This window comes from Amblyomma mixtum, chromosome 10 (genome assembly GCF_055824585.1).
Source record: "Amblyomma mixtum isolate Tamu chromosome 10, ASM5582458v1, whole genome shotgun sequence".
Lineage (NCBI taxonomy): Eukaryota > Metazoa > Arthropoda > Arachnida > Ixodida > Ixodidae > Amblyomma > Amblyomma mixtum.
In genome coordinates, this window is record NC_143021.1 from 98,763,640 (window position 1) to 98,835,728 (window position 72,089).

Genomic DNA, 72,089 nt, shown 5'->3' on the forward strand with positions numbered 1-72,089 from the left:
CACACAAAAGTTTTCCGCCACCACCACCTCTTTTCCTATTTCCTCTTTAATTCCGCCTTCCTTCCTTCCGTTACGGCGTCGTCGTTCGGGTGTCCGCCAAGATATGTGAGAAAATTACTACGCCATATCCTTTCCTCAAAAGCAGTGTTTCATTTTGCAGCACCGTGTCCTTGCAGTCAACAGTTGATCGTTTATACAATAGAGCGGCGTATAAAAGGTGGGCGGCTGGCGGTGGTTGCTTTGGTGCAACGTCAAATAAAGCGAACCAATGGGATGGCCTAAGAGGATGTATTACGTGAAGGAACGAAGCCAGGGGAGTAATTTGTGATGGAAAGATTAACAAGCTATACACTTAAAATGCCAACCAGCATGTTTAGAAAGGAAACACAATATTCTGCGATTAACTTTATCTCTAGTGATGGCAGAATTTCAGCAAACGTTTTGTATTGTCAGTTCTTGCGCTTCCGAATGGGGATAACCTGCCCTCAATCATATTTCAGAGTCTCGGCTGCGTGCCCATTCTGCGAGTTTTACAAACAATTGATTATCGCGATTCTGCCTTCCGGAAATTCTCATCTTGATTTGACGCCGAAATCAAAGAACTTTCCGAGTTCCAAGATTCATGTGATCGCAGTCTAGAAATTCAGTCAATAATGCTTTAGGATTTACCTGTGACACAAATTTCGGCGACAAGATAAAATATTGCTGAAGGGTCACTTAAGCTACCTCGAAGAAACGTCTATAAAGTCTCGTCGAAGCTGCTCAGATGTATGGCTTAGAGCAGTGGCGTAGCAAGAAATTTTGTTCGAGGGGGGGGGGGGGGGGCTCATGTTGCAGCGCGTCCTCCTTATAGAATTTGTAGAGGGATCAAATTCATGAACAATAACTGCATTGTCAATGACAATGCCATTGTGTGTTAGTTAACGCTACTAACTGTCCAGACAAGTGAATTGTTTATTTTTTAAAATAAAAGAATGTATTCGTAAGTCTTAAGAATCTCTGGCACACATAACTGATACCAAAGCTTCCAGTTTTTTGCGTATTTAATAAGTAAAAAAAAATCACACGAAGTCTAGAACTATATAGTACGAAACAACCAAAGTATTGCATGCCGCCGACAAGAAGAACGTAAAGGCCATGAAATTAGCAAGTAAAGAACAAATATTTTAATGAACCTTTGTAATGCAAGAACCTTTACAGTTTTGTACATATGCAACGGCCAGGAAAAAAACCTCAACGACGCAGTCCTTCGTTCCAGTGTACTGCGCAGTAGTAGCTATCACCGGTCATGTATTGCCGAGTAATTGATTCGTGTTTTTAGTCGCAACACCGAGCACGTGTATAAATAAGAAGTTCTGCAGAATATGTCATTGAAGTTCGAAAATAAAATGTAGTATTAGAAATGCGAAGATACAATTGATAAAGGACTAAAATTGTCAATGAAAACAACCTCGCAACAAGATATTTAATTACGTGTATGTTTCCATTAAATCTACGCATGTAAGCGCAAGTCACTCTATATAATGCATCAAGCAGGGAAAATAAACATCTTGCGCAATCACATATAGTAACCTTTACACACGGAAAGACAGGCCATCCAGGCAAGAACAAAACTATGGTAGCAGAATCCGCGATAGGTACTTGGACCATGCTACCGTCGCGACAGCACCATATGTTTAGAATAATAGAGGAACAATGCAGAATTTGTGCGAAAGTACGTAATTTATAACTACCTGCACGACGACAATTATTCTGCACCCATAATTACAGAAGGGTATTCTTTCGGTTCAAAGAAAAAGTAAAAGCAGTGAGCTAAAAAGAGAAGAGAAGGAGAAACGGAAGCAACGATTGATGCCGCAAGTATGGTGGCTACAAGGGGTAGGTGACGCCAGCGCCGGCATATCCATCGAGAGAGCGCGATCCTCTGTTTCATGCGCTGCCGCAAAAGCCGCGGTGGCGCTGCGGTCAGCTTGGCGATCGCGCGTCTCGTGCTAGTGCACTCTCTCGCGGTGTGTGGATGGCGAGACGGCGCTCCTTTCTCTTCGTAGCTGTCAGCGTGTTATCTCGTTTATGGCAAGATCTGTTTCGCTGCTGACATTCTAATGTGAGTGCCGAACTTCGCCGGACAGATGAACTCCAGCGCAAAGAAAGCCAGGCAGCGTCACTGCTTTGCCCCTGGCTGCACATCCGGCTATGTGTCGTCGAGGCCGCAGGGTCAGCGTGTGTCTCTTCTTTCTGTGCCGAAGGACCCTGCACGCTTCGAAGCTTGGCGACGAGCTGTCCCCCGTGCAGACAAATCTTTGGACGCGAAGTCGGCGCTATGTGAGCGTCATTTCGACGAGCAGTATATTGAGCGTTGTTTCACGCACGTGATAAACGGCGAAACTGTTCAGTTTCCGCGAGAGCGGCCGGTGCTGAAACCCGACGCGGTTCCAACCGTACTCCCCAATGTTCCCGCATATCTCTCGAAAAAAGTGCCGAAGAAAAGGACGTCAAGGACTTCAACCTGCGGTTTGCCTTCGAAGATCCGGCGCCAGGAACCAAGCGCGTCTGCTTGTGTGGAATCAACTGACTCGCGCAGTGCAGAAAGTGATTGTAGCGAAGTGCCTTTTTTGAACTCGCCAGAAGTTCCAGACGTCTGCAAGTGTGATCTTCCCACCGCTTACTGGGCTAGGCACTTGATTGCTGGGGCCGACAACGTCGCGGTATTTATCGTGTGCTCTCTAGAAGGTGAGAGCATATGTTTTGAAAAGTATGTGCTGATGATAACGAATGAGAGAACAGTTCAAGCAACGGTTTTTGTGCAAGCCACAAAAATCAAAACTGTTCATATTACCGACGTGGAAATGGCAGAAGAGTTGCTTCGAAATGTGGACTCCATGATTCCATGCAGAGGATTTGGCAAAACTGGCGAATTTGAAGTAAACGCCAAGCGCAAAGAGAAGACCTGTGGTGGCAGAACTTTCAGCCCATCTTGTCGCGGAGTTGCTCAAATGCCAGAAAACTCCTGTCCACAGTGCAAGCACCTTCGAAGACTGCTCCTGAACCAGGCATCGCACAGAAGAAGAAAAGTAAAAACCGGGGTCCAGTCGCTTTCGTACAGGCTGAAGCTGCGAACACCACAAGTGAAAAGGCGCAGGCTGAGTGTCCTTGAAGCTAAATTGCGCATAAAGGAGTTGAAGCGAAACACTACGCAGATCGATTCTGCAGTATTTGAGGAAGCGGTCAAGGCCTTACCCGTGAAGCAACAACAGCAGGTCAAGGCATGCTTTGCAGCGTCTAAGAGGAAATGCACGGTCGGTGCCCAATGTTTTGTTTTTCTCTAATTACACAAAAGCATGTGTAAACGTATCTTTTATTTTGAATTACCCTCAATTTTTTTATGTGTAATACTTTTTTTCTTTGATGTGCAATAAATTTTTGCTATGCTTTGCTTGTTGGAACCCTTCATATTTTTTTTAGGAGTAAGCTGACGGCTCGTATTCCTGAAACTGAAACTGTTCGCGAATAAAGGTTTGTAGCCGCGCCGGGATTCTACGTAGCGAAGCGGCAACCAATTAATTTTAATGGTTAAATTTGCATTCAGCAGCAGACACGCTTGAATAGAGTTTAATGAGCGAAACCATTACTTGCAACAGCATCTCTGAAAGGCCCATGCGTTACACGCACGGCAGGCCCATGGCTAGCGGCGCGTACCGAGCATCGCATTACGGCCAACAGCGCCACCTACGCCAGGCTTGAAACGGAGGAGCAGCGGCCGCCTCCCGTTGGCGTCACCTACCCCTTCTAGCCACCATACCGCAAGTAAAAATAACCAATATCCGAGAGTTTATGTTGGAAAACGCCGCGTGGGCAGGGCATTCAATAAGCAAGTTCAATCAAGATCGGTTATTGATGTCCTCAAAATTTTCGCATTCGCATAGTAATTTTGATTATGATACTAACTGATGCTTGCGTTACGTGACTCCTGGTGCATGGGCGTTGCCACGAAATCCAACCAGAGTTAGCAATGATCGTGCCAAAATTTTGCTTGCCATTGCGCGAGTGAAGAGGTGGAGGCCATCTCTTAGCGTACGCAAGGCTACGCCAGTTCTGGCAACAGCATCGCGTAGAAACGACTCGAACAGTCTAGAAAAATCGACGGCAATCCCCCCGCGCGCCACGTCGGCCAGCGGTGGGAGAGGGGGTTGCCAGACCCAAAAGGCACATCTTTTCAGGGGTTTCTTCTCCCCCGTTTTACGACTCGCGCCAGCGCGAGCCGTCCGCGCGGCGCTCTTATTTTATTAGAGCGGCGCTCTTAGGCACCCGTGTCTGCGTTTCGCGCCGTCGCCATCGCCGTTGTAACCAGGAGAGGGCAAAAGCGCAACCTCCTCAATTCCTTAGCAAGAAAAAAAACACCGCCGCGCGGACAGTTCACCCCGGTGCGAGTTGTAAAACGGCGGAGAAAGAACCCCTGCAGCGCGACTAGCCTTTTGTGTGTGGCTGCCCCCTCTCCCACTGAACGCCGACGCTGCGCGCGGGGGATTGCCATGGATTGTTCGAGACTGTCCGAGTCGTTTCTACGCGATGTTGTTGCGTGCGCTAAGGGATGCCCTCCACCTCTTCACTCACGTGATGGCGTAGGCGCCACGACAAAAAATTCCAGATGCTACTTGAAGCGACTCCCGGCCTTTGACCAATGAGGACGCGCGCCCCGCGCGAGCAGGAGACTGCACAGCCGACGCTGTGTGTATGTGCACGCCTGCCTTGGCGCGAAGAAGACAGACGTGGAGCGAGTCTATATAAGAAGGGCGTTGACTGCCCGAGCCGCCGTTTAAGCCACGGAGAACAAATTGTGTTTTGTTTGTTTGCCTCTCTCTCTTGTGATAGTGCACTTTAAATGCAATAGTTCTTTCGTACTGTAATCTCTCTCAAATGTGACTTTACCTTTAGTGGAGTGTTTCTTGAAGAAGGAATATGTCACCAGACATAGAAGACTCACTCTCAGCACTTCCAGCCATTTGCTCGTACCTTTTTGTATTTATTTATTTTATTTATTACAGATACCTGCAGCGCCCAAGGGCATTATTGCAGGGGGGGGGAACACAATAACGTCTGCTCATTTGGCCGAAAGATACACGTAATAACAGAAATATAATCACACAAGTAATAGATGAGAAAAAAACATGCACTGAAGGAAGACAACCACGCTCCAGAAATAAAATAACACTAATGAAATGAAAAAGACACGCGCAAGACAACTGCGCGCCATGTCACATCGTTCAAAGTAATGCACTTTTCAATAGCCTTCCTCTCAATACGCTGCAGTCCTTCCAACGTCATTTCGGCTTTCTAAGCGTCGAAAAGATAATCTATTGCTGAGTGACACAAGGTCTTAATGCTGCTCAAGGGTTGTCTCGCAACAGTCTGGTTTTTCACTGAGTGGGCTTTCCTCACCTACAGTTTCGTCGCAGCTTTCTTACTGGATGTCATTTGACCACTCATAAAATCTACGTCTTCCTCACGCGGCTTCCTGAATGTAAAGTTTGACTGTAGAGGCTGTTAGCCCTCTCGTCACTGCCTACTATATTGGTGGTACCCACTCTTTCACTTTCCTGCTAATTCGACAATGCTGTCTGGACTTCACTCTGCCATATCACTTGCGGCGACAGGCAGCTTCACAACCAAACTCTGGCTTGTGGAGCTAGCTACCACTACTTCTGTGGCTTTTAGCGAATCAGTTCTGCTGCTATTGGGTGGACAAACGAACAAACTGAGGTGGATTTTCGAAAATGAAGTTGCAAGTTAGCGCCTGTCCCGTCCAGTTCTGGATCGCCCGTGTCTTTTTTAAGGAATTGGAATTTTATCTATCTTTGCAGATGTGGATGTAAGAATATTTACATCGGCCTTTTTCGATCTCAGACTAATTAGTTCTAAGTTCTTCTCTATTGTGCTGACTTGTTCTGCTCGCTCATTTGGGGAGATTACTTTATCCTCGTTCATAATTGACTGAACTATAGCTGTTGTAATGTAGTTGAAAGCGTCGTCTCCCTCTAAACAATTTTTCTTAGCATCTAGAATCTGTTTTCGTTTATTTGATTCATTTTACCCAGCCAGGTTGTGTGGCTGCAGAATTTTCTTGGCTCCCATTTAGCTACACCACTAACTTCATTCACCGAGTGATCAGAGGACTGCTTTATTTTAGCCTGGACGAGGACCTCATTTCCTGCTTCTTTCGTGAGATAAAATTTCTATTTTTAGACTATCTCCTTTTCTGATAACTTTCCCCACTTTGCTTCTCTGTGTTCCCTTCATGACAGCCGTCTTTGATCGATGGCCTCCCTAATTTTCATATGCCACCAGCTGCGTGGCTTCCTCTTTCCTCTCCAGCGGTTTACCCCTTTTACTTGTTTCACTTTTAGACTGATGGACAGTTGTAACTGATTATAGTCTCTGTTTTCCAAGCGGCGTATCTCTAATGCTCAATCTAATCTGCTATTTGAGATATTTGTTTGTCGTTTAAATTTGCATTCTCTTTTTGACTTCTCAGCATTTTTATTTTTATCAAGGCTCCCAATGTATACTATTACGTCCATGATCACTTCCCAGACTATATTTCCCCTCTTCGACTTTTTCCATTATTGCGAGCTTGCTATAGATCCGCTGCAACATTAGACGGTAGACAGTTGTCGTCTGCCTGTTACGAAATTTCATGTAATGTTTTCCTCACATTTAGTTTCTCTGTTGACAATAATTAGTGAGTGCCGTTCACCGATGTTTCGCATTAACTTTTCATTATAATCTGTGTATCCATCCAGATCCCCGATGTGACCATTCATGTCACCCAGCAGAATAATATTGGAACGGACCGTCTTTAAACTGGTTTATAGCGTCATTGAGACCCTTAACTAGAGCCTTGTTTTCTTGCCTGCATTTGTCCCCTTTCCTTAAATTAACTACCCGTAACCATGTCTGTTTACCAGCAATTGTTCCTCATATCGAGACATTGCTAGTTGATTTTATTATTTGCCAAATTGTTGCTTGATGTATCAGGGCTCCTACCCCTCCTCCCTTTCCTTCCGTTGTTCTTCTGTTGCTCTCTTCTCATATATAACCATCGATTAATGGTTGATGATCTAGATATCTGAAATATGTCTCCCATATAGCGTACGCACCTAGGTCTTCATGCTTTAACTGCTGTTTGATTTCTGAATATTTCGCTCTGTTTCTACCCCCTTGTATGTTTATGTAACTGATCGTGGATTTAATTTCTTTTCAGTAGTTTTCTTTTTGGACCGCCTAGTGGCCATTTTTGGGCTCGGCCGCAGTTAATACAGTTTATGCTTGTCTTCTATCTACCGCTACGCCCTGAGCCCCCGTGGAACCCCTCAAAAAGCTACTACCCTGCCTGCGAGGTGCAAGCCGGTCTCTGCTCTTACCTTTTCACTAAAATAGATGCCATCTCCTGCAAAGCTTCTGCCAAATCCTACTCTAAGCACTTTGGTCCAGTCTCCAAGAGACAACCTGCCCTGGCACCCGGACGCTGCACCAGAGAGGCGAGGTGCTGCGTCTCTACAAGCAGCTCGCTTCCCTCCAAACCACCAGCCTTCACCTCCAGGCCCAGCTGCATGCCCACCAGCTGGTCTAAACTCCTACCCCGGCGTCAGCGGCCCCGGCCGCTCCTACCCCCCCCCCCCCCTCTTTCACCGCCAACTCTCCATACTCGCGAACGGCCGGCCAAGAAGCGGGTTGCAACTTTCCTATCCTCCCTCACCACACCAACCCCGCGAGAGCAAACCCCAGTCCTGCGCCCCAAACGGGAACAACTCACCGATGCCTGAATTCAGACCATGGTGCAGATAGTCATCCAGAGCTTCAACAATGAATTCTTCCACTCACTACTCGTCTACACGACTTTGAGGAGCGATTTGATGAGCGAATTGTGGAGCAAGAGGCCGGCCAAACGACAGCCTGTGCTACCACGCAGCACAAAAAGAAAGCCCGAGTCCACACCCTTTCTAATCCTTCCGTGGCAAACGGCACCTTCAGTGACGGCGAGACGGCGGACTAGCCTCATCTGGCAGTGATACTGTCGAGGCTTTGGTTCCAAGCGGTGACTGTTTCACCACTTCCTAGCTCTTGCAGACGGCTGGGCGTACTCACGCTGCAAAAGCCTGCCAATTCCCTCACCCTACTCAGCTACGTACCCATCGTCCCCATTTCTGTTACACCCCCTCGGATCGCATTTCTAGTGCACTCTGCACCTCCCCCCCCCACCCCCTAGACATCCCCAAAATAGATAACCTCCTTATAGATCAAGAAAAACTCGTTTGGGCTAGTTGGTTCATGATTCAGGAGGAAAACGGCGCAAAAAAAATGTGGACAAAAGAGACAAACACGACAGGACCAGCGCCAGGACCAGCGCCAGCGACAGGACCAGGGTGCTGGTCCTGTCGTGTTTGTCTCTTTTGTCCACGTTTTTTTTGCGCCGTTTTCCTCCTGTATCCTTATAGATCTTGTGCCGCAGCACACTCGGGATACTTGCCTCGTCATCTTCAGCGTATACAGTGACCTGAAATGCCTGCTGCACGACTTCGACCGACTGTACGCGCTTGCCAGGTGCGGTGCACAAAAAGGCCCCCTCCTAATTGTAGGTTACTGTGTTCTCCCTTCCCATAGACTCCACCACCCCTACTATTGCCGGGAACAGCATCTGCGCTGACAGTACTCGTGAACTAACCTTCACCCACCGCCTCCCTCACGCTGCGTGGTGTAACACTCAGAAGAATGTGGGTAGTGATCACTACATTATTTAGACTCTCCTACAAGTAGGCCCAACATGCAGACCCCCTCGTGTTGCTACCATCACGAAGTCGGACTCGTTCGTCAACTTCCGGGCAGCCCGCTCTCTAGGCATCATGTCAAATATAGCTACTTTGTCCGACCAACTCCAGCGTGCGTCGACTCCTTTACTCGCCCCCTCCCATAAGACTGCGCTGCAAACGCCATGGATTCTCATCGTATGCAATTGTAGGAGGCCAAAGCGGGAGTCGAGCCGAGATGGCGTCCTCAGCGCTTGAGTAGAATACTCAAATACCGGCAAGCCCGGCTCAAGAAGTCAATTGAGACACATGCCACGACTCTATCCCGCCAAAATTGGGAATCCCTATTTAACAAGCTGGACGGCAACATCTGCCCCACTCCTAGAACATATTCTGCCATCTCATTGATTCGGCTCAGCCAAAGACACACCCGAAACACAAGCTCATAAATCTCTAACAGGCATCCGAGGCATCCCCCCAGTAACTCCTCGAGGAGCTTCGTGATCTCTGCTTCCCTGCATATCTCTCCGCAGACCAACCTGAATCTACAGGCTCCCACAACGACCTCATCCACCAACCAATCACCTAGGTGGAAGTCTACTCAGAACTTCAGCGTCTCAACACCGTCTCAGTTCCTGGGTCCGACGGAGTGCACAAGACAAGAAAGACACTCTGCAATCTCGACTGCTCCTTCATCAAAGCCCTAACCGACCACTTCAACGAATGCTGGCTGCACGGCACCCTATAAACTGGGTAGAAATACGACATAGTAGTCTTTATTCCCAAATAAGGCAACCCATTTCTTCCAGCTAGCCTCCGTGCTAAACCTAACCTCCGTGCCATCTCCCTTACGTCGTGTGTGGACACGCTCATCAAACATGTTCTCCGGATACGGCTCAGCCGGGGTCTGAAGAACAACCTCATGCCTTCGTGAACGTTTTGTTTCCTCCCGACCTTATCCACCTAGGACGAATTTCTACAACTCAAACACCATTCCTTTGGTTATCCCGAGGGCGACACCAAGGCTATCCTCAATGTCGACCTGAGAAAAGTTTTCGACCGCGTTACTTACGCAGGCGTCCTACAAGGCCTCCACGTCCTAGGCTCAGGTCTGCGGGTGTAGAAATACGTCCGCGGCTTCCTCGCGGAAGGCAGAGCCACACCCACCACGTGCGACAACCGGCTCCCCGGTGGATCACTGGGAGCACGGGGAGCGACTCAGCGTGCTGTGCTGTCCCCTAGCCTCTTCAACATAGCCCTTCTCGTTCTCACCCACCAGCTGGCACAAGTCCCTGACATACATTTCCGATTCTATGCTGGCGCAATACTGTAGCTCACATGAGCGAGCATATGGGACAACAATTGAATTGAACTTCATACCAAGTACCAAACTTCTTTACAGTACGAATAACCGTACAGTTAGGAAACCATTTGAAGTCTCAGTACTCCATCACATGCTTTCGCGTTTCAGCATTTGTGCCACGTGTGATATACTAGAAGATAATCACAGCAACAGTCTTCATTGAAATAGTCTACTACAATGTATCAGTCGTGAAAATTGGTCGTTAAAGCTGAGCGCACCACCTTTGCTTTAAACCACAAAAAAGTTGAGAACTAAAGGCAAATTTATTTAGCACTGACAATTGAATGGCCTTTCCAAAGTACAATTTCACGCATCGCATGAAAGTTTTCTTCACCTCTTGGGGGTTATTAATATTTTTGCTTCGTGACAAACTTGCTCAATTGTGTCCTCAGTGAGAAAATAAAGAAAATAAATGTCAGCGCCTACATCAATTGGGAACAATGGTCATTGAAATAGTGGTCTTTCAGTGAATATGGTGGCCGCAACTGGCAAAGGACATGGTTAATGGGAGAGACATGGCAGCGGCCTTTGCCCCGGAGTGGGCATAGTCAGGCTGATGACAATGATGATGATCATGATGGGTTAATCACGGGGGTCATACTTGCAGGTGGGAAGAAATATTCAATAACGCAAAAAATAAAATGTTGCCCAAAATTACTACGTTGCTGATCTTCGACCTGTTGACAAATTTGAGTCATCTAACAGTGGCGTGGTGAACGAGATATTAAATGCACCGCAGCAGCCGGAAGCAATTCATGTAAAGAACAGTCACCTTGACCCGTAGATTAGCAATTAGACTATTTTAACCATTTCCTCATTACATGTACTTTCTAGTGTTAGATAAGGTGTCAGTGGTGGCACCTGTCTCATTTTTTTTGCAAAGTTTCTTTCTATTATATTTATTAGATTTCTTGTATTGAAGAGCACAGGCTACGCATTCCGGTGTCAGTTCGTGCAAGAAAACTGATGAGTCCAGCGTCTGTGCTTGCGTGCTGTTCGTTCTGAACTTGTCTTTTGCTTTTATATCTAAGAACGAAATCGCCTTGCCTAAAAATTTGAACACAAGGGTGTGCGCCAGGTCCAAGTAACAAGATGCGCAAATATAAGCGACAATGCAGCATCTGTGGCCGAATCAAATTAGTTTTAAATAAGCTTGAAACTTCACATGTATATTTTTCCTTGCTCAAGGAGGCACTAAGCCAATACCAGTATCGATTGCTCATAGAATTCCAGAGGTAGGTCGAGGGACGTTGTCAAACAAAGTGCCATTCACTTCGGACAGCAATAATTATGCACAAGTAGTAGGTCATGATGTTGACGTTCACCACGCGCGCCCCATTTCTTCTTAGGCAAGTATATTGCCTTAAGTCATTCCTCCGTTACATGCTTCAACAACAGCAAAAAGCCAGCCCGGCAATACTTCGCCATTTTCATAAATCAGATTAGGACAGCACCTTTTATTCCGTATGGTATACACTGGTAAGTAAAGTCAGAAGCTTTATCACCTATTAAATCTCACGTCAAACAGTTGAAGGCCCGCAAACTCACCTCGTTAGAAACCAGGGCATTATATGATGCAGTACATGATAGAAGGGTGTATCGAGGCTTGAGTGATCTAAAAAACAGATTTAAAGACAGAGGCTGCGGGTGCGAAACAAGCAACAATTGTTTACTTTCAGTAGGAATATCTGTAGCCTGTTTTAAACATTTCTCACTGGGAAAACTGCCCATACATGCGGTGAACTCTTGAAGAGTACATTCCGTAGCCGTTTCTCTGCCTGCGCACTAACGTACTATCAGCGTCAAATGAAATGCGAACAAAACACCTGAAACGCGAGCACAAAAAATCAAGCATATTAGAGACTGGAGATGAAATAGAGGCGTGGGCTACTAACATTTCAGAAGAGCGGTCTTTTCGGCTTCGATGGGAAAATCAACTGCTCATGTATTTTGCCTCCCTAGTATAATATCTGCGAGTTGTGCTGTTCGCGTTTCAATTGGCTTGTTCGCATTTCAATTGACGCTGATAGTACAAATATTTGTTGTTCTGCATTCAGGTTTATACAAATAAGGCCTATATAACTCGATAATGAAGGGTGGAAAAATAGATTTGAAGAGAACGTATAAGTGAGAGAAATGTGTATTTATGCCCCCGGTGTCCATTCACCTGACTGCACACGAATGCCATCTCCGTCTGCTTACATAGAAGCTGCCTCAACTCTCTATACGTACTAAGCGGAATGCTAAGTTCATCTAGTCACCAATCAAAGACTGTTGTGCACATAAGGGCCATTACCGGAGAGGAATTCTAACAAATAGAACAAGAATTTCAGGCACCGAGAATGAAGGATTACAAAACATGGATTTCAAAGCACCAACACGGAGACAGCAACGAGTAGCAAAAAAACATGAATCAAAGCACTAATGCGGATGCACGAAATTCTTGCTTCTCTCGTTGGTCATTGTAAAATTCCAAAAAGCATTCTAACTTTGATATTTTGAGCTGCTGCAGCGCAGTCTGGAAGGCCTATCCGCAATTAACAAACAAAGGAAGAATTGTTTTCGAAGCAATCTAGGCGTGCATGACCAGGCGGTATTGTCGCACTGTGGTGCAAACGCGTACTGCGCTTTATAGGAGGGTGAATGCAGGTTTATTTGATGATTTCTATTTCATTTCTAGTTATCTCAAAAAGCAATTTCAGCCGTGTTGTAAAATCGACCCCTCCGAACTCAGTTGCCTCAGACGTTACAAGATATCTGAGTAGCGCCAACCTTTGCGGTTCCACAATGCGCTTCGTAGAAGCATTTCGTGTTCGCGCAATTGCAACGTTCACTATTTAGCACTCAAAACGGTGAAAAAATTTCGCGTAGCCCATTCAACGGCTACACCATCACGCGAACGTGCGGCATAGCTTCAAAGCTCCGCCAGTAGAGCCGAGGCCGCATCAGTCGTCCGATGTGTTAACGGTGCTCCGTAGCAGCACGAGGGGCACTCGGCGAACACCGGGCGTGTTCGGGACGCCTTCGCCCTGCTCGTAGAAGTAGAAGGCTGTGGCCCTAGCCATGTAGTAGAGGAAAACCAGCGCCACGACGACGACCACGAGCAGCTGGCGCTCGCGCTCCTTGGTGTCCCGGTTCTGCGTCCATCAGCAGAGGAGCCAGTGGTCAAACATGGAGTCAAGACCCATGGCACCAGTGCATTGAAAGAGAACCTGCAAACTGACTTCTTCTCTCGCGCGACACATCTGAGGTTACATTTCGTCTTTGCGGGCATCGCAGATGGAGGACAAGGAGAGGTTGAGAAGGGGACAGTTGCCACCAACTGCCTGCGGCCACATTCCGGGTTCCTACTTCCAAGCTCCTGAAAAATCTGCTCAGTCTTCCTTTACTGGAGTTGTTTCCTAAGAAATCGAACGCACTGGAAGCAGATTAGGCTCTTTATAAACAGTGGCTGTCCGACATTTTGCAAAGAGAGGAAAGGGAAGATTGAATTTTTACTACAGGAAGTTAAAAATGGGATGAAGAGGCTCCTCAACCCGCAATCCTAGTTACTTTAGCGTTGCATCCCTCCAGCCCGCTCATGGGTAATTCTGAAAAAAGTGTAACGATAAATTTGCATTGTCCAAGTGCCACAGAGGAGAAAGCCTGCCATAAAGTTTCCTAATTCGCCAGTGATCGAAATCTTCAGTAAATACGCTAAGGAAGGAGTAGGAAGTGACGGTTAGGTATGCGTTCTGAGCCGGCTACAGACGAAGAAGCTCCAAACGAGTGTCTCCTCGTATATGGCTTAGCAGACTCCACAGTAGATAGCAAGCGGAGAGCAGCAGCATATTCTCCTATGTTGACTGTTGCATGCTCACAACGGCCCTATACAGGAGGACGCGATTAATTTTCGCGACGCTGGCTAAGGGCCCACCCGCAGAAAAGAAGAACAGCTATTAAGGGAAAGATGACACCTGATTTTCAGCATGGTTCTGCATTAAGTGTTATTACTCCAATCAACCTCGTAGCATGAACAATAATGTGCGGGAATATCCTCTCAAAATTAACTACTTACTAAGCCTTAAGAAAATACTCCCCTAAGCTGTACAGCCGGCCAATACTTTAGCTGGCGTGCGCGACGGCCGCCTTTTCTGTGCTCCTGCGCTTCACAACGAAGAAAACTTGCGGAAAGCTTTATTATAAGCACGGGCTCACTGAGCCCCTGCTTAGATTGCATATTTTAGCAAGTTTTCTCCGTCATAGGCTGCAGGAGCACGGAAAACACGGCCGTCATGCACGCCAGCTAAAGAATTGGCCGGCTGTACGGTCCCATACAGATGCGGCACAAAAGAACATGAGTAAAAAAAAACTACAGAGAATGTTTACTGCATTCGAATTGGAGCAAAAGTGCGGAATTGTGCTACGTAGAAGACGACGGTGAGCACGCAGTGCTGTGGGACGAAGCAGACGGAATTCGATGAAGACGACGGCCTCCAGTGCACAGCGCTAGAGTGTGGTGCAGTTTAACACGAGGCGTGTTGGCTGAGGCGATAGCCTAGTGGTATCGCTGAGCGGCCCTTAAAGGAGATCTGTTCGCACAGCCACGCTTGTTCGACTCCCAGTGATAGATATTGATTCAATTTCTTTTTCTCTCTTTCATGGTTTCACCTCCAACTCAGCTGCAGGTCAAATTTACACGGTCCGCGAGTGAAGCCCTAGGTCTCGCAGTGAAGCTTTCGCTTCAACGTAGTGCATGCTTAGTTCCGTACACAAACTGCAGGCCACACTTAGTCGGTGCCTCAAGGGTATGACGCGACAGCCTTAGTGGGTTAATGCCCTTATATGAGGAAACAGTCATTCCATACTTTACTAGGTAGCTGGAAGTGCTTATTCTACTCCTGGCGCAGTACGCGAGTGTTTCAGCGATGCGGACATGTGCTCTGGATGGCCCAGCTGTTACCTAGCTGGCCCTCCTAGTATGATTCTGTGGTCATTTTTCGCGGAAGCTACGTCGCCACAGGCGCGAACGACGACGATGACGTCGGGTTTTCCGCTGACCTGCACCCTCAGCGCTGTCGCGTTAAAAGCTCCATCGGCAACGCGCCCCGCTCATGGCCCGCATGTATGACTTGCGTGCACTTACATAGATACATTAAGCTTAAATATGCAGCAAGCGATTTCACTTTAAACGTTATCACCAGCTTCAACCGCATACCCTCAAATGTTATCTACACTGCAAAGGACGCGTCATGTTGAAAACGAAATATCGAGGAGACAGCACAATCTATGAGCAAAATTATTGTACATCGTACTGGCCTTCTTAAAAAAAAATTATGCACGATATGAGTAGTTAGGCCAAATTCCAATTAGGTGCGCTAGCGGTTCACTTTACCCTTCGGTTCTGGTGTTCAGGGCCAGCGTTCCCCGAGGGCAGTTGCTCGGTAGTGATAATGGGTTAATGTCTATAAATCCGGAATTCGTCATCCTCTCCATTCATAGGTACCTGAGAGTCGGCCTACCACTCCTGGCGCTGTGGAGCAACGGTCAAGCTAAGATGCGCCACTGCTTCTGTGTGTGTGCGTATTTTTTGTCTGCGGCCGTGTCTTTCGCGCTGTTTTAAGCACGAACCACGTACTAGCCCGCACATCTACCCTTGTATGCTTTTCTCGGGCAGGGGCTGCCATCAACAGAACTAGGGTTGCTTCGCTTAGTGTGGGACAAAGGCTGGTCTTCCAGACCAGCCTCTTACGATTCAATGAGCGGCCGCCTGACACGGTGGGTAGGTTTCTATGTATATTATGTATACAGGGTTGTTCACCTAAGACTTTAGAAAATTTTCAGAAATAGGCGCGCTGACTTATAAGAGCGCTTCTTTTGGCATAAGATTATCAGTGGTGCAGTCCATCATAATACACGTAACATCTGCCTACTAGCAATCTGGCAAACAAGGGAAGGGGAATGAGGGGCTCGTTATAAATATGAAAGAATCTAACAGCCACAGAAACCAAGGGGCACAGGGGATTTTTTTTAATAAATTTATTTTATTTTGAGATGTTGATCAATTTAGAATATTACTGAATATGCTATCGTTTAATGCTAATTGATTAGAAAAGCAGAAGAAAAAACAACCACATGCCGCCGGTGGGATCCGAACCCACGACCACCGAATTACGCGTCCGATGCTCTACCTCTGAGCTACGGCGACGGCTGTCAAATCTTCTGCTTTCGGGGGTATTTATGTTTACAAGTAACCTAACCTTGAGAGTGTTCATCACCTCCACCCACCTTCATAAGCGTCGGACGTAGAACGTCCTGAGTTACCGCAGGTGTGACGTAGAACGTCATCGAACGGAGAGGGTGGAAGCTGCGTGAGAACCCTCTTATGCTTCCTATGGCATCAGGGCTGCCAGAACCGAGGCCCTCGCTAAGCAATTAAGCAAACAAGGGAAGGGGTATGAGGGGCTCGTTATAAATATGAAAGAATCCAACAGCCACAGAAACCAAGGGGCACAGGGGATTATTTTTTTAAATAAATTTATTTTATTTTGTGGTGTTCATTAATTAGAATATTACTGAATATGTTATCGCTTAAAGCTAATTGATTAGAAAAGCAGAAGAAAAAACAACCACATGCCGCCGGTGGGATCCGACGTTCTACGTCACACCTGCGGTAACTCAGGACGTTCTACGTCCGCCGCTTATGAACGTGGGTGCCGCTGATGAACACTCTCAAGGTTAGGTTACTTGTAAACATAAATACCCCCGAAAGCAGAAGATGTGACAGCCGTCGCCGTAGCTCAGAGGTAGAGCACCGGACGCGTAATTCCGAGGTCGTCGGTTCGGATCCTACCGGCGGCATGTGGTTGTTTTTTCTTCTGCTTTTCTAATCAATTAGCTTTAAGCGATAACATATTCAGTATTATTCTAAATTGATCAACACCACAAAATAAAATACATTTATTCAAAAAAATTCCCGGTGCCCCTTGGTTTCCGTGGCTGTTGGTTTATTTCATATTTATAACGAGCCCCTCATTCCCCTTCCCTTGTTTGCTTAATTGCTTAGCGAGGGCCTCGGTTCTGGCAGCCCTGATGCCATAGGCAGCATAAGAGGGTTCTCACGCAGCTTCCACCCTCTCGTTTCGATGACGTTCTACGTCACACCTGCGGTAACTCCGAACGTTCTACGTCCGCCGCTTATGAACGTGCGTGGAGCTGATGAACACTCTCAAGGTTAGGTTACTTGTAAACAGAAATACCCCCGAAAGCAGAAGATTTGACAGTCGTCGCCGTAGCTCAGAGGTAGAGCATCGGACGCGTAATTTGGAGGTCGTGGGTTCGGATCCCACCGGCGGCTTGTGGTTGTTTTTTCTTCTGCTTTTCTAATCAATTAGCTTTAAACGATAGCATATTCAGTAATATTCTAAATTGATCAACACCACAAAATAAAATAAATTTATTAAAAAAAATCCCCTGTGCCCCTTGGTTTCTGTAACTGTTGGATTCTTTCATACTAGCAATCTGGTTATTTAATATTCAATAGTTAACTTTTTAACTATCACTGTTCGGCTGCATAATTATTGAGGGGCGTGTAGCCCACCGAAGTTAATATCGAAGTAAGTTTTAAGAATTTCGAAAACATGTTTACCCTCGGTGCTGTGGCCCAAAGCGGAAGCTTGCGGGAGTTGGTACGATATTTTCCTGAATAACAGCGCGAACTTGGACGAGGACAGAAGAAACACACATAGAGGGGCGCTGTCTATGTGCCTTTCTTCTGTCGTCGTCCAAGCTCGCCCTGGCCCAACCAGTCCCGGCCCGGTGATATGGTAGCGCATGAGCACAGTGACGTGCATTTATTTTCGTGTTTCGGCGGCTTTCTATAAAAGCTGGAATAAAGGACAACATAGGAGAAACGTTGTTGCAAAAAAGTGCGTCAGTTCTTTCTTAGCCCCCTCCCCCCCCCCCTACAACTTATGGTAACGCACGTGATCCTAAACTGAATAATAGAAAATCTGCATAATTAATCTTAAAATCATAAAATATCCTCAGAGGTAGATTACGGTGTCACTCACAGACTGAGTCGCTTTGGGATGAAAGCCCGAAAAAAATGAAACCGACCAGTGTAAAAATTTGCAAAACGTAAATTATACAAGGAGGCGTTCCTAATCGGCACATTTAAAACATTCCAGCCTGCAAAGTTAAATGTCTCCAGAAGACACATGCAATTGTCGAAATTGCATACACCGTTTAGATGCCCTTCTCTGCTATTCGAAATTTTGTCCCAAGCCCAACTGTGAGAGCACAGCAGGCTCACCAGCAGGTCGTGCTCCTTGTTCTGGGCCTCGACCAGGAGCTCCCTCAGCGTGGGCTGCTTGCGCTCGCGGGCCGTCTTCGGTCGGAGCAGTCCAATGATGCGCAGGGGGGCCAGGGAGAACTGCGGGGAATGCAACAGTTTAAACTTTTACTATGTGATGGAGAGACCGGCCCCGCATAGAGGGCGTCCGCGTGCTTGCTAAACTCTGCAGCAGATAACGATTCTTCAGGTCAAAGGGTTTCAAAACTGCGACAATTTAAAAGCATTTCCAAGGCTATGTCTGAAGAGCAACTAGAATAAGAGAATTGCGTCGTAGCGCTTTGATGAAGAAAAACTAGTTTTGCGTTGTCTCCGTTTCGGCCGTAAACAGCTGCATATGCACATACCACCCAAATAGAAATTGTACTCGGATTTTTTCGGACTCGACTGCAATTCCTGAACACAATAAAAAATTACCGAAGACACTTTGGAAATTCTAAAGTGTGCTTGACGAAAGCCCCTCCAACCCCGCTATTCCCCCATCCCCAACCCAACCCGGGAGGACTGGGAGGCGACGCTGCTCGGTTGCCACGACTCACAGGCCCAACAAGCCTTTGTCGGGCGTGCCCGGGCGGCGGCCACCGCCACTGGGGTCCCATACTAGGGCCCTGCACCTAGTGCTTGTAAGGATCGGTCTCTTACGGGCTGATCCAAACATAACTCCTGTCCCTTCTTAAGAAATGTTTTCACCACCACCACCCTTGGCGCGTGGCGGGCTTCCCGCATGAGCGGTTTTTATTGTCTTTGGCGACTGCGGTAGCTTTCTTGATTGTAGTGTTTTAGAGCGCAGCTCTTTGGCGCCCATTTAGCGGCGTCGCCATCGCCGTTGTCCGTTCGGCGTTCATTGTGTCCATTGGCGTCGGCGTTCACGTTTTACACTCCGATTATTTTAAGGAAAGGAAGCGCGCATAACTGGCTCCCTGGATCAGTGGACGCCTGAATCGCGCTTTTGTGTTGTTGTTGCTGTTGCAAGAGCCGTTGCCTAGCAATCGCACCTTACAGGAAGGTTGGCAGTGGGAATGAAAGAAGACAAAGAGTGGCCGTAGTGAAGAAAATGAAAATTCTATTCGAGGAAAGAAAATTACGCAGTAACTGTCTCGCATATTTCGGTGGACACCTGTCATCCGTTTGCCGAGGAAGGGAAGTAGTGGGAGTGAAAGAAGGAACAGAAAGAGTGCCCGTAGTGAAGAAAATGAATTTGAGGGAAGGAAATTACGAAGGAGGTTCCGCCACAGCGTGGAGGAGGGGCCACAGTTGGCACGATTCCAGCGCAAGGACGGATACCGCGAGCATGAATGTACACCGCGAGCATGGACGGACGCCGCGAGCACGGACGGACACCGCGAGCACGAACGGACACCGCGAGCATGGACGGACACCGCGAGCATGAGCCATTAAAGGCTTTCGCCTTAATATATTGCCTTATTATTATCAGTCGTTTAGAAGTAGGATAGTAGTGTACTGCGATGCTAGTGTGGGAACATAATACAGTCCTCAAGTTTATCGAAATGGAAGGTACACAAAAGGGAAGACACCCGGCAGGCGTCTTGGATTGCGCACGCATGACTCAAGCCAAAAGCCACCGAAACCAAAGAGCATAGGTGTTGGCTTTTCTCTTCAATTTCGAGTTCAGTATAAATGGGAGAATAATATAAGCAAAAAATAAAAAACGACCACTTGCCGCCTATGGGATCCGAACCCACGATCTCATTATTAATAATCTCCGATGGATGAAAAACTACAAATAAAAAAGACATCCCCTATGCTCTTTGTATTTCAAGTTTCAAATTTCAAATTTATTTAGCATCAACAATGATGTTACAGAACTCGTGATGCAACGGGGTGCTAGCAAAAAGCCTGTAACGGCTTGACAAAGGCTAGCACCCCGTTCACAAAGCGATACAGCAGGGGACAAAAAGTGATAGCGATATAAAGAAAAGCAATATATATATGGCGATGGCTTTACATAATCATAAAAACATGTTAAGTGATACGGCTAACATTGCGGGCTCATAATTGTAAGTGTTAATGTCTTGGAGGTGACTTGGAGGTGTTATCACAAGAGTTAAGAGCATGTGGTAGTGTGTACATCAGCATTTGGCGGCCATAGTTAGTGTGTGAGGAATCTTCCATGTCTGACTGCTTCGTGTGCTATATCCTTTCGCAAACGGAGACAGGGGCGCAAGGTTTTCAAGGAAAGGGTCATTATTTAGATGAAAGGCATGATGACGTTTTAACAGAAGTGCATTGAACAGGTTTGGTAATGGTTGTAATCTAAGGTGAACAAAAAGAGGTTTTGTGTGGACGTCATTGGGTTCATTTGAAATAATTCTTACAGCTTTTTTCTGCAGTCGATAGATTTTGGACAAGTTTGTGTACGTTGTGGTGCCCCATATCAAGCAGCAATACGATAATGTGGATGTGAAAAGGGAGTTATACAAAAGTAATTTAATGTCCTTAGGAAGAAAATTACGGAAACGTGCAAGAATACCAACTATTCGGGATAGCTTGGAGTGAACGAGGTCAGTATGTGCGTTCCACTGCATATTCTCATGAAAAAGGACACCTAAGGTTTTTATTACTGGTACCACCTCTATGACTGAAAGACCAAGTTGCAGGACAATATTTGAATTAACTGGTTTATTTTTAGGGCGTAAAAGAACTGATTTTGTCATCGAGACGTTTATAGTTAAGGAATTATTTAGACACCAAGTGTTCAATACATCAAGCACTGCATTCGCTTTCTTTACAAGCAGGGGTAAACTGTGATGGGAGAAAAATAAGCTAGTGTCATCGGCATAAATAATAAATGATGTATTTAAATCTATGTTAACAAGGTCATTAATATATACGTTGAAAAGTAGTGGCCCGTGAATACTTCCCTGCGGAACGCCATGTAGCAATGGTTTGAAGCTGGAGCAAGAGTTATTTATGTGCACCCTTTGTTGGCGGTATTGTAGGTAGGATTTAATAAGAGAAAGGAAACAGCCTCTGAAACCATAATATTCCAATTTTGTTAATAGTGTAACGTGATTTATTTTGTCAAATGCCTTTGAATAGTCTATGAAAATTCCAAGTGAATACAATTGGTGTTCAAAGGCGTTAAGAATGATTTCTTTTTGCACTAGCAAGGCGCTTTCTGTAGAGCGTTTTTTGGTGAACCCAAACTGATGCGGTGTCATAATCTGACGCTTGGTTAAAAATGAGCTCATTCGTACGTGTATTAGCTTCTCAACGACCTTGGAGAATACAGGGAGTATTGAAATTGGCCTGTAGATAGACATGTTACATTTCTCACCACCTTTAAATATGGCAGTAACTTTGGCCACTTGGAGCCGGCGAGGAAATTGGCCGCATGAAAATATTTGATTAATGATGTACTCTAAAACAGGGGCTATAATAGTAGCAACATGTTTAAGTGGCCGAATCTCCAAACCATCTACATCAGTACTGGTAGTATTGTTTAGAGATAAGATTGTAGACACAACGTCATCTGCAGTTACCGGGAATAAAAATGCAGTCTCTTCGGTTGGTTGGTGCATAAAGTTCATGCAGCTTGTGTCATGATGACTATTTCCCACAGATGTGAAGAAATCATTAAAAGCTTTAGCTAATTCTTCTCCTGCAAGAGTTGTGCCATTCATACTTATCTTCATCGGGCTATCAATTGCACCAGTGTGCCGATTTAGGAGTGTGTTTAATCTTTTCCAAATTATTTCCGGACTTTGCTTCGTGTCCTGCATGAAAAGGTTTTCAAAGTACTCTTTTTAATTCTCCGTAATAGGCTGTTTGTCCTGTTTCTGTGTTTTTTGAAGTCACCTAAATCGTTTTCGTTTCTGGATTTTAAAAACTTTTGATAAAGAACATTTTTCAGCTTTATAGCTTTGACACATTCAGCTGTAATCCAAGGTTTGCGTGCTTTGCGTGGCCGCTTACGAGTTTTGAAGGGAAAGCAATCATTATATACCTTTATAAATTTGTCTATGAAGATGTTATAAGCATCCTCCGCATCAGCGCTTGAAAGAACTCTCTCCCATGATATCCCTAAAACTAAATTATAAAAAGACCCCAGGGTATCTTCATTTATCTCCCGGAATGTACTTAGAGTCGGTCTCGCGTCTTTTAATTGGAACTTTTTATGACTAAGCACTAAATATATAGGTAAATGGTCACTAATGTGTGTTTGAAGAACACCTGAACTGATGGGCACATTTGTAGCATTGGTGATAAAAATGTCAATGAGTGTACATGTATCCCGCTCTATACGAGTTTGTTGTTCTATGAGATTAATAAAAGCATTAGTTTCTAAAGTGCAGCACAATTCTTCACTTTGTGGAGACGAGTGTAGGAGGTCAGTGTTCAAGTCTCCACCTAGAATTAGTTTGTAGGCGTTTTCGTTGATCCAACCTAAGAAAGTGTCGAGAAATGAAAGAAAAGCTCTATTGCTACCTTTGGGCGGACGGTATGCCACAGAAAAAATGGTCATATTACATTGCAAAGTTAGCATTTCATAATCATCAGTTATTACAGAAAAAATGTCAACAATGTCGCATACAAATGTATCTTTCACTAATAACATTACGCCGCCGCCTGTCTTACCACTTCGATTCAAGTGGTAGGTTCGATAGCCGTGCACACGAAGCACTTCCGAGTCATCCCGGTACCAGGTTTCTGTTATCATCACTGCATCAAACTTAAAACCGTCAAAAAGTGTTGTTATTTCGTCTTCTTTGTTTCTGGCTGACTGAGCATTTATATGTAAGCAAGAAATGTTGTACTTCTCTGGAAAGAGCGGCAAGGTTGATACTTGTGGTGCCATCTGGTATACGATTAAGCGTGCTAAACAATCTTTTCAGGGTCACTGCTGCTCGTTATCTGAAGAACTCCGGATTTATCGGTTTTACGGGCAAATATTTTTCCGCCTTTCGTCCACGCATACAGCCAGCTCATCTCTTTTTTCCTTGCCACTGTCATACCGAGCAGCTTTTTTAACTGCGGACAGAGATGCTCGTTTACGTAGATGGGCGTTGTTTCTGAAAGGCCGACGTCGGTAGCTGATAGACGCATTTTCCGCGCCTTTTCCAACACAGCATCCCGTTTAGACCGGTTGTGGAATTGTATAACAATGTGTGGGGAAGGGGCATCTCTGGCAGGAACACGATGACAAATATCGATGTCGCTTTCTTCTATCGGCTTGCCTACTGCTTCACCAAGTTTTGCAAGGACTTCTGTTAGCTTTTCATCGGAAGAGTTGGGGACATTTTTCAGTTCAATGTTTTTGTTACCTGAATACTGCTCAAGGGCAGTTGTTCTCTTCTCATGTTGAACCGCCAGTGTTTTAAGCTCCTCTTGCTCAGCCACTAGAATTTCATTCTGAGCCTTCAGTTCATTATTTTCTACCTCGAGCCGTGTGCACTTCGTTACCATTTCCTCATACTGTTTATTGAGGAATTCAAGGCTCTGCTTCAGGTCGCGATGCTCTTTTCGAAGTTCTCTTTCGAGAGAGGTACGCAAGTCAGTAAATTGTTCCTGCAAGTCACTTTTAAGCAAGTCGCGAACTTCTTGCTTAAACTCTTTGAGAACCTTTAGTAGTTCTGCATTTGGCATGTCACAAACACTTCGGCAGCAGCAGCAGAGACACCGGAAAAGAAGTACTACAAATGTAGTCAAGACTAACCTGAAAGACTAGCCTGTTGGTGCCTGTTGGCTTCCGATATGTATTACGTAATAAACACCTCTTTTCCCTTCACTTGCATGCTTAATGGTTTGTCGAGTGACTCGAAACTGGCTGCCTTGATGCCGTAGGTAGCATAAGAGGGTTGTCGCACAGCATCCGCCCTCACCGTTCAACCACGTTCCTACGTGGCGCTCGCGTTAATGCTAGACGTACTACGTCCGCCCCCATAGACGAGGGTAGCGCTGGTGAACACTCTCACGGTTCGCTTACACTGCAAATTTTTCAGCACTTCCAGTGACGCATCGGCGCGTGTCATCGCGCGAGGATACCTGCTACGGGCGTGGCTGTCATCTGTGTACCGTGAGCGACACCTGGTCCGCTGTTTTCCTGTGGCTACGCAGAGCGTCTTTCCTGACACTTTGGCAGCAGCAGCGGACACGCGCACAAGCAATTGAAGCTACTATCTACCATTTTTCAGGTTAGTCTTGACTACATTTGTAGTACTTCTTTTCCGGTGTCTCTGCTGCTGCTGCCGAAGTGTTTGTGACATGCCAAATGCAGAACTACTAAAGGTTCTCAAAGAGTTTAAGCAAGAAGTTCGCGACTTGCTTAAAAGTGACTTGCAGGAACAATTTACTGACTTGCGTACCTCTCTCGAAAGAGAACTTCGAAAAGAGCATCGCGACCTGAAGCAGAGCCTTGAATTCCTCAATAAACAGTATGAGGAAATGGTAACGAAGTGCACACGGCTCGAGGTAGAAAATAATGAACTGAAGGCTCAGAATGAAATTCTAGTGGCTGAGCAAGAGGAGCTTAAAACACTGGCTGTTCAACATGAGAAGAGAACAACTGCCCTTGAGCAGTATTCACGTAACAAAAACATTGAACTGAAAAATGTCCCCAACTCTTCCGATGAAAAGCTAACAGAAGTCCTTGCAAAACTTGGTGAAGCAGTAGGCGAGCCGATAGAAGAAAGCGACATCGATATTTGTCATCGTGTTCCTGCCAGAGATGCCCCTTCCCCACACATTGTTATACAATTCCACAACCGGTCTAAACGGGATGCTGTGTTGGAAAAGGCGCGGAAAATACGTCTATCAGCTACCGACGTCGGCCTTTCAGAAACAACGCCCATCTACGTAAACGAGCATCTCTGTCCGCAGTTAAAAAAGCTGCTCGGTATGACAGTGGCAAGGAAAAAAGAGATGAGCTGGCTGTATGCGTGGACGAAAGGCGGAAAAATATTTGCCCGTAAAACCGATAAATCCGGAGTTCTTCAGATAACGAGCAGCAGTGACCCTGAAAAGATTGTTTAGCACGCTTAATCGTATACCAGATGGCACCACAAGTATCAACCTTGCCGCTCTTTCCAGAGAAGTACAACATTTCTTGCTTACATATAAATGCTCAGTCAGCCAGAAACAAAGAAGACGAAATAACAACACTTTTTGACGGTTTTAAGTTTGATGCAGTGATGATAACAGAAACCTGGTACCGGGATGACTCGGAAGTGCTTCGTGTGCACGGCTATCGAACCTACCACTTGAATCGAAGTGGTAAGACAGGCGGCGGCGTAATGTTATTAGTGAAAGATACATTTGTATGCGACATTGTTGACATTTTTTCTGTAATAACTGATGATTATGAAATGCTAACTTTGCAATGTAATATGACCATTTTTTCTGTGGCATACCGTCCGCCCAAAGGTAGCAATAGAGCTTTTCTTTCATTTCTCGACACTTTCTTAGGTTGGATCAACGAAAACGCCTACAAACTAATTCTAGGTGCAGACTTGAACACTGACCTCCTACACTCGTCTCCACAAAGTGAAGAATTGTGCTGCACTTTAGAAACTAATGCTTTTATTAATCTCATAGAACAACAAACTCGTATAGAGCGGGATACATGTACACTCATTGACATTTTTATCACCAATGCTACAAATGTGCCCATCAGTTCAGGTGTTCTTCAAACACACATTAGTGACCATTTACCTATATATTTAGTGCTTAGTCATAAAAAGTTCCAATTAAAAGACGCGAGACCGACTGTAAGTACATTCCGGGAGATAAATGAAGATACCCTGGGGTCTTTTTATAATTTAGTTTTAGGGATATCATGGGAGAGAGTTCTTTCAAGCGCTGATGCGGAGGATGCTTATAACATCTTCATAGACAAATTTATAAAGGTATATAATGATTGCTTTCCCTTCAAAACTCGTAAGCGGCCACGCAAAGCACGCAAACCTTGGATTACAGCTGAATGTGTCAAAGATATAAAGCTGAAAAATGTTCTTTATCAAAAGTTTTTAAAATCCAGAAACGAAAACGATTTAGGTGACTTCAAAAAACACAGAAACAGGACAAACAGCCTATTACGGAGAATTAAAAAGAGTACTTTGAAAACCTTTTCATGCAGGACACGAAGCAAAGTCCGGAAATAATTTGGAAAAGATTAAACACACTCCTAAATCGGCACACTGGTGCAATTGATAGCCCGGTGAAGATAAGTATGAATGGCACAACTCTTGCAGGAGAAGAATTAGCTAAAGCTTTTAATGATTTCTTCACATCTGTGGGAAATAGTGATCATGACCCAAGCTGCATGAACTTTATGCACCAACCAACCGAAGAGACTGCATTTTTATTCCCGGTAACTGCAGATGACGTTGTGTCTACAATCTTATCTCTAAACAATACTACCAGTACTGATGTAGATGGTTTAGAGATTCGGCCACTTAAACATGTTGCTACTATTATAGCCCCTGTTTTAGAGTACATCATTAATCAAATATTTTCATGCGGCCAATTTCCTCGCCGGCTCCAAGTGGCCAAAGTTACTGCCATATTTAAAGGTGGTGAGAAATGTAACATGTCTATCTACAGGCCAATTTCAATACTCCCTGTATTCTCCAAGGTCGTTGAGAAGCTAATACACGTACGAATGAGCTCATTTTTAACCAAGCGTCAGATTATGACACCGCATCAGTTTGGGTTCACCAAAAAACGCTCTACAGAAAGCGCCTTGCTAGTGCAAAAAGAAATCATTCTTAACGCCTTTGAACACCAATTGTATTCACTTGGAATTTTCATAGACTATTCAAAGGCATTTGACAAAATAAATCACGTTACACTATTAACAAAATTGGAATGTTATGGTTTCAGAGGCTGTTTCCTTTCTCTTATTAAATCCTACCTACAATACCGCCAACAAAGGGTGCACATAAATAACTCTTGCTCCAGCTTCAAACCATTGCTACATGGCGTTCCGCAGGGAAGTATTCTCGGGCCACTACTTTTCAACCTATATATTAATGACCTTGTTAACATAGATTTAAATACATCATTTATTATTTATGCCGATGACACTAGCTTATTTTTCTCCCATCACAGTTTACCCCTGCTTGTAAAGAAAGCGAATGCAGTGCTTGATGTATTGAACACTTGGTGTCTAAATAATTCCTTAACTATAAACGTCTCGATGACAAAATCAGTTCTTTTACGCCCTAAAAATAAACCAGTTAATTCAAATATTGTCCTGCAACTTGGTCTTTCAGTCATAGAGGTGGTACCAGTAATAAAAACCTTAGGTGTCCTTTTTCATGAGAATATGCAGTGGAACGCACATACTGACCTCGTTCACTCCAAGCTATCCCGAATAGTTGGTATTCTTGCACGTTTTCGTAACTTTCTTCCTAAGGACATTAAATTACTTTTGTATAACTCCCTTTTCACATCCACATTATCGTATTGCTGCTTGATATGGGGCACCACAACGTACACAAACTTGTCCAAAATCTATCGACTGCAGAAAAAAGCTGTAAGAATTATTTCAAATGAACCCAATGACGTCCACACAAAACCTCTTTTTGTTCACCTTAGATTACAACCATTACCAAACCTGTTCAATGCACTTCTGTTAAAACGTCATCATGCCTTTCATCTAAATAATGACCCTTTCCTTGAAAACCTTGCGCCCCTGTCTCCGTTTGCGAAAGGATATAGCACACGAAGCAGTCAGACATGGAAGATTCCTCACACACTAACTATGGCCGCCAAATGCTGATGTACACACTACCACATGCTCTTAACTCTTGTGATAACACCTCCAAGTCACCTCCAAGACATTAACACTTACAATTATGAACCCGCAATGTTAGCCCTATCACTTAACATGTTTTTATGATTATGTAAAGCCGTCGCCATATATATATTGCTTTTCTTTATATCGCTATCACTTTTTGTCCCCTGCTGTATCGCTTTGTGAACGGGGTGCTAGCCTTTGTCAAGCCGTTACAGGCTTTTTGCTAGCACCCCGTTGCATCACGAGTTCTGTAACATCATTGTTGATGCTAAATAAATTTGAAATTTGAAATTTGAAATACAAAGAGCATAGGGGATGTCTTTTTTATTTGTAGTTTTTCATCCATCGGAGATTATTAATAATGAGATCGTGGGTTCGGATCCCATAGGCGGCAAGTGGTCGTTTTTTATTTTTTGCTTATATTATTCTCCCATTTATACTGAACTCGAAATTGAAGAGAAAAGCCAACACCTATGCTCTTTGGTTTCGGTGGCTTTTGGCTTGAGTCATGCGTGCGCAATCCAAGACGCCTGCCGGGTGTCTTCCCTTTTGTGTACCTTCCATTTCGATAAACTTGAGGACTGTATTATGTTCCCACACTAGCATCGCAGTACACTACTATCCTACTTCTAAACGACTGATAATAATAAGGCAATATATTAAGGCGAAAGCCTTTAATGCCTCATGCTCGCGGTGTCCGTCCATGCTCGCGGTGTCCGTTCGTGCTCGCGGTGTCCGTCCGTGCTCGCGGCGTCCGTCCGTGCTCGCGGCGTCCGTCCGTGCTCGCGGCGTCCGTCCATGCTCGCGGTATCCGTCCTTGCACTAGAATCGTGCCAACTGTGGCCCCTCCTCCACGCAGTGGCGGAACCTCCTTCGTAATTTCCTTCCCTCAAATTCATTTTCTTCACTACGGGCACTCTTTCTGTTCCTTCTTTCACTCCCACTACTTCCCTTCCTCGGCAAACGGATGACGGGTGTCCACCGAAATATGCGAGACAGTTACTGCGTAATTTTCTTTCCTCGAATAGAATTTTCATTTTCTTCACTACGGCCACTCTTTGTCTTCTTTCATTCCCACTGCCAACCTTCCTGTAAGGTGCGATTGCTAGGCAACGGCTCTTGCAACAGCAACAACAACACAAAAGCGCGATTCAGGCGTCCACTGATCCAGGGAGCCAGTTATGCGCGCTTCCTTTCCTTAAAATAATCGGAGTGTAAAACGTGAACGCCGACGCCAATGGACACAATGAACGCCGAACGGACAACGGCGATGGCGACGCCGCTAAATGGGCGCCAAAGAGCTGCGCTCTAAAACATTACAATCAAGAAAGCTACCGCAGTCGCCAAAGACAATAAAAACCGCTCATGCGGGAAGCCCGCCACGCGCCAAGGGTGGTGGTGGTGAAAACATTTCTTAAGAAGGGACAGGAGTTATGTTTGGATCAGCCCGTAAGAGACCGATCCTTACAAGCACTAGGTGCAGGGCCCTAGTATGGGACCCCAGTGGCGGTGGCCGCCGCCCGGGCACGCCCGACAAAGGCTTGTTGGGCCTGTGAGTCGTGGCAACCGAGCAGCGTCGCCTCCCAGTCCTCCCGGGTTGGGTTGGGGATGGGGGAATAGCGGGGTTGGAGGGGCTTTCGTCAAGCACACTTTAGAATTTCCAAAGTGTCTTCGGTAATTTTTTATTGTGTTCAGGAATCGCAGTCGAGTCCGAAAAAATCCGAGTACAATTTCTATTTGGGTGGTATGTGCATATGCAGCTGTTTACGGCCGAAACGGAGACAACGCAAAACTAGTTTTTCTTCATCAAAGCGCTACGACGCAATTCTCTTATTCTAGTTACTCTTCAGACATAGCCTTGGAAATGCTTTTAAATTGTCGCAGTTTTGAAACCCTTTGACCTGAAGAATCGTTATCTGCTGCACAGTTTAGCAGGCACGCGGACGCCCTCTATGCGGGGCCGGTCTCTCCATCACATAGTAAAAGTTTAAACTGTTGCATTCCCCGCAGTTCTCCCTGGCCCCCCTGCGCATCATTGGACTGCTCCGACCGAAGACGGCCCGCGAGCGCAAGCAGCCCACGCTGAGGGAGCTCCTGGTCGAGGCCCAGAACAAGGAGCACGACCTGCTGGTGAGCCTGCTGTGCTCTCACAGTTGGGCTTGGGACAAAATTTCGAATAGCAGAGAAGGGCATCTAAACGGTGTATGCAATTTCGACAATTGCATGTGTCTTTTGGAGACATTTATCTTTGCAGGCTGGAATGTTTTAAATGTGCCGATTAGGAACGCCTCCTTGTATAATTTACGTTTTGCAAATTTTTACACTGGTCGGTTTCATTTTTTTCGGGCTTTCATCCCAAAGCGACTCAGTCTGTGAGTGACACCGTAATCTACCTCTGAGGATATTTTATGATTTTAAGATTAATTATGCAGATTTTCTATTATTCAGTTTAGGATCACGTGCGTTACCATAAGTTGTAGGGGGGGGGGGGGGGCTAAGAAAGAACTGACGCAGTTTTTTGCAACAACGTTTCTCCTATGTTGTCCTTTATTCCAGCTTTTATAGAAAGCCGCCGAAACATGAAAATAAATGCACGTCACTGTGCTCATGCGCTTCCATATCACCGGGCCGGGACTGGTTGGGCCAGGGCGAGCTTGGACGACGACAGAAGAAAGGCACATAGACAGCGCCCCTCGATGTGTGTTTCTTCTGTCCTCGTCCAAGTTCGCGCTGTTATTCAGGAAAATATCGTACCAACTCCCGCAAGCTTCCGCTTTGGGCCACAGCACCGAGGGTAAACATGTTTTCGAAATTCTTAAAACTTACTTGGATATTAACTTCGGTGGGCTACACGCCCCTCAATAATTATGCAGCCGAACAGTGATAGTTAAAAAGTTAACTATTGAATATTAAATAACCAGATTGCTAGTATGAAAGAATCCAACAGCTACAGAAACCAAGGGGCACAGGGGATTTTTTTTAATAAATTTATTTTATTTTGTGGTGTTGATCAATTTAGAATATTACTGAATATGCTATCGTTTAAAGCTAATTGATTAGAAAAGCAGAAGAAAAAACAACCACAAGCCGCCGGTGGGATCCGAACCCACGACCTCCGAATTACGCGTCCGATGCTCTACCTCTGAGCTACGGCGACGACTGTCAAATCTTCTGCTTTCGGGGGTATTTATGTTTACAAGTAACCTAACCTTGAGAGTGTTCATCAGCTCCACGCACGTTCATAAGCGGCGGACGTAGAACGTTCGGAGTTACCGCAGGTGTGACGTAGAACGTCATCGAAACGAGAGGGTGGAAGCTGCGTGAGAACCCTCTTATGCTGCCTATGGCATCAGGGCTGCCAGAACCGAGGCCCTCGCTAAGCAATTAAGCAAACAAGGGAAGGGGAATGAGGGGCTCGTTATAAATATGAAATAAACCAACAGCCACGGAAACCAAGGGGCACCGGGAATTTCTTTGAATAAATGTATTTTATTTTGTGGTGTTGATCAATTTAGAATAATACTGAATATGTTATCGCTTAAAGCTAATTGATTAGAAAAGCAGAAGAAAAAACAACCACATGCCGCCGGTGGGATCCGAGCCCACGACCTCGGAATTACGCGTCCGGTGCTCTACCTCTGAGCTACGGCGACGGCTGTCACATCTTCTGCTTTCGGGGGTATTTATGTTTACAAGTAACCTAACCTTGAGAGTGTTCATCAGCGGCACCCACGTTCATAAGCGGCGGACGTAGAACGTCCTGAGTTACCGCAGGTGTGACGTAGAACGTCGGATCCCACCGGCGGCATGTGGTTGTTTTTTCTTCTGCTTTTCTAATCAATTAGCTTTAAGCGATAACATATTCAGTAATATTCTAATTAATGAACACCGCAAAATAAAATAAATTTATTTAAAAAAATAATCCCCTGTGCCCCTTGGTTTCTGTGGCTGTTGGATTCTTTCATATTTATAACGAGCCCCTCATACCGCTTCCCTTGTTTGCTTAATTGCTTAGCGAGGGCCTCGGTTCTGGCAGCCCTGATGCCATAGGAAGCATAAGAGGGTTCTCACGCAGCTTCCACCCTCTCCGTTCGATGACGTTCCACGTCACACCTGCGGTAACTCAGGACGTTCTACGTCCGACGCTTATGAAGGTGGGTGGAGATGATGAACACTCTCAAGGTTAGGTTACTTGTAAACATAAATACCCCCGAAAGCAGAAGATTTGACAGCCGTCGCCGTAGCTCAGAGGTAGAGCATCGGACGCGTAATTCGGTGGTCGTGGGTTCGGATCCCACCGGCGGCATGTGGTTGTTTTTTCTTCTGCTTTTCTAATCAATTAGCATTAAACGATAGCATATTCAGTAATATTCTAAATTGATCAACATCTCAAAATAAAATAAATTTATTAAAAAAAATACCCTGTGCCCCTTGGTTTCTGTGGCTGTTAGATTCTTTCATATTTATAACGAGCCCCTCATTCCCCTTCCCTTGTTTGCCAGATTGCTAGTAGGCAGATGTTACGTGTATTATGATGGACTGCACCACTGATAATCTTATGCCAAAAGAAGCGCTCTTATAAGTCAGCGCGCCTATTTCTGAAAATTTTCTAAAGTCTTAGGTGAACAACCCTGTATACATAATATACATAGAAACCTACCCACCGTGTCAGGCGGCCGCTCATTGAATCGTAAGAGGCTGGTCTGGAAGACCAGCCTTTGTCCCACACTAAGCGAAGCAACCCTAGTTCTGTTGATGGCAGCCCCTGCCCGAGAAAAGCATACAAGGGTAGATGTGCGGGCTAGTACGTGGTTCGTGCTTAAAACAGCGCGAAAGACACGGCCGCAGACAAAAAATACGCACACACACAGAAGCAGTGGCGCATCTTAGCTTGACCGTTGCTCCACAGCGCCAGGAGTGGTAGGCCGACTCTCAGGTACCTATGAATGGAGAGGATGACGAATTCCGGATTTATAGACATTAACCCATTATCACTACCGAGCAACTGCCCTCGGGGAACGCTGGCCCTGAACACCAGAACCGAAGGGTAAAGTGAACCGCTAGCGCACCTAATTGGAATTTGGCCTAACTACTCATATCGTGCATAATTTTTTTTTAAGAAGGCCAGTACGATGTACAATAATTTTGCTCATAGATTGTGCTGTCTCCTCGATATTTCGTTTTCAACATGACGCGTCCTTTGCAGTGTAGATAACATTTGAGGGTATGCGGTTGAAGCTGGTGATAACGTTTAAAGTGAAATCGCTTGCTGCATATTTAAGCTTAATGTCTCTATGTAAGTGCACGCAAGTCATACATGCGGGCCATGAGCGGGGCGCGTTGCCGATGGAGCTTTTAACGCGACAGCGCTGAGGGTGCAGGTCAGCGGAAAACCCGACGTCATCGTCGTCGTTCGCGCCTGTGGCGACGTAGCTTCCGCGAAAAATGACCACAGAATCATACTAGGAGGGCCAGCTAGGTAACAGCTGGGCCATCCAGAGCACATGTCCGCATCGCTGAAACACTCGCGTACTGCGCCAGGAGTAGAATAAGCACTTCCAGCTACCTAGTAAAGTATGGAATGACTGTTTCCTCATATAAGGGCATTAACCCACTAAGGCTGTCGCGTCATACCCTTGAGGCACCGACTAAGTGTGGCCTGCAGTTTGTGTACGGAACTAAGCATGCACTACGTTGAAGCGAAAGCTTCACTGCGAGACCTAGGGCTTCACTCGCGGACCGTGTAAATTTGACCTGCAGCTGAGTTGGAGGTGAAACCATGAAAGAGAGAAAAAGAAATTGAATCAATATCTATCACTGGGAGTCGAACAAGCGTGGCTGTGCGAACAGATCTCCTTTAAGGGCCGCTCAGCGATACCACTAGGCTATCGCCTCAGCCAACACGCCTCGTGTTAAACTGCACCACACTCTAGCGCTGTGCACTGGAGGCCGTCGTCTTCATCGAATTCCGTCTGCTTCGTCCCACAGCACTGCGTGCTCACCGTCGTCTTCTACGTAGCACAATTCCGCACTTTTGCTCCAATTCGAATGCAGTAAACATTCTCTGTAGTTTTTTTTTACTCATGTTCTTTTGTGCCGCATCTGTATGGGACCGTACAGCCGGCCAATTCTTTAGCTGGCGTGCATGACGGCCGTGTTTTCCGTGCTCCTGCAGCCTATGACGGAGAAAACTTGCTAAAATATGCAATCTAAGCAGGGGCTCAGTGAGCCCGTGCTTATAATAAAGCTTTCCGCAAGTTTTCTTCGTTGTGAAGCGCAGGAGCACAGAAAAGGCGGCCGTCGCGCACGCCAGCTAAAGTATTGGCCGGCTGTACAGCTTAGGGGAGTATTTTCTTAAGGCTTAGTAAGTAGTTAATTTTGAGAGGATATTCCCGCACATTATTGTTCATGCTACGAGGTTGATTGGAGTAATAACACTTAATGCAGAACCATGCTGAAAATCAGGTGTCATCTTTCCCTTAATAGCTGTTCTTCTTTTCTGCGGGTGGGCCCTTAGCCAGCGTCGCGAAAATTAATCGCGTCCTCCTGTATAGGGCCGTTGTGAGCATGCAACAGTCAACATAGGAGAATATGCTGCTGCTCTCCGCTTGCTATCTACTGTGGAGTCTGCTAAGCCATATACGAGGAGACACTCGTTTGGAGCTTCTTCGTCTGTAGCCGGCTCAGAACGCATACCTAACCGTCACTTCCTACTCCTTCCTTGCGTATTTACTGAAGATTTCGATCACTGGCGAATTAGGAAACTTTATGGCAGGCTTTCTCCTCTGTGGCACTTGGACAATGCAAATTTATCGTTACACACTTTTCAGAATTACCCATGAGCGGGCTGGAGGGATGCAACGCTAAAGTAACTAGGATTGCGGGTTGAGGAGCCTCTTCATCCCATTTTTAACTTCCTGTAGTAAAAATTCAATCTTCCCTTTCCTCTCTTTGCAAAATGTCGGACAGCCACTGTTTATAAAGAGCCTAATCTGCTTCCAGTGCGTTCGATTTCTTAGGAAACAACTCCAGTAAAGGAAGACTGAGCAGATTTTTCAGGAGCTTGGAAGTAGGAACCCGGAATGTGGCCGCAGGCAGTTGGTGGCAACTGTCCCCTTCTCAACCTCTCCTTGTCCTCCATCTGCGATGCCCGCAAAGACGAAATGTAACCTCAGATGTGTCGCGCGAGAGAAGAAGCCAGTTTGCAGGTTCTCTTTCAATGCACTGGTGCCATGGGTCTTGACTCCATGTTTGACCACTGGCTCCTCTGCTGATGGACGCAGAACCGGGACACCAAGGAGCGCGAGCGCCAGCTGCTCGTGGTCGTCGTCGTGGCGCTGGTTTTCCTCTACTACATGGCTAGGGCCACAGCCTTCTACTTCTACGAGCAGGGCGAAGGCGTCCCGAACACGCCCGGTGTTCGCCGAGTGCCCCTCGTGCTGCTACGGAGCACCGTTAACACATCGGACGACTGATGCGGCCTCGGCTCTACTGGCGGAGCTTTGAAGCTATGCCGCACGTTCGCGTGATGGTGTGGCCGTTGAATGGGCTACGCGAAATTTTTTCACCGTTTTGAGTGCTAAATAGTGAACGTTGCAATTGCGCGAACACGAAATGCTTCTACGAAGCGCATTGTGGAACCGCAAAGGTTGGCGCTACTCAGATATCTTGTAACGTCTGAGGCAACTGAGTTCGGAGGGGTCGATTTTACAACACGGCTGAAATTGCTTTTTGAGATAACTAGAAATGAAATAGAAATCATCAAATAAACCTGCATTCACCCTCCTATAAAGCGCAGTACGCGTTTGCACCACAGTGCGACAATACCGCCTGGTCATGCACGCCTAGATTGCTTCGAAAACAATTCTTCCTTTGTTTGTTAATTGCGGATAGGCCTTCCAGACTGCGCTGCAGCAGCTCAAAATATCAAAGTTAGAATGCTTTTTGGAATTTTACAATGACCAACGAGAGAAGCAAGAATTTCGTGCATCCGCATTAGTGCTTTGATTCATGTTTTTTTGCTACTCGTTGCTGTCTCCGTGTTGGGGCTTTGAAATCCATTTTTTGTAATCCTTCATTCTCGGTGCCTGAAATTCTTGTTCTATTTGTTAGAATTCCTCTCCGGTAATGGCCCTTATGTGCACAACAGTCTTTGATTGGTGACTAGATGAACTTAGCATTCCGCTTAGTACGTATAGAGAGTTGAGGCAGCTTCTATGTAAGCAGACGGAGATGGCATTCGTGTGCAGTCAGGTGAATGGACACCGGGGGCATAAATACACATTTCTCTCACTTATACGTTCTCTTCAAATCTATTTTTCCACCCTTCATTACCGAGTTATATAGGCCTTATTTGTATAAACCTGAATGCAGAACAACAAATATTTGTACTATCAGCGTCAATTGAAATGCGAACAAGCCAATTGAAACGCGAACAGCACAACTCGCAGATATTATACTAGGGAGGCAAAATACATGAGCAGTTGATTTTCCCATCGAAGCCGAAAAGACCGCTCTTCTGAAATGTTAGTAGCCCACGCCTCTATTTCATCTCCAGTCTCTAATATGCTTGATTTTTTGTGCTCGCGTTTCAGGTGTTTTGTTCGCATTTCATTTGACGCTGATAGTACGTTAGTGCGCAGGCAGAGAAACGGCTACGGAATGTACTCTTCAAGAGTTCACCGCATGTATGGGCAGTTTTCCCAGTGAGAAATGTTTAAAACAGGCTACAGATATTCCTACTGAAAGTAAACAATTGTTGCTTGTTTCGCACCCGCAGCCTCTGTCTTTAAATCTGTTTTTTAGATCACTCAAGCCTCGATACACCCTTCTATCATGTACTGCATCATATAATGCCCTGGTTTCTAACGAGGTGAGTTTGCGGGCCTTCAACTGTTTGACGTGAGATTTAATAGGTGATAAAGCTTCTGACTTTACTTACCAGTGTATACCATACGGAATAAAAGGTGCTGTCCTAATCTGATTTATGAAAATGGCGAAGTATTGCCGGGCTGGCTTTTTGCTGTTGTTGAAGCATGTAACGGAGGAATGACTTAAGGCAATATACTTGCCTAAGAAGAAATGGGGCGCGCGTGGTGAACGTCAACATCATGACCTACTACTTGTGCATAATTATTGCTGTCCGAAGTGAATGGCACTTTGTTTGACAACGTCCCTCGACCTACCTCTGGAATTCTATGAGCAATCGATACTGGTATTGGCTTAGTGCCTCCTTGAGCAAGGAAAAATATACATGTGAAGTTTCAAGCTTATTTAAAACTAATTTGATTCGGCCACAGATGCTGCATTGTCGCTTATATTTGCGCATCTTGTTACTTGGACCTGGCGCACACCCTTGTGTTCAAATTTTTAGGCAAGGCGATTTCGTTCTTAGATATAAAAGCAAAAGACAAGTTCAGAACGAACAGCACGCAAGCACAGACGCTGGACTCATCAGTTTTCTTGCACGAACTGACACCGGAATGCGTAGCCTGTGCTCTTCAATACAAGAAATCTAATAAATATAATAGAAAGAAACTTTGCAAAAAAAATGAGACAGGTGCCACCACTGACACCTTATCTAACACTAGAAAGTACATGTAATGAGGAAATGGTTAAAATAGTCTAATTGCTAATCTACGGGCCAAGGTGACTGTTCTTTACATGAATTGCTTCCGGCTGCTGCGGTGCATTTAATATCTCGTTCACCACGCCACTGTTAGATGACTCAAATTTGTCAACAGGTCGAAGATCAGCAACGTAGTAATTTTGGGCAACATTTTATTTTTTGCGTTATTGAATATTTCTTCCCACCTGCAAGTATGACCCCCGTGATTAACCCATCATGATCATCATCATTGTCATCAGCCTGACTATGCCCACTCCGGGGCAAAGGCCGCTGCCATGTCTCTCCCATTAACCATGTCCTTTGCCAGTTGCGGCCACCATATTCACTGAAAGACCACTATTTCAATGACCATTGTTCCCAATTGATGTAGGCGCTGACATTTATTTTCTTTATTTTCTCACTGAGGACACAATTGAGCAAGTTTGTCACGAAGCAAAAATATTAATAACCCCCAAGAGGTGAAGAAAACTTTCATGCGATGCGTGAAATTGTGCTTTGGAAAGGCCATTCAATTGTCAGTGCTAAATAAATTTGCCTTTAGTTCTCAACTTTTTTGTGGTTTAAAGCAAAGGTGGTGCGCTCAGCTTTAACGACCAATTTTCACGACTGATACATTGTAGTAGACTATTTCAATGAAGACTGTTGCTGTGATTATCTTCTAGTATATCACACGTGGTACAAATGCTGAAACGCGAAAGCATGTGATGGAGTACTGAGACTTCAAATGGTTTCCTAACTGTACGGTTATTCGTACTGTAAAGAAGTTTGGTACTTGGTATGAAGTTCAATTCAATTGTTGTCCCATATGCTCGCTCATGTGAGCTACAGTATTGCGCCAGCATAGAATCGGAAATGTATGTCAGGGACTTGTGCCAGCTGGTGGGTGAGAACGAGAAGGGCTATGTTGAAGAGGCTAGGGGACAGCACAGCACGCTGAGTCGCTCCCCGTGCTCCCAGTGATCCACCGGGGAGCCGGTTGTCGCACGTGGTGGGTGTGGCTCTGCCTTCCGCGAGGAAGCCGCGGACGTATTTCTACACCCGCAGACCTGAGCCTAGGGCGTGGAGGCCTTGTAGGACGCCTGCGTAAGTAACGCGGTCGAAAACTTTTCTCAGGTCGACATTGAGGATAGCCTTGGTGTCGCCCTCGGGATAACCAAAGGAATGGTGTTTGAGTTGTAGAAATTCGTCCTAGGTGGATAAGGTCGGGAGGAAACAAAACGTTCACGAAGGCATGAGGTTGTTCTTCAGACCCCGGCTGAGCCGTATCCGGAGAACTTGTTTGATGAGCGTGTCCACACACGACGTAAGGGAGATGGCACGGAGGTTAGGTTTAGCACGGAGGCTAGCTGGAAGAAATGGGTTGCCTTATTTGGGAATAAAGACTACTATGTCGTATTTCTACCCAGTTTATAGGGCGCCGTGCAGCCAGCATTCGTTGAAGTGGTCGGTTAGGGCTTTGATGAAGGAGCAGTCGAGATTGCAGAGTGTCTTTCTTGTCTTGTGCACTCCGTCGGACCCAGGAACTGAGACGGTGTTGAGACGCTGAAGTTCTGAGTAGACTTCCACCTAGGTGATTGGTTGGTGGATGAGGTCGTTGTGGGAGCCTGTAGAGTCAGGTTGGTCTGCGGAGAGATATGCAGGGAAGCAGAGATCACGAAGCTCCTCGAGGAGTTACTGGGGGGATGCCTCGGATGCCTGTTAGAGATTTATGAGCTTGTGTTTCGGGTGTGTCTTTGGCTGAGCCGAATCAATGAGATGGCAGAATATGTTCTAGGAGTGGGGCAGATGTTGCCGTCCAGCTTGTTAAATAGGGATTCCCAATTTTGGCGGGATAGAGTCGTGGCATGTGTCTCAATTGACTTCTTGAGCCGGGCTTGCCGGTATTTGAGTATTCTACTCAAGCGCTGAGGACGCCATCTCGGCTCGACTCCCGCTTTGGCCTCCTACAATTGCATACGATGAGAATCCATGGCGTTTGCAGCGCAGTCTTATGGGAGGGGGCGAGTAAAGGAGTCGACGCACGCTGGAGTTGGTCGGACAAAGTAGCTATATTTGACATGATGCCTAGAGAGCGGGCTGCCCGGGAGTTGACGAACGAGTCCGACTTCGTGATGGTAGCAACACGAGGGGGTCTGCATGTTGGGCCTACTTGTAGGAGAGTCTAAATAATGTAGTGATCACTACCCACATTCTTCTGAGTGTTACACCACGCAGCGTGAGGGAGGCGGTGGGTGAAGGTTAGTTCACGAGTACTGTCAGCGCAGATGCTGTTCCCGGCAATAGTAGGGGTGGTGGAGTCTATGGGAAGGGAGAACACAGTAATTTACAATTAGGAGGGGGCCTTTTTGTGCACCGCACCTGGCAAGCGCGTATAGTCGGTCGAAGTCGTGCAGCAGGCATTTCAGGTCACTGTATACGCTGAAGATGACGAGGCAAGTATCCCGAGTGTGCTGCGGCACAAGATCTATAAGGATACAGGAGGAAAACGGCGCAAAAAAAACGTGGACAAAAGAGACAAACACGACAGGACCAGCACCCTGGTCCTGTCGCTGGCGCTGGTCCTGGCGCTGGTCCTGTCGTGTTTGTCTCTTTTGTCCACATTTTTTTTGCGCCGTTTTCCTCCTGAATCATGAACAAACTAGCCCAAACGAGTTTTTCTTGATCTATAAGGAGGTTATCTATTTTGGGGATGTCTAGGGGGTGGGGGGGGGAGGTGCAGAGTGCACTAGAAATGCGATCCGAGGGGGTGTAACAGAAATGGGGACGATGGGTACGTAGCTGAGTAGGGTGAGGGAATTGGCAGGCTTTTGCAGCGTGAGTACGCCCAGCCGTCTGCAAGAGCTAGGAAGTGGTGAAACAGTCACCGCTTGGAACCAAAGCCTCGACAGTATCACTGCCAGATGAGGCTAGTCCGCCGTCTCGCCGTCACTGAAGGTGCCGTTTGCCACGGAAGGATTAGAAAGGGTGTGGACTCGGGCTTTCTTTTTGTGCTGCGTGGTAGCACAGGCTGTCGTTTGGCCGGCCTCTTGCTCCACAATTCGCTCATCAAATCGCTCCTCAAAGTCGTGTAGACGAGTAGTGAGTGGAAGAATTCATTGTTGAAGCTCTGGATGACTATCTGCACCATGGTCTGAATTCAGGCATCGGTGAGTTGTTCCCGTTTGGGGCGCAGGACTGGGGTTTGCTCTCGCGGGGTTGGTGTGGTGAGGGAGGATAGGAAAGTTGCAACCCGCTTCTTGGCCGGCCGTTCGCGAGTATGGAGAGTTGGCGGTGAAAGAGGGGGGGGGGGGGGTAGGAGCGGCCGGGGCCGCTGACGCCGGGGTAGGAGTTTAGACCAGCTGGTGGGCATGCAGCTGGGCCTGGAGGTGAAGGCTGGTGGTTTGGAGGGAAGCGAGCTGCTTGTAGAGACGCAGCACCTCGCCTCACTGGTGCAGCGTCCGGGTGCCAGGGCAGGTTGTCTCTTGGAGACTGGACCAAAGTGCTTAGAGTAGGATTTGGCAGAAGCTTTGCAGGAGATGGCATCTATTTAAGTGAAAAGGTAAGAGCAGAGACCGGCTTGCACCTCGCAGGCAGGGTAGTAGCTTTTTGAGGGGTTCCACGGGGGCTCAGGGCGTAGCGGTAGATAGAAGACAAGCATAAACTGTATTAACGGCGGCCGAGCCCAAAAATGGCCACTAGGCGGTCCAAAAAGAAAACTACTGAAAAGAAATTAAATCCACGATCAGTTACATAAACATACAAGGGGGTAGAAACAGAGCGAAATATTCAGAAATCAAACAGCAGTTAAAGCATGAAGACCTAGGTGCGTACGCTATATGGGAGACATATTTCAGATATCTAGATCATCAACCATTAATCGATGGTTATATATGAGAAGAGAGCAACAGAAGAACAACGGAAGGAAAGGGAGGAGGGGTAGGAGCCCTGATACATCAAGCAACAATTTGGCAAATAATAAAATCAACTAGCAATGTCTCGATATGAGGAACAATTGCTGGTAAACAGACATGGTTACGGGTAGTTAATTTAAGGAAAGGGGACAAATGCAGGCAAGAAAACAAGGCTCTAGTTAAGGGTCTCAATGACGCTATAAACCAGTTTAAAGACGGTCCGTTCCAATATTATTCTGCTGGGTGACATGAATGGTCACATCGGGGATCTGGATGGATACACAGATTATAATGAAAAGTTAATGCGAAACATCGGTGAACGGCACTCACTAATTATTGTCAACAGAGAAACTAAATGTGAGGAAAACATTACATGAAATTTCGTAACAGGCAGACGACAACTGTCTACCGTCTAATGTTGCAGCGGATCTATAGCAAGCTCGCAATAATGGAAAAAGTCGAAGAGGGGAAATATAGTCTGGGAAGTGATCATGGACGTAATAGTATACATTGGAAGCCTTGATAAAAATAAAAATGCTGAGAAGTCAAAAAGAGAATGCAAATTTAAACGACAAACAAATATCTCAAATAGCAGATTAGATTGAGCATTAGAGATACGCCGCTTGGAAAACAGAGACTATAATCAGTTACAACTGCCCATCAGTCTAAAAGTGAAACAAGTAAAAGGGGTAAACCGCTGGAGAGGAAAGAGGAAGCCACGCAGCTGGTGGCATATGAAAATTAGGGAGGCCATCGATCAAAGACGGCTGTCATGAAGGGAACACAGAGAAGCAAAGTGAGGAAAGTTATCAGAAAAGGAGATAGTCTAAAAATAGAAATTTTATCTCACGAAAGAAGCAGGAAATGAGGTCCTCGTCCAGGCTAAAATAAAGCAGTCCTCTGATCACTCGGTGAATGAAGTTAGTGGTGTAGCTAAATGGGAGCCAAGAAAATTCTGCAGCCACACAACCTGGCTGGGTAAAATGAATCAAATAAACGAAAACAGATTCTAGATGCTAAGAAAAATTGTTTAGAGGGAGACGACGCTTTCAACTACATTACAACAGCTATAGTTCAGTCAATTATGAACGAGGATAAAGTAATCTCCCCAAATGAGCGAGCAGAACAAGTCAGCACAATAGAGAAGAACTTAGAACTAATTAGTCTGAGATCGAAAAAGGCCGATGTAAATATTCTTACATCCACATCTGCAAAGATAGATAAAATTCCAATTCCTTAAAAAAGACACGGGCGATCCAGAACTGGACGGGACAGGCGCTAACTTGCTACTTCATTTTCGAAAATCCACCTCAGTTTGTTCGTTTGTCCACCCAATAGCAGCAGAACTGATTCGCTAAAAGCCACAGAAGTAGTGGTAGCTAGCTCCACAAGCCAGAGTTTGGTTGTGAAGCTGCCTGTCGCCGCAAGTGATATGGCAGAGTGAAGTCCAGACAGCATTGTCGAATTAGCAGGAAAGTGAAAGAGTGGGTACCACCAATATAGTAGGCAGTGACGAGAGGGCTAACAGCCTCTACAGTCAAACTTTACATTCAGGAAGCCGCGTGAGGAAGACGTAGATTTTATGAGTGGTCAAATGACATCCAGTAAGAAAGCTGCGACGTAACTGTAGGTGAGGAAAGCCCACTCAGTGAAAAACCAGACTGTTGCGAGACAACCCTTGAGCAGCATTAAGACCTTGTGTCACTCAGCAATAGATTATCTTTTCGACGCTTAGAAAGCCGAAATTACGTTGGAAGGACTGCAGCGTATTGAGAGGAAGGCTATTGAAAACTGCATTACTTTGAACGATGTGACGTGGCGCGCAGTTGTCTTGCGCGTGTCTTTTTCATTTCATTAGTGTTATTTTATTTCTGGAGCGTGGTTGTCTTCCTTCAGTGCATGTTTTTTTCTCATCTATTAGTTGTGTGATTATATTTCTGTTATTACGTGTATCTTTCGGCCAAATGAGCAGACGTTATTGTGTTCCCCCCCCCCTGCAATAATGCCCTTGGGCGCTGCAGGTATCTGTAATAAATAAAATAAATAAATACAAAAAGGTACGAGCAAATGGCTGGAAGTGCTGAGAGTGAGTCTTCTATGTCTGGTGACATATTCCTTCTTCAAGAAACACTCCACTAAAGGTAAAGTCACATTTGAGAGAGATTACAGTACGAAAGAACTATTGCATTTAAAGTGCACTATCACAAGAGAGAGAGGCAAACAAACAAAACACAATTTGTTCTCCGTGGCTTAAACGGCGGCTCGGGCAGTCAACGCCCTTCTTATATAGACTCGCTCCACGTCTGTCTTCTTCGCGCCAAGGCAGGCGTGCACATACACACAGCGTCGGCTGTGCAGTCTCCTGCTCGCGCGGGGCGCGCGTCCTCATTGGTCAAAGGCCGGGAGTCGCTTCAAGTAGCATCTGGAATTTTTTGTCGTGGCGCCTACGCCATCACGTGAGTGAAGAGGTGGAGGGCATCCCTTAGCGCACGCAACAACATCGCGTAGAAACGACTCGGACAGTCTCGAACAATCCATGGCAATCCCCCGCGCGCAGCGTCGGCGTTCAGTGGGAGAGGGGGCAGCCACACACAAAAGGCTAGTCGCGCTGCAGGGGTTCTTTCTCCGCCGTTTTACAACTCGCACCGGGGTGAACTGTCCGCGCGGCGGTGTTTTTTTTCTTGCTAAGGAATTGAGGAGGTTGCGCTTTTACCCTCTCCTGGTTACAACGGCGATGGCGACGGCGCGAAACGCAGAAACGGGTGCCTAAGAGCGCCGCTCTAATAAAATAAGAGCGCCGCGCGGACGGCTCGCGCTGTCGCGAGTCGTAAAACGGGGGAGAAGAAACCCCTGAAAAGATGTGCCTTTTGGGTCTGGCAACCCCCTCTCCCACCGCTGGCCGACGTGGCGCGCGGGGGGATTGCCGTCGATTTTTCTAGACTGTTCGAGTCGTTTCTACGCGATGCTGTTGCCAGAACTGGCGTAGCCTTGCGTACGCTAAGAGATGGCCTCCACCTCTTCACTCGCGCAATGGCAAGCAAAATTTTGGCACGATCATTGCTAACTCTGGTTGGATTTCGTGGCAACGCCCATGCACCAGGAGTCACGTAACGCAAGCATCAGTTAGTATCATAATCAAAATTACTATGCGAATGCGAAAATTTTGAGGACATCAATAACCGATCTTGATTGAACTTGCTTATTGAAAGCCCTGCCCACGCGGCGTTTTCCAACATAAACTCTCGGATATTGGTTATTTTTACTTGCGGTATGGTGGCTAGAAGGGGTAGGTGACGCCAACGGGAGGCGGCCGCTGCTCCTCCGTTTCAAGCCTGGCGTAGGTGGCGCTGTTGGCCGTAATGCGATGCTCGGTACGCGCCGCTAGCCATGGGCCTGCCGTGCGTGTAACGCATGGGCCTTTCAGAGATGCTGTTGCAAGTAATGGTTTCGCTCATTAAACTCTATTCAAGCGTGTCTGCTGCTGAATGCAAATTTAACCATTAAAATTAATTGGTTGCCGCTTCGCTACGTAGAATCCCGGCGCGGCTACAAACCTTTATTCGCGAACAGTTTCAGTTTCAGGAATACGAGCCGTCAGCTTACTCCTAAAAAAAATATGAAGGGTTCCAACAAGCAAAGCATAGCAAAAATTTATTGCACATCAAAGAAAAAAAGTATTACACATAAAAAAATTGAGGGTAATTCAAAATAAAAGATACGTTTACACATGCTTTTGTGTAATTAGAGAAAAACAAAACATTGGGCACCGACCGTGCATTTCCTCTTAGACGCTGCAAAGCATGCCTTGACCTGCTGTTGTTGCTTCACGGGTAAGGCCTTGACCGCTTCCTCAAATACTGCAGAATCGATCTGCGTAGTGTTTCGCTTCAACTCCTTTATGCGCAATTTAGCTTGAAGGACACTCAGCCTGCGCCTTTTCGCTTGTGGTGTTCGCAGCTTCAGCCTGTACGAAAGCGACTGGACCCCAGTTTTTACTTTTCTTCTTCTGTGCGATGCCTGGTTCAGGAGCAGTCTTCGAAGGTGCTTGCACTGTGGACAGGAGTTTTCTGGCATTTGAGCAACTCCGCGACAAGATGGGCTGAAAGTTCTGCCACCACAGGTCTTCTCTTTGCGCTTGGCATTTACTTCAAATTCGCCAGTTTTGCCAAATCCTCTGCATGGAATCAAGGAGTCCACATTTCGAAGCAACTCTTCTGCCATTTCCACGTCGGTAATATGAACAGTTTTGATTTTTGTGGCTTGCACAAAAACCGTTGCTTGAGCTGTTCTCTCATTCGTTATCATCAGCACATACTTTTCAAAACATATGCTCTCACCTTCTAGAGAGCACACGATAAATACCGCGACGTTGTCGGCCCCAGCAATCAAGTGCCTAGCCCAGTAAGCGGTGGGAAGATCACACTTGCAGACGTCTGGAACTTCTGGCGAGTTCAAAAAAGGCACTTCGCTACAATCACTTTCTGCACTGCGCGAGTCAGTTGATTCCACACAAGCAGACGCGCTTGGTTCCTGGCGCCGGATCTTCGAAGGCAAACCGCAGGTTGAAGTCCTTGACGTCCTTTTCTTCGGCACTTTTTTCGAGAGATATGCGGGAACATTGGGGAGTACGGTTGGAACCGCGTCGGGTTTCAGCACCGGCCGCTCTCGCGGAAACTGAACAGTTTCGCCGTTTATCACGTGCGTGAAACAACGCTCAATATACTGCTCGTCGAAATGACGCTCACATAGCGCCGACTTCGCGTCCAAAGATTTGTCTGCACGGGGGACAGCTCGTCGCCAAGCTTCGAAGCGTGCAGGGTCCTTCGGCACAGAAAGAAGAGACACACGCTGACCCTGCGGCCTCGAGGACACATAGCCGGATGTGCAGCCAGGGGCAAAGCAGTGACGCTGCCTGGCTTTCTTTGCGCTGGAGTTCATCTGTCCGGCTAAGTTCGGCACTCACATTAGAATGTCAGCAGCGAAACAGATCTTGCCATAAACGAGATAACACGCTGACAGCTACGAAGAGAAAGGAGCGCCGTCTCGCCGTCCACACACCGCGAGAGAGTGCACTAGCACGAGACGCGCGATCGCCAAGCTGACCGCAGCGCCACCGCGGCTTTTGCGGCAGCGCATGAAACAGAGGATCGCGCTCTCTCGATGGATATGCCGGCGCTGGCGTCACCTACCCCTTGTAGCCACCATACTTGCGGCATCAATCGTTGCTTCCGTTTCTCCTTCTCTTCTCTTTTTAGCTCACTGCTTTTACTTTTTCTTTGAACCGAAAGAATACCCTTCTGTAATTATGGGTGCAGAATAATTGTCGTCGTGCAGGTAGTTATAAATTACGTACTTTCGCACAAATTCTGCATTGTTCCTCTATTATTCTAAACATATGGTGCTGTCGCGACGGTAGCATGCTCCAAGTACCTATCGCGGATTCTGCTACCATAGTTTTGTTCTTGCCTGGATGGCCTTTCTTTCCGTGTGTAAAGGTTACTATATGTGATTGCGCAAGATGTTTATTTGCCCTGCTTGATGCATTATATGGAGTGACTTGCGCTTACATGCGTAGATTTAATGGAAACATACACGTAATTAAATATCTTGTTGCGAGGTTGTTTTCATTGACAATTTTAGTCCTTTATCAATTGTATCTTCGCATTTCTAATACTACATTTTACTTTCGAACTTCAATGACATATTCTGCAGAACTTCTTATTTATACACGTGCTCGGTGTTGCGACTAAAAACACGAATCAATTACTCGGCAATACATGACTGGTGATAGCTACTACTGCGCAGTACACTGGAACGAAGGACTGCGTCGTTGAGGTTTTTTTCCTGGCCGTTGCATATGTACAAAACTGTAAAGGTTCTTGCATGACAAAGGTTCATTAAAATATTTGTTCTTTACTTGCTAATTTCATGGCCTTTAGGTTCTTCTTGTCGGCGGCATGCAATACTTTGGTTGTTTCGTACTATATAGTTCTAGACTTCGTGTGATTTTTTTTTACTTACTAAATACACAAAAAACTGGAAGCTTTGGTATCAGTTATGTGTGCCAGAGATTCTTAAAACTTACGAATATATTCTTTTATTTTAAAAAATAAACAATTCACTTGTCTGGACAGTTAGTAGCGTTAACTAACACACAATGGCATTGTCATTGACAATGCAGTTATTGTTCATGAATTTGATCCCTCTACAAATTCTATAAGGAGGACGCGCTGCAACATGAGCCCCCCCCCTCGAACAAAATTTCTTGCTACGCCACTGCTCTAAGCCATACATCTGAGCAGCTTCGACGAGACTTTATAGACGTTTCTTCGAGGTAGCTTAAGTGACCCTTCAGCAATATTTTATCTTGTCGCCGAAATTTGTGTCACAGCTAAATCCTAAAGCATTATTGACTGAATTTCTAGACTGCGATCACATGAATCTTGGAACTCGGAAAGTTCTTTGATTTCGGCGTCAAATCAAGATGAGAATTTCCGGAAGACAGAATCGCGATAATCAATTGTTTGTAAAACTCGCAGAATGGGCACGCAGCCGAGACTCTGAAATATGATTGAGGGCAGGTTATCCCCATTCGGAAGCGCAAGAACTGACAATACAAAACGTTTGCTGAAATTCTGCCATCACTAGAGATAAAGTTAATCGCAGAATATTGTGTTTCCTTTCTAAACATGCTGGTTGGCATTTTAAGTGTATAGCTTGTTAATCTTTCCATCACAAATTACTCCCCTGGCTTCGTTCCTTTACGTAATACATCCTCTTAGGCCATCCCATTGGTTCGCTTTATTTGACGTTGCACCAAAGCAACCACCGCCAGCCGCCCACCTTTTATACGCCGCTCTATTGTATAAACGATCAACTGTTGACTGCAAGGACACGGTGCTGCAAAATGAAACACTGCTTTTGAGGAAAGGATATGGCGTAGTAATTGTCTCACATATCTTGGCGGACACCCGAACGACGACGCCGTAACGGAAGGAAGGAAGGCGGAATTAAAGAGGAAATAGGAAAAGAGGTGGTGGTGGCGGAAAACTTTTGTGTGCGGATGCACTTAAGGAGGTTTTCCGTGAGCTGACCCAGAGGGGGCCAATCCTTACAGGTACTATGTGGAGATCCCTAGTTCGGGACCCCAGTGGGGTGGGCCGCCGCCCAGGCTCGTCTGACAAGGGCCCGCTGGGCCTACAGGTAGAGAAGCCGAGCAGGCTCGCCTCACTGTCATCCCGGGTTGGGTTGGGATGAGGAGGAATGATCGGATTGGAGGGGCAGGCCCACACCATGTGGTGGATGTCTGAAGACTTCGCGCAGTGCGGACAGATGCCCAAGAAAGAAGAGTCGATATGCGTGAGACCTGCCGGGCACAGAAATGAATTAGTGTACAGGCGAAGCAGAAGGAGTGTAAATTGCTGGGCTAGTTGGTTCATAATGTTGCAGGGTGGAACCAGCGGAACACAGACCAGGACAGCAGCGTGGGCATGTTGGTTATTCATTTCTGATGGAACAGTGGAAAACACCGGGACAAGAGACAAGCGCTGAAGGGAAATGAGAGTTTGGAAGTCGAGAGTGAAACACTGAAAAGAGCCCGAGGTACTAGAAATGAAAGCAGTTTACACACTTCTCCTTGTTTTTTATGATTATAAACGCTTCAAGAATTTCACGCTCTCGTCAAGGAGAAGTGTGTCTGCGATCCCTCGGTTTTTATCACGGATAAAGAATATAACTTTCTTTTATCTTAATACAGTTGTTCCCATCATCCAGAGTGTGCGCTTGCGCAGAGAAACCTTTAAATGTGGTGGTTTTCTTGAGAAATAAATCAGTTGCAAGTCCAGCAGTGTGGTGTGTGTACCTCCTTTTTCTTGTCCTGCGTCTGTGTTCCGCTGGTTCCATCCTGACAGCGAAGCAGAAGCCGCTCCTCCGCCTTCAAGATACCTTTACTGAGGCGGGGATAAGATTGTGGCCAGATTGATAAAGTAAAACAATGTCTTTGAACAAGTAAGCAGGAGTGAATTCGAGTTCCTGATCGTCGGGGTCGGAGGGGAATGTCCGGTGAGAGAGCGCGCGGGCGGCGGCGTCAGCTGCCTAATTTCCCTCAAGGCCCACGTGAGCAGGAGCCGAAAGGATACGCAGATGAGCAGGGTCCACGGTGTGGACGCTGTTTTGGAGATGGCGGTAGGCTGGGTACACTACCCAGCCCTACGTTACGTTCGACAGACGGCTCGCAGGTCGGAAATGTTTTCGAAGTGGGATCAGTTGCATTCAACGCAATGGCGACCTCCTCCGCGTGTATTACGTCACGGGCTCGGAATGTAAGGCCCTTAACTGTTTTGTATTGATGGACGACTGCGGCCGGGTACCGTCCCCCATGGTGATAGCCGGAGGCATCCACGTAGAATACGCCGGGTTTCGATCCACAGTGGAGAGCCAGGTCTTCGGCCCACTCCAGCGCCGGTGTTATGGTTCTCACGGTTCATGTTCTCGGGAGGAGGGCGCACATGGAGGGCGCATCTCCACTAGGACGGAATGCATACGCGGTCCTCCATGAGAGTGGGGTATTAGATGTGTAGTTGAGCAAGGAGGCGACGATCCGACGAGTTCTTCCAGAGTCGTGTTTATTGGTTAATCAATTGGGCTTTCCGGAGCTCCCGAAAGCTGTTCACCATGCCCAGCTTCCGGAGGCGCTTGTTGGAGATGTTTGCGGGGAGGTCCAGAGCTTGCTTAATAAGTTTGCAGAGGATGACTGAGTGCATCATCGTCTTGCGTCCACAGGTAGTGGTGGTGAAATTATGTTAATGAAATGGTTTAGGAGCAGCTACCACCAGTCCGGAACCCCACTGGTGGAGGTACGGTGTTGAATATAGAATTCGACTGGTTACAAATGCATGCGGCAGCCGCAAGGCGTTCTTACACCGTAACTCTCCGTGCTTGTTGGAAACCCGGCGGACCATGCGGCCCACCTGGTCACCCACCTTACGCAGTTTGGCCAATATCGTTTCTGTCTTATATAAGGAGCGTATACGTCGTATATAAAGAGCGCCAGTACCCGGACTTCGATATTTACAGGGTTCGAACCTGTCTCAAGAGACAATGAAATTTTGGTTGGGCACTTTAGTGAGGGGCTTATGTGCACAATTCAGAATTTTGGGTGGAGCATTGGAGGCCGCAGCGGAGAGCATAACGTTCCACTATGAACGCCTCCTCATGTAGGGTGGCCTCAATTTCTCCGGAAAACCGTGCATGGCCCACAGGGTGATGTCATCGGCTTTCAGCGCGTACTACTGACCGCTGACAGCGCCCATCTGAGCCAGTAGGCCCACCATGGCCAGGTTGAGTAGCATGGGAGGGTTCAGCGTGCTCAGCGATGTACCCCTGGCTCCTAAATGAAAAGGGTCATGTTCTTTATCGTAGATTCGAATGTACAATTGTCGTTGGTTAATAAAAGCAAAGGTTTCGAAAGGCGTTTCTGCCGCAGTTAGTATGAGAGAGGTGAATGAGAGTGATCTCGCGCGTAACGTTGCCGAATGCTTCCTTCAAATCAAAGGCGAGTACGACCTTATTATTGCGGGGGAATCTGCAGGGGCCGAGGGCAGCCCGATTGAGTTGCAGCAGGACATCCTGTGCAGATATGTATGAGTGAAACTTTAACGTGGTGTCTGCGAAAAGGTGTTTGGATTCCATGAACCCGGACAACCTGTCGCTTACCATCATCTCCATGAGTTTGCCCATACAGGAAGTCAGAGAGATGGGGCGGAAATTGCTCGTGTTCATGGTCTTCCCAGCTTTAGGACTAAAGGTGGCCAGGGCGGTCTTCCAGTCGATGGGGAGTGGTGCTTTTCCAAGCCAGACTGAGTTAAAGTAATCCATTAAAGACAGGTTTGCCGGGTCGGGGAAGCAGGCTAACAATTTGACTGTAATCTTCTCCCGACCCGGAGTGGTACCACGTTTAATTTTTGCCAGGGCCACCCTCATCTCATGGAGCTGGAATGGTTGATGCAGCCCAACAATCACAGAGGCTGCATAAAAGTTCCTGGATGGTGCACATGTACTTGTGCCCGAGCTTGTATTCCAACTGAGTTTTGTTTCCCTGAAAGATCTTTGGAGGTGTTTTTCAGTTTCCATGCATGTTTGCATGGGGTCGATTTGGGCGCGCTGTAGCTGAGGGCTCCGGTGTAATTTTGTCATTGTGGGGATGTTTAATGGGTGCCGACATCGTGCAGCACACGGGAGCGTTTTTGCCTTTCGCCTCCATCGAATCGCTGCCGCCGCGGTGGGCTACGCAATACAGGCATCTGTACAGCACGTGTATTGCCCCCCGCCCGGCGCCAGGTCTGTCTCACAAACCACATTTAGTGCCTGTGCTGTTGCCAGCTGGGGAGGCAATCCGAGTTTGCGAAATTAATTTCAGCTGTGCTCTGACATGAATTGTTTCCGCAGCAGTTGGCGGAACCCACTGGTTGCAACCGCGACTGTTGTTCACTATTACTCTTCGTATGCAGTCACACCGTTGCGCAAGCGGCAAATCCACTGCCATTCAGTATATTTCAATCTGGGTTGAAGCAGAAATATATTAAGATATAGGCCGTAGTATGCCCCTAATTTGCGAGAGGAAAATAATCCTGTCATTGCGCCATTCAAATTTATACCTAAAATATTTATCGCCGAATGCGTGCTGCAGTAAACAAGTCTTGAGAATAATCTACATTCACAAATGATACTGCAATTTAAGGCATTAGGGCAGCTTCTATGGGCATTCGTGCTTTGGAAACGTGAAAAACCTTAATCGCCAACCACATGTGGCGATAATTCGCACCCACGCATTGCGCATTGGCTTCTCACAATAGACCGGCACGCTTCGAACCGCTGTCGCTCATAGCGTTGCTCAGGTTCTTCGTTTGCAGAATATTCCGCTCATCGCCAGGAGCAGCTGACGAGACTTACCAATACCTTAAGGCTTTGCCTGCATGTCACTTCCGCTCTAGTTACATTGGAAGTTAAGTGCGTTTTTCTAGTGTGAATTCAACGAACAGTGGACTGATGCTCGCTTAACTCTGAAACATCCTGGATATAATTCAGCCAAAGCGTGGTAGGATTGAACCAAGATAGGCAATGCTCATCGGCGTGCTTACCTCCAGATTTGTATACGACAGTATACGACAGTTGAGGAACTCCTGGAGGAGCAAGCTCCATCGAGCGAGACAGCCGGATTGCTCCTTCAAATTGTCATCTCAGCACAGTGTGTGATCATCTCTGACCACCTTGAGTGGTCGTCCGTACGGGTACGGCCAGAATTTTGTCGTTGCCTAAATGATGTCGAGATGAGACATTCCTTGTCGCGCATCAGCCTTAGGCAGAGAACGACTAGCGTACGAGATTACTTTCTCTACTCGGTTGCCTTTGTGAATGATGACGGCACATAGGATAGCACTGATTCCAGTGGTACAAATTTTAGTCTCAGCGCTTTGATTAAAGTGCATGACGACCGGAAAGCAGTTTAAGAAACTGTCAAGTTCTTGGAAGGCTTCCGCTAGTGAGTGCTTCCAGTTTAAATAGCCCACGTCCCTTCGTAGGTCAGAGGTTCGATGATGTGCGATAAATCGTAGGTAATGCGCCCAGCCCGAGGGATATGAGAACAACTTTCTTGTCCGCCGTCGGTGGAAATTGTGCAGAGCAGCTGTTTTGTGTGAATATGGGCGTACGCTATCCTTGGTTACAGTGTATCTCCGAAGCAGCAGGCCCTCATTAGCGAATTGGCCCTTCTCTGTTTTCAAGGTTGACACTGACGTTTCCATTGTTTCCAGCACTGTTCCGAGCCTTTTGAGCTGGTCGTCAAACTTCCAGCCGAAGACAACGGCTTCTTCTAAAGGCACCAGAAAATTCTGTGCATTCGGCCCTGCCTGTACCGTGTCCAATACGTGTTGTAACGACGCTGGCGCGGAACGAAGTGCACGTGACGCCACCTAGAACTCGAAGAGGCGTTTCAGAGTGTTCAATTTTCTCCAGGAGGAAGCGCTGAAAATGCTAAAAATTAAAAAATATATATTATTCCAACTAGCACCATTCGTCGGTGATTAAATTGATCAGGGTGGTCTTCTCTCGGCCTCTTCTGTCGACTTCGATTTGCCAGTAGCTGCTCTTGATGTCCATATAAAGCAAGTACATGGCGTTTCAGAGCTGGTCCAGTACGTTTTCAATGTAGTGGAAGGGATAAACATTCTTCTTTGTGTTGTTAAAGTGGTGGTTATTGGCGCAGAATCTGAATATACCGTCTTTATTTCTCACCAGAACACACGGTGTCACCCAGGGGTCATTCGACGACTGGATGACGTCGTCGCGAAGCATTCCTTCCACTTGGTCTCGGATAGCTGACCGTTCTCGTGGCGACACACGCTATAGCTTTTGGTGGAAAGGTTAGACGCGTTCATTGGCTGCAATGCAATTTTTTGCACTCGGCGTTTGTCGGATGTTTAACGACGACCTAAAAAAAAGCACTCACTGTAAGCTTGAACAAGGGTGCGTATTTGACCTTGCCTGTTCCTGGGCACCATTTTTTTATGTCGAAGGTGGGCGAGTTATCTTGGTTAGCCGAATCTTCTAAAGAGCGGATGGAGAGTGCGAAAGCCTCTGGTACGTCGAATAGTCCGTCTAAGGAACGAATCGTCGCGCCTCTACTGACGTGTTCACGCTGTCTTTGTTCGGCTTCCTTTTTTCTGTCGAGCTCCTCTCTTGGGCTTTCCGCTCAGGCTGTACAAGCCACTCCTGAAAGCCTCATCGGCTTCTTCCAAGGTGACCTTCCCTACCTGTATTAGCTCCAAAATTTGCTTTTTGCGTTTTGCTGAGCCAACTGAAATGGCCAGCTGCTGGCAGATTTGAAGATCTTGAACTTTAAGCTTGTACATCCTGACTTCGCACTCGGCGCCGTTTGCATTCAGCTAAATTTTGTGCACAATCCACCTAATTTGTGGCATGAGGAACATTTTCAGCAATGATCTAAATACACTAAACGAAACTAAAGACAATCTGCGCTAGAGAAATCTGGCGAATCGAGAAGCAAACACAATGTGAGGAAGTAAGACTACAGGTGGAATTTACGCATTAAAATTCACGAGTTAAAGGAAAGAAATAAACGAGGCGGCATTTGCAGGAAATGAAACTCTAATTTTAAGTATTGAAACGAAACGGGAAAAAGAAAACAAAAGACAAGAGAACAATGCGGCAAAAGAAAAGGGAAATCTTCTTCTGAGGTTAACCTACAATCGTTTCAGCATTCGTTAAAGCAAACCATGGACTAACAGATTTGGTATTTTTATTGTATTATGTGCATTGGCTGAGTAGTTTATTCTTTGTTGTTTGTTGTCTTATTTGTGTACATTACGAGTTTTAAATCATTATTACGAGTATTTTGTTTCAAATGCCTGTGCCATATTTTTATGCTTGTATCGCCCCCCCCCCCCCCCCCACCCTATGTAATACCCTCGCACGAGGGCCCTTAGGGGTATTGTAAATAAATAACAAATAAACAAAACACTGGCGAGAGAAAGTCAAAAAGGAGAGTCACACATAAATTTCTTTGTGTCCCAGTGATGAGCCTGGTGCGTCGACCGAGGAGGCGTGGCTGGGCGTCGGGGCAGTCTTTAGGCACGTATCGGGTTCCCTTCGTTGACACTCGTTTGGCGGCGTTCTCCACGGCAGCCTCAACGCTGCCGTAGAAAATAGTCAGCGTCTGTGTGCTCCGGGCACGGCCCCCAGGTCATGTAGCCCGGGTATGCAGCGGAGATGTCAGAGGCAGCCCGTGTCGAGAAGCTGTCGGCTGGGCGGGGAGAGAGGCGCCTGGATATGGTGGCTGAGGCTCCTGACGACGGCTGTCCGGGCCTGGTCACCTGGACGTCTGCGGCTGAGGCCCAGGCCTAGGAACTCGGGGAGCCAGCATCACTCGTCCACGTATATCGCCGAACGCACTCTTCCTCTTCTCACCCCGTAAGCTCTCTCTGCCACGTATCACTTTCCTTTTTCCCTTCCTCGTCCGCCACCCCGTGCATCTTCAGTAGCCGTCGTGTGCCGCTGGCTCCTTACACACACGGCCCTCACCAGCCCAGGATGGCTGACACCGGAGGATCCCACCAAGCTGACATCCACTGTTGTTGGGACTTGGTCAGTGACATCGGCACCTCTGGCGGGGTGTCGGGCCCGAGGCAACACACATGCGAAGTTGGGGGAAGACGAAGAGCTTTATACAAAAGGTTACATATTGTGGGTTGTCGTCAAGAGGGAGCTGATATATGGTGATGTCCTCTATAATTAGAGTAGGTGTTCCCCACGTCGTCACACATTGTCTGTGTGTTTTCACGTCATATTACGTAGCCGTGGGTGAGGGTCAGAAGGACCACCTATAAGATCGAAGGGCAGCTTGACGCAGGTTTGCTTAAAAGCCCGCAAGTGGCGCGGCATGTCCGAGGTTCAATCTGAGCTTCAGGGAACAGACCGTTCATTAGGGCGCGTTCTTTCCGCCGCTGGGAAGATGGCCCCGGAGTCACGTCTCGGCCGTGGGTCGCGCAGAAGGCATGTAGCCACGAAACGTAGGCTGGAGTGGATTCGCTGTTCGAGACCAGTTTACTGCTCCCTTCAGCGAAGCACTTAGGGCCATAAGTCACGTTGAAATTACTCTCCGGCTACAAAAGTATGCTTCACTGAAGGCTCTCACCAGCACCTCTCCTCGTCTGTTTAGAACGCCAGCGATGCCTCTAGCGATGCCCATTCCTCGATTTCAAAGAAAGAGCCCGTTTCCCTCGATGATACCCACGGTGGTGTTCGTAATCCTGGCACCGAACCATGATAGTAAATCCAAACGGGGGTTGAAGTTCATTTCTTTATCGAACATACCCAAGGGAATGTGATGCTCTCGTGTAGATATCGACGGTACAAGATAAACAGCTGCTCGATGTTCAGACAAAACGTCCATGCCTAAATTATGTTACTGACCATCGGTGCAGGACAATGAGGGTTGAAGCGTAGGTATTACCGCAGATCTTCACTCGTGCGGTACATTGTCTTGAGGGCGAAACTGGGAGACCTCCATTGGTGCGGATTGGTAGCCCGTCTAATATGGTCGTCTCTTTAAGGTTCATCCGGAATGTTCCACTCATACAGTAGTCAGCTCCTGTGTGAGCTTAGGCAGAAGCTTGGCCGCCACCTATTCTTAGCTCTAGGTCTGTGGTTCTTGTTCTGGTGTTACATATCGCACTAGGTGTGCGTTCATTATTTTGTCGCTGCTGTGACAGCGGATTGCATAGGCTGTTCTTATTGTTCTGGGCGGCGGCGTCGTAATGAAGTTGGGTTGTGTTGTAGTCTAGCTGATCCTCGGGTGCAGAGTCACCATAGTTGGTTCGGCAAGCTCGTGTATTGTGGTCGTGAAGGATCTCGACCGCTACGTCGCAGGGGTACATCGCCTCTAACGATTGATTTCTTTAATTTCCCTTGCAGGGACTCGGGATATTTCATCCACTGCCCCTGCGTCGCTACAGCCTCGCGACGTGGAACGCGAGGCTGCCAGTGATTGACAGCGGCGGGGCTGCCCGTGATTGATAGCGCGAAAGGTTATTCTCCACATGCTCCTCCCGACGTAACTCGTCGTGGATATCCTTTGGGCGCTGGCCGGAGCATGGCTGTGGTGCGTTTATAGAGAAAAGATGGCGACCTATATGTCGATACGGGCAGCGAACAAAAAAGTGGCCTGGGTCACCGTATTGAAAGCACAACGAGGAGTTGCTGAAAGTTCGCCAGGCATCGTATTTCTTTGGCGTTAAGCGGCGCTGGAAGGCCGAGTGGCTGGTAGCTAGCGGGCGGCGTTCTGGAACAACTGGTTCGTGCTAAAGAGGACATGAGGGACTCGTCGGGGCTGAGGACTGCGTACCTCAGCATCATAGGTCATGGCTTGAGGTTGTATTGGAGACGTCGTGGGCGGGAAGCCAAGAGCAGGCTGTACTTCTTTACGAATGATTGCTGCAAGGGTCGCTAATTCAAGCTGGCTGCATGCACCAGTAGCCGATGCAGCTCTTCGTGGACAATGTTGCGGATCACACCCCGCAGCATGTGCCATATTTCCGTGCTGTCCAATGGACGTCCCTAGGCGAGTTTGAGCGTTCGTGGGTAATGGAGGCCTCGTGCGTGCATGGTTTGGTCATTCATGGACGCTTCATGCATTCAGTGACGTTCTTGGGTGGACTGCGGAGAGGCCCAGCATAATCTGCTTCTTGAACAGGTCCCACCAAAAGTTCTACCTTCTCCTTTCATATCTCAGGATCGATAGGTCGGAAAATACGTTTCATTATTTCTATATAAGCAGTCACTGTCTCATTTGGCAGTTGCAGAGGGGTCGCAGAAACAGCTGCCTTCTTTCTTTCTGGACTATGCTCACAAAGGTGCTTGGAAACTCCCATTTGGACTATTCACACGGCACCAGTGAAGATTCGCGCTTTTCGTACCACACTTTTGGTGAGCGCTGAGTAAGGAAGAAAACGTGCCTCACTTTTTTTTTCGTCTTCCCTACGGTTGGATACAGCGACATGCCCAAACTCGTCCAGTCATTCTTCGAGATCCTCGGCCGCTGAACCGTTAAACATTTATAATAAACTCTAACAAATCGTCAACAAAAACTTCTATTTGAAACCCTAGAGTTTCGGAGCCGGCTAGGCTCCTTCTTCAAGGGTGACTGGGGGGTAGTAGCTAGCGTCTTTAAGTATGCATGGAGGCGAGAAGAAGGTCGAAAGAACAAAACTTCGATGAGGAAAGCCTGGGGGAGGGGGATTAAGGCTTTTCTTCACGTTGACGCTGCAGAGAGAAGTCCCTGCGCATATACTGCGAGCAGGTTTGCCTTTGTGTGGTAGATGTTGTTATGGGTAGTTGGAATGTGCCAGGATTCAAGTCAGAGGCATTTTGGGTAATCTATTTCGGATCCGAGGAGGGTGGTTTAGTCCAGGCTGATTCTGTGGTCTGGGTCTTCGGAATGTTCGGCTACACCATTACGCTCTCTTGCGAAATTTCGGGCGTCGTTTTTATGTAGCGTGATTCTCTATTTTAATTTTTGATTTTGCAGATGGAGCTTGCGTCGCAGTCGGCGCAAGGAATTTTGTAGATAATGCTTCCCGCCGTGGCCGGTCTTTGAGAACAGGTAGGCAAAACGCTACAGTGTCTGTTGGCTTGTGCTGAACCTGGAGACCACCACTTTTCGAGATTCAGGCGATGGTTTTGCTATCACCTCGTACATTAGGCAGAGTGCCGTATTTCGGTGGTGGCGTTGGTTGTTCTACATTTATGTCTTCGCACATGTTGTGTTTTCTATGGCGAATGGTTTTTTGAATAAAGTTTTTTCGGTAGCCGTTCACGACGAGTTCTCGGAGTATCGCGCCTTGCTATTGTCACCTGCCAAGTGCTGTCGCCTCTTCTGAACAGTGTCTTCACCGATGATGATTTCTTGATGGTCGGGTGTTTTTAAGCGGAATAGAGATATCGATCTGATGGATTTAGTTTGCGCCATATGGAGAATAGAAGGAAGGCATGTTTTCGGAATGCGAAGGTGTCCAAAAATGGCTGGACGTTTTCTTGTTCCACCTCTAGCGTGAATTGCACATCTGCTTCTACTGAGTTTAAATGAGGTAGGAAATTTGGATATCAGTTCTTTTGATGAGTGCGAAGCAGTCATTGACGTCCCTGAGGAAAATATTTGATTGTGTATGGAATCGGAACCAATAACTTTCTCACGTACGTCGACGACTGCTCGTCAGCCATCACGAGATCTGACATAAAAATTGTGCGATCTCATTTAAACTCCTTGGAACCAGATAATAAATTCCCACTAAAGGTGGAACACGAAAACTCCCTGCGCCTTTTGGGACGTATTCGTATCCCCCTATGCTCAGCTATGTCTGGTATTTAGGCAGCAAACACTGTCAGGTAAAGACAAAAAAACGCCCTGGAATGTGGTGCACATAAAGGAAGCCAACAGCCATCGAAAACAAATTAAGCGTAGATGATGTCTACTGTCATGACATTAGAAAGTGGACGAAGGCGCAAACTATGGTGCGGGTGTTAGCCTGAAGCTTCGGCCTATCAACAGCGGCACGTGGTAGGTGACGGTTAAGGGGATTTATCTATCTCCGCCTGGCAACGCTGCTAGGTAGCAGCGGAGAACCCATCCCCTATTGTACTTCTTTGCGGAAGATGTCCGACTAAGAATGACCTAAGAGGGCCATGAAAGCAAACACTTGGACAATGGTGGATGTACTGAAAACCGCAAGTGCTACTAGGAATACGATAGCGCTGTGAGGGTGACAGCAGTACGAGATCTTTCGTACGCTTCGTACGGCATATCATCTACCAGAAGCGAGGCCCTCGTTAAGCTATAATGTACAAAACAGTAGCAGATATGAAATGAGCATTAGACATTCATATGAAAGAATACAAGAGCGATTGAATCCAAGGCGTACACTGGGCAATGTTTCTATTTTGTCGTTTTTGTGAATGGCAAAATAATACGGTAGCCATTTTTGGCTTAAAAGTTAACTGATTAGGAAAAGGAAAAAAAGAAAACAATCCCGCCAATGGAATCTCGACCTCGAGCTACGCCTTACGGCTGTGATGCTGTAAATATTCAGGTGTGGCACGGCGCTATAATTTGTACTTTCGACTTTATGTAAACCGTCACCGCTGTGTTGGTGGCCTACAGGCGCGTGGCGCGCTCGTGCTTCTATTCGAGACTCTCTTCTGGTGGTAGCAATTTTCGGCGGCTGTAGCACAAGCAAGGGACGCAAGCGCTCTGGTTTTGTCACATTTTTGTGCAAAGCGCACGAATGAGCTGTTGAAATTCAACTGTTCATGTCCATGTGCGCAGTGTGTTTCCTTATCGGCAACGTAGTAAAATTTTTACACGGTTCTGCCAGTGTCAGCACAGAGGAATGAACCTGGGTTTTATAGGACTGCTGACGTATGATAAGAAAAAAAAAACATCGCACCTTTGCAAGAGGTTGAAAACATCAATTCTGCTTTTGTGTAGAGTTTCAGGAACGTGGCTGAAGACCAGAGGAATTGTTGCACCACTGTTGTGACTACACAACTCCCTCAGCCTACCATGGATGCCTTGCCGAGCTCATCGGATGCTGCTGTGGCAGAAAGCAGCTCAACAGGAACTGCAGTGACCATCTCGGAAGAGACCCATGAAGAAGTGCTCCAGGACGCCCTGTGCCCGATGTCTTCAACTGATCCAGAAAGCCTCACAGAGCGCTCTGGGACGCATGCCACCGAACAATCATTTGAGTGCGGTGTGTGTGGAGAGGTCGTACTATCCAGTGAGGATTTTGAAGCTCACGTCCACATGCATGCTCGTGGAACGCGCCACGTGTGCCATGTCTGTCTAAAGACCTTTCAAAGGCCATGTCGCCTCAATGAACATTTGCTCATGCACACTGGTGAAAGACCTCTCCTGTGCCCGCTCTGCTCAATGACCTTCAGTCGCAAAGATTCACTCACTAGGCATTTGCAATCACACTCTGGTGAAAAGCGCCATACGTGTTCAGTCTGTTTAAAAGCCTTTACCTACCGTTCTTCCCTCAACAGACATATGCATATACACAAGGGTGAGAAACGCTTTCAATGTTCCATCTGTCACAAGGCCTTTTTCCCCGGTTTCCCCGGTTTTCAATTTTTCACAATCACCGTACCTTCCTCATTCCTTGGTATATACCTTTCGACTGGTTATTCTGCGTTCGCCATATATCCTTCATCGTCAGTCACAACGCTTCGTACGTTTCCACTATAACCATTTTGCTGGTGAGCATTCCAACGCTTTCGCTACACCCATCTCTTTGCACGGTACCCACCCTGTAGACGGTTGACGTGCAAAATATCCATTTACTCCTTTACATATTCTTACCCTAACCTCCTCCTTTAAGGCTAACCTTCCTCCGGGCGATCACCGGGGAAAATTCTGCCTCGTCATCAGCTATGGATTTGTATGCTCTCAATCTACGCTGCTTCTTCGACGGTAATCCTCCGCCTTCTCCTTCCAGGGTAACTGTGCTCCGGGTGGTTATCTGGCAAGTACCCCCCATTTGCGCATTCTTACGCTATGACCATACCCTCCTCTCGGTGGTAATAAAGAAACACCCTCGCTCTGGTAATCAACCAAAATCAGGTAATGGAACGTCGTTGCCTTAGGAAACACCCGGAGGGTGTTAACCTTGAAGAAGGAGTGCATGACGAGAGTGGAAGGATCCCCAACAGCAGGACGGTTATCGTGGATGGAGAGCTTAGGGCGAGTGTGACGAAAGCTCAACCGGATTGCGGTTCCAAAGAAGACCGCCCTGAGAATTGTAATGTTTCAAGAAAAAGTGTGTAGCGAGAACCCTACGAACTACTCGGGGGAGGGTTACCATGAAAGAGGGGCAATTCCATGGAAGGAGGTTATGGCGAGAGGGGAGAGCATAGCCGGAAGGTTGTTAATGCAGGATACATTGAATAGATGATTGCGATAAAAAGTCGAGGGTATGGCGCGAGCGCACAAATGCAAACGGGGAAGATGGTTGCCACTGGAGGGACTCTGAGGGCGGTAATCGTGAAAGGAGGAAGGTTATCAAGAAGTACTACGAAGAAGACAAAACCGACACAGAGCGCTATTTTATGAAACGTCGCTCTCTTCACGATTGCGCAATTTTCTACAGCTCTGTGTAAGTCTAGTCCCTTCGAACAAATGTGTGTTGGAACTAACATGGAGACTTACCGAATCAACGTTCGCCCACATTTGTCTTCAACTTAGATACAAAATGCGTGCTTGATATTCATCTTATTTCGACTTATAAAACCTATAAAACTTTTCAGTATCAAGAGAAATAGTTTTGCATTTTGACCTACCAGTCGCGCGACATTTCCAGGCACTTTACTCAAGCCAAAAAAAGCGGATATTGGAATTGTTGCAGGAGTATTGAGAAACTTTTCTCTCTAGTTTATAATATGTGAACATGATCGAAGAACATCCTCGCCAGAAAGGCACTATTGGCGGTGCCGTTAAGGTGCATGTGGGATTACGCATCACTGATGATGTCGGGAATTTGTCTACCAGCGTTGGAATGCCTAATCGGAAAGAAGATATCTGCATTTGCCCCGCACTCCTTTGCCATTCTAAAAGTAGAAAAGTATCCTTGCTACCCCGAGCCACATAGTTCATGAATATTCGGGAAAATCTCCCAACCGAGGTCATTCAAATGCACAAGTTTCCTACTCATGCAACGCGCAAATGTCCCATCTTCATAACAACAAGATGAGGGGACTGTCAGTGCAGGATGTGCCACGCTGGCCCACGATGGACATAGACCGCAAGATTGACAAATGCCCAGGTGCGTGTCTTCCGCGCTTAAGCCCTCGTATGCCGGCGATGAACATTCTTTGGTGACAGTTCGCTTATCGTGTAATTATGAAGCTTGAACATTTATGTGCCACACGCGGACGAGATCTAGAGTTATGTCTGTAAACCTCGTTCCGCACTCTATAATAGCAAAACTCAACCAGTTCACCAAGCAACACATGCTGCTGAAATACGTAATCAAGAGAACATGTATTGCTCCTTTGATCAACCCAGCAGCTGCCTCAATAGTCGACATATGCAATAAACGTTTACCTTCTTTGCCGTTAAGAATACCACAGGTTTTCTCCATCAGTCCGATCCTACTGTTACCGCCATCATCTTTTTTCAATAAGAATTCGAATTCAGTTGCAGATTTTTGGGAACAGAAAATTATCAGCTCGCACTAATAGCATGGGCGCATCAGATGGGCTTTCAGAGCTTGTTGATATGACATTTTACTGTTTTCGAAAACCTAGAGTCTTGGTAGCTGTATATGTGCCGACAAAACTGACATTGTTAAACACCTGCGAAAACCCCAAGCTGAAATTCAATTTCCGTGCCCTAGTTTCCATAACGTAGTCATAAAACTGTCAAAATCCCAAGCGGAAATTAAATTCCAGTGAATCAGCTCCCTGACCATGGTCAATCACCTACGACCGTTCCAACCAATGAATCATCACTGTAGTCGAGCCTGTGTAGAGATGACATTTCATTCCAGCCCTGCCAACTGGGTATATAAGTGCTGGCAGGAGCAATACGCATTTATAATCTATTGTGAGAGGAAGTTCGAGCAGCAGCGGGGTGTTTAAGGTAAATCATCCTCATTTCACGCCGTCCTGTCCTTCCTTAACTTTTTGTTCTGAATAGAAAGGGTACACTTTTTGGAAAAATTCAGGGGGCACTTTGACTGTCTAAAGTGCGTAGAGGCGAAAGCGTTTTCCGGACCACTTTGACTGCTTCTGTGGCACTGGTGGCGTCACATGTAATTGTGTACTAATTACTAAGTGACGACAAATCCCTAATTAGTGGTTAATTACTGATTTGTGCCTGAATACTAATTAACTGCTAATTAATGACGCTTAAGCTTCGCCTTTAGTAGTGGAGCGCGACAGCGTGTTGTAGCGCTGCCAGGGAGTCCACGGAGCGCCACCACCCGTTCGGCGCGATGCCTTGCCTTTTGAACGCTTTTTTAGGAAAGGAAATGGTGCAGTAATTCTCTGTCATCTCGGGGTACACCTGAACCGCACCGTAGAGGAAGGGAGGATGTGGGAGTGGAAGAAGTAAGACAAAGATGGCCCGTAAGGAAGAAAATGAAAATTGTTTTTTGAGGAAAGGAAATTACGCAGTAACTGTCTCACTTATCTCGGCGGACACCAGTCAAAATTCAGGGGGGCACTTTTTTGACCTAAAGTGCGGTCACTGATGTGTGGATAAGATGTTAAGCTTCGCCTCTAAGAGTGGAACGCGACAGCATCTTGCAACGCTTCCAGGAGTCCATAGAACGCCATCGCTCATACGGTTGTATGCCTCGCTCGTCGGCAAATTGGTTTTGAGGAAAGGAAATGTATCTGTCCCTCATTTCTCGGTGGACACCTAAACCTCGCCGGAAGGGAAGGGAGGAGGATGGGAGTGAGCGAAGACACCGAAATTCACTAGACGCACCTTTGTTCTTCCGAAACCATCGAGCTGGCATGGCGGAGTGGATAGCATGCTCGTCTCACACTCCGAAGACCGGGGTTCGATTCCCGAGCTCGACCAATTTCTTACTTGTTTTATTTATTTATATGGCCTGGCTAGAAAGGTTAATTAGGCTAACTGAGTAATTAAGCAATTAACTAAGCTCAGTCCCACTTACTTGGAGCATCACTATACGATCCCCTCAATTGGTTGCCTGGTTACTAGCGTAAGTACAATTGGCCCCGTTTGAAATTCGCGCACTGTGACGTCACGACCGTTTCGACCAACTGAAAAGCGTGACATTTCTGCCGACAACTGCTGCTTACAACGATGAGACATTAAAGGATTTCGCCTTAAAAATCACGAATACAACGTACAGCCTTTGTCTAAAGTTTAGAGCCCAGGAGAGTTGCTTCTGGGCCACACTGTTTTGCCCGTAATGCGTCCTCAGCGTCCCAAATCTCCTTAAGGTATGAAGATTTTGGGTCCTGCTCCCTCCGATGCGTAGGACTTTTATGAGGACTACAGGAGCGTCACAATAGTGCTTAGAAGCAAACCCCCGATCTCTGAACTTTTGACAAAGGCTGTACATGGTAAAAGTGCATACATATGGCGTTCTTGCGACGTTTCAACAGCTTCAACTTGCGTTTCAACTGCTTAGTTAAACATATGAGACGTATAGCAGATAATCAGCCTTTTGCACAAGTGAATTTCATTCCTTGAAATAGTTTGAGCATCTATTCTTCGACATTTGCAGTGCAATTAAGATTTAAAACAGAATTATAGAGGGTGTGCAGCCCTCTCTGCTCATTGTTGCACGTCAGGCTAAGTCGAAGAGAAAGCCATACAGATCTTAGCATTACAGTTTAAAGACCGCAGCAAACCAGTTAGCTCATTGCTTTCATAACAATCGTATAGAAAGAGAACGCAGCCGATTTTTACCACACATATTTGTCCACACAATACGCTGTTCAATATGACTTTGTGCACTAAGAAATTTCCAAGCAAAACAAGTACCCTATGAGTGAGACTTTGTTAAGTGCCTTTCTGGTTATCTGACACAGGCTGTTTCCTAGAGCGAAACTTCAATTGTCTAGGCGGATACAAGGAGAGGACTAATTGTCAAGGTGAATATAGGAAGTCTGATATATTAGTCGTAGGTCACAGGAACTCAACCTCAGGTTTGACTTCTTTAACGAAGACAGTATATCTGTGCTTATGCATTTAATGTGTCTCTCCTTCCACATACCTTCGTAATGCGCAGGGGTGTGCTAAGTGCTGCCGATATAGTTTATCGTATCTGCTGCTGGACATCAACATAACACTGCTAGAAGCAAGATTATTATTTCTGTGCGGTTCTCGCTAAAAAAAAATGCTTGTGTTTAGAACTAAGGGACACGCATTAGAAAATTGTTTTTTAAATTCAGAAAGTGACCGTGACTAATACTATTTTCGGCTCATCTACTTTACAGCTCCTAAGAGAAATGACTCGCCTTGGAGTGTATCTCATATACGCCATCCTGATAGCAGGTGAACCTGCGGGCAGTGCACCGCACATTTTCATTTCATTTTATTTATTCTATCCTCAATGCCCAAGGGCATTGAAGAGGGAAGTATACAGTGGTTCAGTACAGGGCGTTTCGGATCTAATTATACAATGGTAGCTAAGGCGGAACAAAAACGCTGACGGTCGATGATGGAGGCTGTACTTCCAGGAAGGTGGTTCTAGACCTTTGCTGTGCGTGGAAGGAGAGACTCCGCTGCGCATTTTGTTTTAAAGAAAGGAACGCCGATTTTGTGCGCATGATCAACTCGCGATGAAATATATAACGGAGGTAGTATAAGATCGCGGCGGACACTGGGGTTATGATACATTATTTTATGAATTAAGCAAAGGCGAGCGTGCTTTCGACGGCTAGGAAGAGATGGTAACTGTAATGTATTCTTCATAGTTGTTGCGCTAGCGGTGCGGTTATAGTTCTGAAGGATGAATTATTTCGAGGAAACTGATTCTGAATTATTTCGAGGCAACTCATATGGATTATTTTGAGGGAACTGATTAGGTTTCCCGTAAAGGGATCCCAAATGGACGTAACGTATTCTAACTTACTACGAACTAGAGTTTACAGAGGAGAAGTTTCAGGGAGGTGGGGCGGAGAAAAAGTTACGGCGAAGGTAGCCGAGGGCACGGTTGGCGTTGTTAATTATTGAATTGATTTGAAAAGACCAAGTTAGATCACTTGTTATGTGAATGCCTAAATAGCGGTATGAAGACACTTGTTCTAGTTCGATGTTATCAAGATGATAAGAAGTGGGGTGTGTAAAATGCGTGCATTTGGTTTTGTTTAGTTCCATTGGCCACGTTTTACACCACTCACGAATTGCATCTATGTCTTTTTGCAAAAGAAGAGTGTCGTTAGAGTCAATAATTTCACGAAATATTACGCAGTCATCTTTAAATAAATGAATGTGGGAGGTAACGGAAATAGGGAGGTCATTAATATGTATCAGGAACAAAAGGGGCATATGGACGGACCCCTGTGGGGTCCCAGAATGCGCGGAAGTCAATATAGAACAAATGTTATTAACCATTAGAAACTGTGTTCTACTACGAAGGACATATTCTAACCATGTTGAAACATTTGGGAGAAGGTTTAGCTTGTTATGTTTAAAAAGAAGTAGTTTGTGACTAACCTTCTCGAAACCTTGAGGAAGTCTAAAAAGATACAGTCCGTGCATGAACGAAGATCCAGAATAGCGTGAAGGTAAGTAACTGCGCCTCGCACGAGAATGATTTGCGAAAGCCGTGTTGAGCGTCAGTGAAGAAGGAGATAGATCCAAGAAAATTAACTATGTTAGTGTACAGAAGGTGCTCAAAAATTTTTTATGAAATGCTGGTTACCGATATTGGGCGGTAATTAAGAGGGGAATTAGTACTACCTGACCTGTGCAACGGTACTACCTTCCCGATTGTCCAGTCCGCTGGAAGCACTGACGTCTCAAGTGACTGCTGAGATATTTTGGAGAGGATGGTTGAGGAATAAAGTTTCGTACTCTTCAGGAAATTACCGTTAATTAGATCTTTTCCATGGCTTGCATAGGTTTTAAGATTTTATATTAATTTTTCTAGTCCTAGGGGCTCGATGGATATTGCATCCATAACTGAAAATTGGCATTCTGAGATTTTGGTATTTTCAAAAGCTTTTATTCAAAGAATTGTAGCGAATATCATTCGCTTAGCAGCCATCCCTGCTGTAGAGATAGTCAGTCGGAACCATTTTGAACTTTGTTCATTCCTGATAGCTGCCATCTCGAAAGGATCTGCTTAAATGATATTACAACGATAAACCCACAATGCACAAGTACGTGAACGGCAAGTGGAAACTTCTCAGCACTTACAGGACAAGTGTAAGCCGACCCAAAAGTAACAATTGAAAGGAATAGCGGCGATCTTAACATAGTCTAATTTTGGGCTTCGCGTAAACTATCCTAAGGTCTCCTAGATAAGTCGCCCAATTTCAGAAACAAAATGCTATTGTCTGGCAACAATAACGGATTCCATACAAAAGCTACTCGTTAAGGTGCTGTACGAGGCCTGTACCCGAAAACACTGCGTAGAAGGTTCCGGAAAGAATGTTAGCTGAAAATTCAGTTGGTGCCTTAAACAGACTAAAACAGCTCGAGTAACCTTACATTAACAAAATTCTAGGTAAGTGCTAAGTGTGCATTTAAACAGCGCGTGCAATGCTCTATGACCTAAACGTAGGCAGTCGTAATGTCCTGACATACCGAGTTTTAGGTCTTGTGCAGTGCAAGCAATACTGTGCACCTAAAGATGGTTCTCCCTGAAGCTGGAAGCACTGATCAGAATCTTCAAGCTATTTGTAATTTAGTGATTCGTAGGGTAGCACCCTAACCTTACTCGTCAGCTGACTGAAAACTGGTGAAGCGCCGCAGTTCCACATCACCTCTTAGGAACTCAGTTCGAAAATCCTACATCCTTGTGTACCAACCAGGTTATAGGCGCAACTCGAACGGCTCACAGAAGAGGGTTTCCCTAAATCGCTTCTCGCAAGCTTTGCAGAAAAATTACTGCCAGAGTCGTGCCAAGTACAGCGTGCTAACAGCAACACGGATCTGCACAGAACAATGGTTATTTCATATATACAAGAATTGACCTATCGACTAGAAACGGTAGCCGGAAAATTCGGAGTTCGCATACCCTTTCCTGCGCCAAACAGGTTAGTATTGTAGTGATTAAAATATATTATTCAAACTGTTTAGGAGGTTGTAGCGGTGGTTGGATTTCTCAGTCTGAAACCATATTGGCAAAGGTTGCCTTCCGGGTTCTTTCGGGTTATTTTCGAGTCGTTGCGTCCTAGCTGGTCCAAGCTGGTGAAAGCTGTCAACCGCCCCGCCTGCGTTGGCTGGTTAATAGTATTGATAGCCTGATTTTCTTTGCCAGGCATATACCACATAGTACATGTACGCCTTCTCCCTGAGGAATTTTCATTGCGAATAATCTATTTTTCATGTGTTTCTGAAAGTTTTGGTCATTAGCTTGCGGAAGTATAGTTCCTTTCCTTTGTCTAATGTAGGCCCCTGCAAAAACTGGAGCGGATTCTTAAGCTCCAGTTTTGGGGTTGTGGGAATCCTGGCTTTCCGCCGTCGCCTTTGCGCGGCTAGCCGGCCTCCCGCGTTGTTTCTCCTCTTTCCCTTGCTCCCGCCTCAGGCGGTGGAGAGGCGGCTGGGTGACTAATCACTGTCATTTAGCAACAGCTCCGCCCCGGCTCCCCAAGGGCCTTTACCATTGGCGCCTTTTGGCGGGAATTTGGGACCCGCTTTGGGCGGCCGCGCACCCCGCGACCGTCCGAGCGGGGCCCAGAGAGAGAGATCCCTCCGAGACTGCGTAAGGTCCGTACACTACTGTTTTTTGCCTGCCGGGCTTTGCCGCTCGGACCAGTGCTTATTCGAGCTCGCCCGCACTTGTCCTCTGACCTGCAGCGGCTCGAGCCTGTCCAGCGGGGTCCAGCGACCTCCGACAGGCGTACCTTTCGTTGATTGCCCACTCTCTCTCGCAACCGGCCCAACGGTCGACACGAGAGAGAGATCACAGCACTGCCGCGGGGACATTCTCCTGCAGCGGCGTGCTAGCGGCGCGCATTGCTCGAGTCGCTTCGTGCGCGCAGCGGAGCCTTGCTACTCGCGCGCCCCCGGGACGGGGTGACGATTGAGTGTATGTGTACTGCTGAAGGACGACGTGAATAAACGTCTCCTTGGTGAACTTGGAGGCCTATTTCTTTGCGGCGAATCGCTCTCCTCCCAGCGGAGGTTGAGTGCACCGCATCGGTGTCCCAGTGGTGTGTGGTGACGGCTGATCGGGGCCCTTGGCTCGCGCGAAGCTCGAACCCGCGGTAGGTGGTGGCCTGTGTCCACTTAGAAACCCACAACTGGCCCCCAATAGGTCAATATAGTAATGGGTCAATTCCCACATATGCAGAACGGCATCCTCTATGTTGCATTCAATAGATCCCTGGGAGTTCTCGTATCCCTCCTAGAGCAGCGGTGCAATGGCTAAGGGATGCGCCAATACTGTGCGATGGCAGGTGCCCCCAGCGGTGGGTATTGTGCGGGCCAGGTTGCTCTTCCCGAGTGACCAATCATTGATATACCTTGCACGGTGGGCACTTTGCTGAATACCCAGTGTGTAGTTTGTGAAGAGGCTGAAAGGTCATGTGACCTAGGTGTCCCACCTGCCTCCTAGGCTGCTCTCTACGGACAACCTGCCATAGCCACGGTCGGGATCTTTCGCTCACAACGCCGACGCCGGATTTTCTGGAGAGCGGGGCCGCTAGCGATATCGCGTTAAAAAGTTACCCACGACAATCAGCCGCGAAGCCCGTGCACCATGAAGCATACTCTGCCATTTTTGAATCTATGCGTGACTTCGGTCGTCTGCGAGATACCGCTCTCCTGTGGAGCGTCCTGCGATGCGATGGACAGACAGGAAGATGCATCAACGAGAGCCTGAAAGCACATTCAAATTCACTTGAGACTCGCACGGGCAGAAATGTGCCTATTCATTGCTAGAAATGCTCTTACCTGAAAACCTACGACAGTACGAAGATTTTACAACGATATCCCCGGAAATGCACATAAGACAGCCATGAAGCAGACTCCATTCGGAACCATCGCGTCATCAATGCCGCCATACTCTTCTAGAGGGCACGGTTGGTTCACTTTCACTTGCATCATACGAGATGTGTTCTCGCGATGATATCGTTGGCTCAGTCCCGTGTTTTTCGTAGCTTGAACTTTTTTTTTGCTCTGACTTTATTATTTTTCCCAGTTCTTTCCTTGTTTCTAGTGCAGTGCGCTGCGCACGGGTCACAGTTCATTGGAGATTCAATCTCCTCAGTCTTCAATTCACCTTTTCTGAGTGTTTTTTTTTTTTGGGGGGGGGGGTGGTTCATCAGTTTGAGTGCAGTCGCGTTCCATTCCTTGCATGGTTGTACTTACCCTTTCCCACAGGCACAATTTTCCTCGCCTTCGTCATCGGAAAACGTCTCCTCACTGTCGAGCTTTAACTTGCAACAGTTTTCCGTTTTTAATAGAGAGTGTTTTCTTAAGCCACAGATACGCTGGAGATTTCACACTCGACGACACTTGACTGCTCTATCTCAGTCTGTTCTGCAACATTCGTACGTGCTGATTTCGGGCTTTTCGATGAGGTGCCAACTTGTTTCGTCGTCTTTAGGCGATTTCCTTAAATTACGCTGCGTCTCAAACTTCAGGTTGGCGTCCTGTTCTGTACCTGAAACCTCGGCATCAGCTACACACTCACCTTTCTCACCTTTCACACTCACACTCACCTTTCTCCATTATGGAAGGCACTCTGTACAATCTATGTTGCAGGAACGGGCGTTCCCTCGTCTGCCTTGCAGCGCTGCAACATGCTGTCGCGTGACACTCTTAAAGGCGAAACTTAAGGGTCCTCCATTTTTTTGGTGTATTTCTTGGATAATATGCAATGTTCACATCAAAAAATTACGAGGAACTTTAGCGGCTAAAGTGGTGAAAGGCGAAAGCCTGAGTGCTGCATTCTGCTACGCGATTGTTCACTGCACATTTTGTTGGTGAATTAATTAACTGCCAATTAATGACGCTTAAGCTTTGCCTTTAGGAGTGGAAGGCGACAGTGTGTTGTAGCGCTGCCAAGGAGTCCAAGGAACGCCACC

The 72,089-nt window shown here is 46.6% G+C and overlaps 2 protein-coding genes across 2 annotated transcripts; one reads left to right on the forward strand and one right to left on the reverse strand.

Moving 5' to 3' along the window:
- Nucleotides 1-13,109: 13,109 nt before the first annotated feature.
- Nucleotides 13,110-23,817, reverse strand: LOC149326509 (uncharacterized). The gene is made up of 3 exons (XM_089564599.1): nucleotides 23,782-23,817; nucleotides 18,458-18,577; nucleotides 13,110-13,301 (listed from the first exon to the last, which is right to left on the reverse strand). Exons 1-3 carry the CDS (start codon nucleotides 23,815-23,817, stop codon nucleotides 13,110-13,112), a joined length of 348 nt encoding a protein of 115 aa, XP_089420725.1.
- Nucleotides 23,818-29,054: 5,237 nt separating this feature from the next.
- LOC149326510 (uncharacterized) lies at nucleotides 29,055-35,731 on the forward strand. Its single transcript, XM_089564601.1, has 3 exons — nucleotides 29,055-29,063; nucleotides 30,267-30,386; nucleotides 35,540-35,731. The coding sequence occupies exons 1-3, from the start codon at nucleotides 29,055-29,057 to the stop codon at nucleotides 35,729-35,731; spliced, it is 321 nt and encodes a 106-aa protein (XP_089420727.1).
- The last annotated feature ends 36,358 nt before the right edge of the window (nucleotides 35,732-72,089 follow it).

Bases quoted from the DNA above. Each gene is read 5' to 3' on its own strand.
- LOC149326509 (XM_089564599.1), bottom strand. From the start codon at position 23,817: ATGAGAAGAGAACAACTGCCCTTGAGCAGTATTCAG. The intron at 18,578-23,781 runs GTAACAAAAACA...CATTCCCCGCAG, and splicing joins TGCCCTTGAGCAGTATTCAG to TTCTCCCTGGCCCCCCTGCG. The intron at 13,302-18,457 runs GTGAGCCTGCTG...TGATGGACGCAG, and splicing joins ACAAGGAGCACGACCTGCTG to AACCGGGACACCAAGGAGCG.
- LOC149326510 (XM_089564601.1), top strand. The intron at 30,387-35,539 runs GTGAGCCTGCTG...TGATGGACGCAG, and splicing joins ACAAGGAGCACGACCTGCTG to AACCGGGACACCAAGGAGCG.